General features: G+C 35.7%; 3 protein-coding genes across 3 annotated transcripts; all 3 read right to left on the bottom strand.

Moving 5' to 3' along the window:
* Positions 1-3255: 3255 nt before the first annotated feature.
* b4galt4 (UDP-Gal:betaGlcNAc beta 1,4- galactosyltransferase, polypeptide 4) lies at positions 3256-18639 on the bottom strand. Its single transcript, XM_073840784.1, has 6 exons — positions 18271-18639; positions 14538-14770; positions 11342-11529; positions 8354-8476; positions 8037-8141; positions 3256-4787 (listed from the first exon to the last, which is right to left on the bottom strand). Exons 1-6 carry the CDS (start codon positions 18527-18529, stop codon positions 4646-4648), a joined length of 1050 nt encoding a protein of 349 aa, XP_073696885.1. The 5' UTR covers positions 18530-18639; the 3' UTR covers positions 3256-4645.
* Positions 18640-28911: 10272 nt separating this feature from the next.
* Positions 28912-35200, bottom strand: casr (calcium-sensing receptor). Its single transcript, XM_073841416.1, has 6 exons — positions 35004-35200; positions 34553-34859; positions 33456-34295; positions 33099-33329; positions 31872-31995; positions 28912-30056 (listed from the first exon to the last, which is right to left on the bottom strand). Exons 1-6 carry the CDS (start codon positions 35198-35200, stop codon positions 28912-28914), a joined length of 2844 nt encoding a protein of 947 aa, XP_073697517.1.
* A 10651-nt stretch (positions 35201-45851) lies between these two features.
* eif4e1b (eukaryotic translation initiation factor 4E family member 1B) lies at positions 45852-53489 on the bottom strand. Its single transcript, XM_073841232.1, has 7 exons — positions 53466-53489; positions 53179-53270; positions 52978-53073; positions 49550-49613; positions 48230-48343; positions 47419-47558; positions 45852-45966 (listed from the first exon to the last, which is right to left on the bottom strand). Exons 1-7 carry the CDS (start codon positions 53487-53489, stop codon positions 45852-45854), a joined length of 645 nt encoding a protein of 214 aa, XP_073697333.1.
* Between the last annotated feature and the right edge of the window lie 8478 nt (positions 53490-61967).

Below are 61967 nucleotides of genomic sequence, written 5' to 3'. Positions count from 1 at the left end.
GCATTCAATGCAGAAGACAAAAAACAAAAGTTGGCGAGCTGCCTGATCCCAGACTACTTTCAGGACTGTCAGACAGGAAAGGATGACGTATGGTGACCCATACTCGGAATTTAACCCATCCAAGTGCACACACACAGTAGTGAACACACACACCGTAACATATTGCTGCGGCGCCCAGGGAGCAGTTGGGGGTTTGGTGCCTTGCTCAAGGGACTCACCTCAGTCGTGGTATTGAGGGTGGAGAGAGCACTGATCATTCATTCCCCCCACCTACAATCACTGCCGGACCTGAGACTCGGAAGTCTGAATCTCTAACCATTAGGCCACGACTGCCACAGGCAGAAGGCTGACACAAGAAGAGGAGCAAGCTTGCTGAGAATCGGGAACAGGCCATGGTCATCTGCTCGAGCTCCTGATTCATATGTCTGTAATGATTGTTGGACTGTGAAATACTAGCAGTAGCACCGATCCGCCAACAGAATTCCCTCCAAAAATTAAAAACTAACTGGGACCCACTGTCAGAGACCATGGCATGTCCACTATAAGACTATGTACCCTAAAAAAATTTTGCCCACATCTATATGGGTGGTCTTCAAGGAAGACAGGAGTTTGGTGAGAAGAATGAAGTGAACCACTGTGGAAAGACCATGGTGGTCTACCACTGCACAATACCACGGCATAGTATTGCTTCTGGATGGAGGGAAACAGGTGAAGTTCAGGGCAATATAAGATCAGAAGCAGGAGGAGATAGAAAAGCGATGTAGCTGTCCAACGGGAGAACTGGATGACTTGTTTTGAGCACAGACCTAATAGTGGATGTCTTCCACCATAAAAGTAAAACCAAACCCCTGCTGGTGCCCAGCTTACTCCTAGATGGCAAGTTGGAGCGAGTTGGCCAGGGTACAAACAAGAGATAATAGGTAGAAACATCCACATGAACACCAGGACTCCACTGGCTCCACACTGCTTTCTTCCCATAGCGTATCCTGATGCCATCTCTTCCTTTCCTCCATGGTCTAGTTCTGATGGTCACAAGCCCATTATAGGCACTTTCAGCAATGAACAGGGGTTCATCATGGGCTCTCTGACCAAGGACACCTTAGGACAGCAACTGTCCTGAACATCTGCCGGTGACCAGCTTACTCCTAGATGGCAAGCTGGAGTGAGTTGGCCAAGGTACTCATAACAGAAAATCTAAGGCTTATGTTGTGACAGCCATGTATTAATAGCCCATACAGTTGAAATCGCAGTTGCACTCCTTACCCTTTTCATTTGCTTCATTTCCTGGTCACTCCAGCCGCTTTTCCACTATCGGGCCGAACCGTTCTTAGAACGGTCGGGTACAGTTCCAGTTGTGTTTCCACCTGAGCCTGGTACGGCACGGAACGATTACAAACCGTTCTCGGCCCGGAATTCTCGGCACGGTTAGACAACCGTGCTGAACCGGGCTGATAAAATGCGTTTGCATGGCGTCGCCACGCTGTTGCCTGGCTACCAGTTTCTCTATGGCTAAGCGGGTGCGCAGTAAACAGATACGGTAAATATAAATACAAATGGCTGAGACACTTTGGTCTGTGGATGAAACATTTGCTCTAATATTGATATTTGGGCAGAAAGAAAAATTCAACAACAGCTGGAGGGTGCAAAGAGAAACGAAAAAGTTTTTTTTTTTTTAATTATAGAGCAGTGTCTTGCAGAGAAGGGCATTAAGTTTCAAAACAGTGCCGGGAAAAAAAAAAAAAACTCAAACATACATATCGCGTCCAAAAGGACAATAACAGTAGATGCGGGGCTTGCATTACCAAGGCAACGACTGACTCATTTGTATTTACATTCCAAATAGTTCCGTTATCTGCACCGCAGTGGAAAATCAAACCGTATCCGTGCCGACTGGCCCGAATAGGCACGGAACAGAACGGTTACGCATTGAGAACGGTTCGGCCCGATAGTGGAAAAGTGGCTTCCTATGCCACGTAACAGTTTCATCTATTCAATAGTACTCGTGACTGGCACTCCCACAAAAGTAATGCCTATTAACTGAGGCTATATGCTCTCTCCCTGATATTATATGACAATGCTGTTTTGAATTTCAAGAAATAGGTTCTTTTTAGCTTGGACACTGGGCCCTTTTTAATGGCATTCCAGGTAGATGAGTCAACTGTTTGCCCTCTATTCTTGGCACAGTTACGTTTGAAATGTAAACTACGGACAAAAACTATTGTTCTTGGTTTTGGAAGAGGAATCCCACTTGACTATGATATTTCTGTTACTATCACTAGTCAGTTAGAAAATGGTGCAACACAGCTTGCTCTGCAATGCAGTAGCTTCATAAAAAACTTGACCAGTAGTTTCCAAACAATGCAAAAAATAATGTATATTATTTGAAGTTTTGTACTTCAATACACACTAATAGATATTTGATATTTGACTTGCAATGCTGCAAAAACAGCTCTTGTTTGGATTGAGGCATGGACTACACCAGACCTCTGAATGTGTCCTGTAGCATCGGACACCAAGACATCATTTAAGATCTGCCAGTTCCAAGGTGGGGTCTCAATGGATTGGAAATGTTGGCACATCATCCCATAGAAGCTCAATTGGACTGAGATTTGAGGAGTTTGGAGACCAAGGCAACACCTTGAACTCTTTGCTGTTCTTCAAACCATTCCTGAACAATTTTGGCAGTGTGTCAGGATGTGTTATCCTGCTGAAAATGGCCACTACCATCAGGGAATACCGTTACCATGAAGGGCTGTGTGTGGTCAGCACATAGTTTAGGTAGGTAGTATGTCAAAGTAACATCCACGTGAACACCAGGACTCAAGGTTTTCCCAGCAGAACATTGTCCAGAGCAAAACACTGGCTTCTTCCTATAGTGCATCCTGACGCCATCTCTTTAAATAATGCACATGCACTCATCACCTGGAAATGTTCTTCCATTCCTCCATGGTCCAGTTCTGACACTCACATGCCCATTGTAGGCACTTTCAGCAGTGATCATGGGCATCAAGGACAGCAACTGCGCTACAGTGCATGTTCTGACAGCTTTCTGTCATGCCGAGCATTGTTTTTCAATATGAGCTACAGGCCACACCAGGCTATTATTAAAAGTTTCTTTAATAATACATTTTATATCAATTATTTGAATGACAACAATCCAAAATCTAGTGCCTGTAGTGAGTAGTATGCTTAGATCACACATAAAGCCATAAACCTGGAAACCTGTATACAACATATTTGACAAAAGCTACTGTGTATATTTAATATTCTTTATTGCAGTATTAACATCAGTAAACTGTCTTTTCATCAATAGCCGACACACATAGCTTCAACACTGCATCAGTGGTAGGCACTTTCCATGAAAAGGGTACAAATCCAGACTTCAAACTCTTGTAAAAAGTTTCCTTTATCAACAAAGATTGTTTAAAATGGAGCGCTTCACATTCAAAGAAACCTCAAGAGGTCAAACAACATATACTTTTTATTAAATCACAATTTTAAGAGAGCTGGCTGAAGTAGAGATTTTCAGTGTTTTTAGAGGTAAATACTTGTGTGGTAACTTCATTTTAGATAGCCAGTTTTGCACAGAACATGATTTTTGCCCTTTTGACTGCTTTACAAAAAGAAATAAAAGTAATTTATACCCTATTCACGGAAAGTTCTCATGAATATTCACAAACCTTTGCCCATGATTTCTGCACAGTATAAAATTCATAAAATGTTCACAGTTACAACACCCAAATTATTGTAAGTGTCTGCCACAGAATGTAAAATTTAAAGAAAAACTGAGAATTTTAATTATGAAGCCAGCTTTTCTGGAATAAAAAAAAAACGCAAATCATATCAAACCAGTAACGTTCACAGAAAATAAGAGGTTACTTAAAAAGATTGCACTTTTTATAGTTTTTACAGTGCAATTGTTTAAAGAATTGTCTGATTGTGTATTTGTTCTTTAAAAAATTACATGATATTATCCTAAGCAGACAAAATCTTTTTTTCTCTGATCATAAATTTTATGAGTGAGCAGCCATTCTGTCTGAACAATGAAAAATGTAAAATAATTAACCCATCTACAGCTACATTTCACTGAAATGAAACTGAACTGATTAAACCATATCATTGGACCCAAACACCTACTACGATATCTACAATTTTCCACCAGATTGATTTATTATAAAGCATGTTCAGCTGGAATCATCATTGTAGAACATGCAGACTTGTTATAAAGACTCAAGTACACCTCCTCTGCCCATATACATGCATGTCTAAATCAAGATTTAGATCTACATAATATATACCTATTGGCCCATCAGGTACAGCTCCTCTGTTTTCCATTACCTCCAGATGTTGTGCCAAATTCTGTAGTGAGTACAGAACACCTATAACTTCATATAAATTAGTTGTGGTTTCAACCCCGAAAGGTTTACCTGATCAGACTAACTCAATTCTACTCGATTACTGTAATACTTAGAAAGTAGTGTTTGATCAGAATGCTGGCCGTTTTATCTTGCAGGGCCATAAAGAGTAACGTTGGACAGATCCATAGTGCAACTTGGTGTGAAGAACAACAACAACACCTAGCACTAGATCTGCAAGGCACTGGGTTTCAACGCAAACCGTCTCTTAAATGTCAGTCTCCAAAAGCTCAATGATCTCGCTCCGGCCGGCCAATGTCCACGGTGACGTTAATGTAGAGTGGGGCTCTTTGGACAGACAGAACTTTGTAGGAACAGGTGTTCAAACCATCAGTTTTCCACGCCTGATGAGTGCGCCGTAACAGACGCATCCTGTGTTGGACAAAGCCAAAACAAAGCATTAATAAATACCACACTGAAAATACACATATCTCAAGTCTCTCTCTTTTGGAAACCTTTACATTTACATTTAATAATGCTCTACTGATGCGATTAGGCACATAACCATCAGACACTATTTCCTAATGTTCAGGCGATAATGAAAGAGATTCAAACTGCTCAGCACAATCTCAGTCATCATCCACAGAACACCTGGCGAGCCAAAGAAGCAATGGTGGATAAGTAAGATCTGTCACTGCAGAAGCTGATTTATTCAACTATGTAATGCTTATTAGTCTCAATAAATGCTCTTTTTGTACTAAGGATGATGTTCTGAAAATTACAGTTTGTTTTATAGTACGTATATGACTATAGAAGTATTTAAAATTGGTTTAAGAGCAATACAGACTGTATCACTGCAAAAAATGGTTTTCTAGCTTAGATTTTTTGTCTTGTTTCCAGACAAAATATCTAAAAATACTTAAATCAAGAAGGATTTTCTAGATGAGTAAAAATCATTTTCTTGTTTTCAGAAAAAACAAGTCAAAATTAAGTGAGTTTTTGCTTAAAACAAGCAAAATAATCTGCCAATGGGGTAAGAAAAATAATCTAGTTGTCTGCTTGAAATAAGATTTTTTTTTCTTACCCAATTGGCAGATTATTTTGCTTGTTTTAAGCAAAAAACTCACTTAATTTTGACTTGTTTTTACTAAAAACAAGACAACAATTTTTACTTGTCTAGAAAATCCTTCCTGATTCAAGAATTTGTAGAAATTTTGTCTGGAAACAAGACAGAAAATCTAAGTAAGAAAAGCATTTTTTGCAGTGTATAACTTCCATCCTGTTTGACAAATGTACCGAAATTGGTTTCATAATATCAAAATGGCAAAACATGCAGTTAAAAAACGTGAAAACATGACCCTGGACCACAAAAACCAGTCTTAAGTCGCTGGGGTATATTTGTAGCAATAGCCAAAAATACATAGTATGGGTCAAAATGATCATTTTTTCTTTTATGCCAAAAATTATTAGGATATTAAGTAAAGATCATGTTCCATGAAGATATTTTGTAAATTTCCTATTGTAAATATATCAAAACTTTATTTTTGATTAGTAATATGCCTTGCTAAGAACTTTATTTGGAAACTTTAAAAGGCAATTTTCTCAGTATTTTGATATTTTTACACCCTCAGATTGCAGATTTTCAAATAGTTGTATTTTGGCCAAATATAGCACAGTTGACTGGAAACAACGAGGCCAATTTTCAACCCACCTTTACTCCCTAGGTATCTGTGAAATGCTGCATATCAATTTTTTTTTTATTATTTCAGACACTAAAAGTGCCCTCTTTTGGGGCAAGCTTTTCATTAAAGGAGTAGTTCACTTTCATAACAACAATGCACAGATAATGTACTCACCCGCTTGTCATCCAAGATGTTCATGTCTTTCTTTCCTCAGTCGTAAAGAAATTGTTTTTTTGAGGAAAACATTTCAGGATTTCTCTCTTTATAATGGATATGGATGGAGCCCCGAAGTTTGAACTTCCGAAATGCAGCTTAAATGCAGCTTCAAAAGGCTCTAAACGATCCCAGTCGAGGAGGAAGGGTCTTATCTAGCGAAACGATCAGTTATTTTCGAAACAAATTGACAATTTATATACTTTTTAAGCTCAAATGCTGGTCTTGTCTGGTCTCTGTGCAGCGCATGTGTAGTCAGTATAATGCGGGTCAATGCAGTTAGGGGATGTCCAAAAACTCCCATCTCGTTTATGTCTTCAACGTCAAAATCGTCCTACAATGCTGTTTTTACCTTTTTTTTGTAAAGGGCGTTTGAGTTTCTTTGTATGTTCTCTTTGTAAACACTGTGTCGGTACTTTTGGTGATTTTGAAGTTAGGGAAGAAAATGAGATGGGAGTTTTTGGACATACCCTAACTGCATTTACCCCAATCACACAGACTGCGCAAAGACGAGGCAAGACGAGCATTTGAGGTTAAAAAGTATATAAATTGTCAATTTGTTTTGAAAATAACTGATCATTTCTCTAGATACGGCTGGGATCGTTTAGAGCCTTTTGAAGCTGCATTTAAGCTGCATTTCGGAAGTTCAAACTTCGGGGCGCCATCAGTATCCATCATAAAGAGAGAAATCCTGAAATGTTTTCCTCAAAAAAACAATTTCTTTACGACTGAGGAAAGAAAGGCATGAACATCTTGGATGACAAGGGGGTGAGTACATTATCTGTACATTGTTGTTATGAAAGTGAACTAATCCTTTAACATCAGTTTTTTTAATGCATGTCAATGAAGGAAAGGCTTTAATATAACTTCAGTAAACTGACTTTTGTGAGGTATTATATAGATGCCGTTTTTGCAACAGACGTCACAGAGAATTTAGTGACAGGTAGGATCATGTTTATTGCACTACTCTAAATGTTTACTTTTAAGGTGCAAACCATCACTGAAAATTAAAAATTATAAAAATTGAAAGTGATTCAGAATCTGATTTTTATAAGAAATGTGGATCTGAAAAGTTGTGATAATTTGATCATTTTATTATTGTTGATATGTTTGTTTTGGCTTGTAGTTCACAGTGGCTACACTGCAAAAAATGCTTTTCTACCTTAGATTTCTTGTCTTGTTTCCAGCCAAAATATCTAAAAATTCTTAAATCAAGAAGGATTTTCTAGACGAGTAAAAATTATTTTCTTGTTTTCAGAAAAACAACTCAAAATTAAGTGAGCTTTTGCTTAGAACAAGCCAAAAAATCTGCCAATGGGGTAAGAAAAAAAATCTTATTTCAAACAGAAAACAAGATTATTTTTCTTACCCCATTGGCAGATTATTTTGCTTGTTTCAAGCAAAAATGTACTTAATTTTGACTTTTTTTTCTGAAAACAAGACAATAATTTTTACTCATCTAGAAAATCCTTCTTGATGTAAGAGTTTTTAGATATTTTGGCTGGAAACAAGACAAAAAAGCTAAGCTAGAAAAGCATTTTTTGCAGTGTAGTGACTTTAGTACCAGAAATGTAAGACAGTGTCCTTGCATGAAAGTTCTTTTTTTAATTACTTTGAAAAAACGTTTCATTATCACTGGATGTACTAAGCAGATTTTATTATTAGTTTTAATTTAACAATGCATGCTCTCAAAAAATGTTCCTTACTTTAGTTATCTCTTGGAAGACCAGAATTGCACTCTAATCTCAGCATTTTACATTTATTTCTCAGTCGCACTTAAACTGACCTGTCTTTATTGACTTGATTGCCGCTGTCCCTTTTGTGAAAGACCATGGTGTATCGCGCCACTTCCGGAGATGGGCGGATTATTGACATTTTCTGCAGCGTCACCCTAAAAAAAAGATGGTTCTGTTAAAATCCAAAACAATCAGAAGAAGAAAGCAATGTTCAGACATAGACCACAGCAGGAACTGACATCTCCTTTTACTAAAACACACACTCGCTTTGCGTTTTCATGTCCTTTTTGACGTTTTAAATATTAAAAAAGCCATTTTGTGAGTACTTGTAAACTTCCTAAACCATATCGTCCCAAGTTTCTCCTACCTAATTCTCAGGTCATCGTCCTCTCCACCCCAGCCCCAGTAGGAGTTTGGGAAGCCATTGACCTTGAAGAACTGCTCCTTGGTCATGGCCGAAACTCCGCCGAAGTAACCTTTGTATCTGAGTCTGGAAGTGACAAGCAAAAAGTGATGAATGTCTTACTCAGACTTAACATTCTTAGAACTATCGCAAAACATACATCTCCATAATGCACAATGCAAAATACCTACATAATATTTTACAAGAAACAACTATTTTAGCTTTTTCATTTTATAAAAAAAAAATAATAATAATTATCTACAAACAAAATGCATGTGAATTGATTAATTTTATTTGCATGCATGTAGCTCCTACTTGCAGACTAAAGCCAAATAATTGTTTTAAAACAAATCAGTGACTCCAGGATTTTGTGATTTTGCAATTGCAATGAATTTTTAATAGGGCAACTAGCAATATAAGCTTATCAAACACCATAAAAGATAATATTTCACATTTGAAGTGATTTGTATCTGGCAAATCATTCATTTACGACCTACACTTCAACCTGACCGCTTCCAAAAGCTGTGAAAGACACACGGTTGCACAATGCTTGCTTATTTTGTTTTGTTTGTTTTATATTGCTTGTGAAATGTTGGACAAAAGGAACCACTATAAACTACTAAACTACTATACATGATAGTGAATATAATGTTTATTAGGGTGAATATTTGGTCATGATCATGCATGGTTTCACTAGGAATTAGGACTGTGCAATTAATCGAAATTCATTTTCGATTTCAGCTTCGGACGATCATTAAAATACAGTAATGGAGATGGATCCGTGTGGCTCTTAAAGCGGCAACAAATAATATTCCTTCTGCCGTCTCTGTGCTTAATGTTAATAAAACATAAAAATCACTCACTGCTCTTGAATGAAGGACTTTTGTAGTTTTAATGAGGAACAAAGCATGTTTACAGTGAAGATGCTGTTTTATTTTACATTCAAATTACATTTTATTTCTGTAGTATTGTCAGACTACTTTAAACTTAAAAATAGTCAGTATTTTAAAAAAAAATCTTTATTAATTTATTATTCTTTATTATTGTCATATTAATATTTTTCTAAATTTCCATATTTTGTTTCTATTGTATTGCCATCTTTAAATTAATCACTAATATAAAGTTTTGGACTCATAATTGTGTTAAACAATCGTGATAATGATTTTTTGCCAAAATCGAACAGCCCTACTAGGAATTTAGATTTTCAAAAGTACATTAATTTACTTGATTCAAACTTTTTACTATATCAAGTGAATGCAATTACTGATACTACTATTATAGTTATTATCTATTTACTACAACACTTTTGCCCTGATTTACAGTCATTTATGACGATCACTTTGAGACAAATGGTTTTTGTTTGTCATGCATCTCCTAGCTTTTCTCTGTAACTATTTTTCTCTACAGTGCCTTGCATTTTTTCACATTTTGTTATGTTGCTGCCTTATGTTAAACTACTTTAAATTATTTTTTTCCCCACATCAATCTGCACTCCCTCCAAAAATCGGAAATGACGTCAGCGCAGGGTAAAGTCAGTTCCGTTGCAGGTCTGCGCCTATTATTTTAATATGCTCTTGTCTCAAATAATGCCTTTTACCTTTTCTGTTTTGTCTGTTTTCCAAGTTGTTGTTATATAATCAACAAAGAAACAACATTTTTACTTGTTTGTGATTTATATGGCCACTCGGACCGCTGACTCCTCAATATAATATAGAAAAATAGCTATAGTTTCTGTTCTCAATCTCTGGTATATTTAAGCTATTTTCTCAATTTACTCAGTCATTTCCCTCGAATCACTACATCATGGTAAATTATGACAGCATTTGACAGCCTTTATATCCAAATGCACATTTTCCCAAGATTAAATTAAACGATTCTGAGTCCGGATGATGCCTAAACTCAATACAGCAACGTAATCCAGATCCAAATGGAATAAAGCCATTAATCTGAGTATTTTGTTTAGTATTATATTATTTTATTATGCATATCCCTGGGCACATTATGCAACGTACATTTACACCGTAAAATGAATAATGCAAAGGAGAGCAAGTAGAAAATGCAACATTACTTTAATAATAATAACAACATTAATAATCGCGAAAAAAACTGACGTGAAGAGTGATAATGCACAGCCAGCACCAAATAGACAGAACGGCAAAACTCAAAACTGTGCTGTATTATAAGTGCTATCATTCATAATTAAATAAACATAGTCTTTGTGATGACCAGAAGCTGACACAAAGTTTTTGAAAAAATGTTTGCTATTTTTAGAGTAAAACCCCGGTATATATCTTAGTATCATAGTATCTATTTTGTAAAAATAGACTTAGATTGCTGAACTTACGCATGTTAAGTACGGCCGCTGCTGTCACCGGAAAAACTTTTACCCTGCGAGCCCCAATCCGGAAGCCAGAAACACGGAAATGTGAAAAAGGCTAATGAGCAATCCAGTCATTATATAGATCAGTGGGAAAAACTAATTTAAAGCAGTTTAACATAATGCTGCAACAAAACGTGAAAAAAAATGAAGGGGTATGAATACTTTTGCAAGGCACTGTAATTAGTTTTTCTTTGTAGTTATAAAAAAAAATGGTGCATGATGCCTTGTGCTTTTTAAAATCTGTTGAGACGTCACTCTTTTGGACATAGAGAGCTAATTACAAAAGGAAGAGGGTGTGTTTATTACCTCTTGTGATACAAAAGGAGATGAAGTGTTTGGTCGCACTTCAATAGGGTTTGTTATTTAAAATGCAAAATATCTGAACTACTAATCACTACAGAACAATGCAGTTAAACTAGTAGCGTCGGTGCTTTTAGTTACTTCCGACACTTCTATTGCTTTAGTATTTTAGAGATAAACAGTACTTCTAAATGTTTTCAGTCTAACCTAAGTCTTGTGTGTTTAAATCCAAGAATGTGTGTTTGTTAAACGAAGGAGAGAGCATTACTCACTTGTACCCCGTGGAATTCCTCCCCACTACTAAGTGCTTGGGCTGTTCCCCACACATGTAAAAATTATGATCGTTCTCAGGAACTAGATCAACATCATGGAAGATGAAACAGTCCCAGCTCTGGTCGTTCAGAGCCTCGAGGTAGCCAACATTTAATAACTTTGCTCTGTTAAATGTGGCATCTCCAGCCTACAAGACAAACAGACACATACTAATACCAGAATAAATTAACAAATGATTATGTGTACACTGCCAGTGACGTAAAGAGTCAGAGAGTTGCTTTTAATAATTTTGTAGTGTTTATTTTCTTCAGCAAGAAAATAATTGTTGTAAGCTTTGAATCTGACCTTAAATGTTTTTACTGGCAGAACTAGAAAAAGCTGTTTTATGACATGAGAAAAAAAAAACATGCATGCCTTTTAAAACACCTTGAGCATCAGAGCCTATCATTTTTATTTTCCTAACCATGCATTTCCTCAAAACAAAAACTCTACAACGTTGTTTTTTCATGCACCTGTCAAGGAGATTTTGGGCTTTTTGTTTTTTCATAAAGTGTTTTTTTTTTTTTCAGACTAGTGGAAAGACTTCAAAGGCTGTTTTCTCAAAATGAGGTTTTTCTCCTACACTGAGCCATAAATCTCCACTTCAGCAGCACTTACACACACCACACTTTACAGTTTTATTCTGGTCTATATCCTGAAGGTTTTTACAGAGGGATTTGTTCATGTAGAATTTGCTTGATTTTATACAATATTGTATTCCCCCTAAAATTGTAAAAAATTGTGTTTTCTGAATTATGGCATGACAAAATGAGAATCTCCTCTGTAAAAACATTAGACTCTAATGTCAAAAAATAAATAAACAAGAATTTTGAAACTGACTTCATCCAGTGTTTAGATTTTTGTACTAGAAATATGCAAATTAGCACATACTTCATTAAATAATGCTTATTTGCATATTTAAACCTAACATTTTGAAAACTTGTAATACAAAAATTGTTTGCAATTATCAATGGAATCAATCAACTGGGTAAGTAAGGTGGTAACTATTAGTTAATTTTTTTTCCCCTATTCACCTGCAGTGTCTCGCTTTAACATATTCATATTACCAACATCAGCTGGTGGCATTTATCTCTATTGTTGGTTTTTGTTTTCAAGTTATTTGTAATATGAAAACAATTAAGAACTAAAGTCAAAGAAAGCTGAAAAAGACAAAAACTGCAAAAACAGACAACTGCCAACATTTACTTGTCAATTCGGGAGTCAGAAACTTGGCTTGCTCAGTCACTGAAATAACGAGAACGATGAGACGTTCAAGTTTCTGTATATAACTAACATAAAAAAAGAGCGTCTTTCCAAATGGACTCAATGTTAGGAAAGAGAGTTTAATATTTGCAAGGCTACCAGTTTTTGCACAACAGATTGTTTGGTGATGGTGTAACAATGTATTTGAGGCTTTGCAAACAGACTGTGCAAACTATAACGGACCCATGAGCAAAGCCATAAGTAAACACTCTTATGCATTTTACATATGAAGAAGGCGTATACATTTGAGTCTCAACAGTATAGAACCAATAAAGTTCTCTTTCGACAACAGAGCAAGTAGGAAACGCTCATAAAACTAGGGATGCACCGAAATGAAAATTCTTGGCCAAAGCCGAACAAAATTAAACACTGGGCAAAAACCGATTACCAAACTGCTTTTTTTTTTTTTTTTTTTCACCATTGCATGAATTAAATAGCCGAAATGTCAAAATGTGCTTTTTACAGTTTTTTCTTGCTTTTCAAAAAAAAAAACAAATCAATTACAAAACAGCAATTTTAAAATATTTACTTAACATTTTGAACATTCTAGCAGACGCTAAAGCCTACCAAAAAAGCATAATTTAACTTAAAATTAATAAGTTAGTAAAATAATATTCCTTGGCAAATTTTTAAGACCCCCTTCTTGAATCAGGCATGTGTTTTTAACGTACAAATAATTCTTCAACGAAAATGAAGAGACATTTTAGTATAGTTTTTAATTTGTAAACCACATTTAGTCTCGTTTTTATTCATCAATGATATTGCATTATACATTTAATTATAGTCATCGTCACATGACCAGCATTTACTTTTTGTCTCATTTTCCGTCACGTGATAAAGGTTCGTTGACGACGATATTTAGTCATAATTTTCGTTGACGAAAGCAACACTACCTTCAAGAAGAGCTCAGTCCTAGTTTTGTGAATGATTGTCATCTTTGGTCTTTGAACCCTGGCTAAGGAGCTGCTGTCAGAATAAATACAATTGGTGTCTGGTGTATTAGACAACAGAACGTTCTGGAGTTGATTGACTAATGGCTTGTGTGAGAAGCACATCACAATTTAAGTCATAATTAAGTTGGCTAGAGCAACTTACTGAAATGCTATTTAAACTGGCTAGTGACATGCTAATCATGCTAACATGCTAATCGCATTAGAAACATGCTAACGACATGCTAATCATGCTAGTAACATGCTAATAACTTGCTAGTCATGATAGAAACATGCTATCAACATGCTAATCATGCTAGAAACATGCTAATCAGGCTAGAAACATGCAAACAACAAGCTAATCATGCTAGAAACACGCTAACAACAAGCTAATCAGGCTAGAAACACGTTAACAACATGCTAATCAGGCTAGAAACACGTTAACATGCTAATCAGGCTAGAGAAATGCTAACAACATTTCAGGACAAATTAATGCCTATGCACATTTCTCTCGGCTTCTGCATAGGTTTCTGTTCTATAGTTTCGGCCTCTTAGACCTTTTTTAATTTTTATTTATTTTTAAAAATTTATTTATTTTTCTTGGCTTCTGCCTAGGTTTCCCGTCTGTAGTTTCTATGGCTTCGGCGTCTTTGATGTTTTAATTTATTTTTTTATTTTTTCTCTTCTTCTGTCTAGGTTTCTCATCTAAGGTTTCTATGGCTTTGGCCTCTTTGATTTTTTTTTATTTTTTATTTTGTGCTTGGAAGGATTTTTGTGTCTTTCTCGGACAGTTTTAAATGCTTCCACACTGACCACATGTTTTTTGCATTAGTGCACGCCTCTATTTGATCGCGTCACATCATTGTTCGGTATAATATATTCAGTCTTATTGCTTATTTCGGTTTCGTTTGCCAAAGATTCGGTGCATCCCTACATAAAAGCCCTCAATGGGAGTTTCTCCTACCTGGTGAATGACATAGATGGCGTAGTGAAGCTGCTGTCTCTGTAAGAAGGGGTGAAGGTGGTGTAAGAGGTAGAGCAGGTGCTTCTCTCTGTTTCGGTGAGGGATCAGGATGGCCACACTTTGTCTGGCCGTACAGTCAGAGGGGTTGTACTGACCCTCCACCACCTCCCCGTTTTCGCTCTCTACCTGCCCTATCGTCAGCGAGGGATCAAATGACAGCTTGATAGCGCCTCCTGTGGAGAAGAACAATCAGAAATAAATAAACACACATGGACACAGGCCCACAAGTAAGTGAGAGGCCCACGGACCAGGTGCAGTCCTTAAATACAGCACCAGCTGGGGCCCACATTAATTACAGGGCCCCATCTTTGGAAACAAGCCTGAATTAGCAAGCAGCTGTGGAAGGAAAAAACAGTGATGTGTAAACATTGACATTCACATAGAGGTGGTTCCCACATGTTTTTCTGTGTTGCAGTTTCACGGTTCAGATCTTTATCCTGTATTATCAGCTCAGTTTCAGAGTTACTGGTATATACAAAAAACAGTGACATTTACAGAAATTTTTATAGTAACTATAGTAAAACGAAAGTCAAATTTTTGACAGAACAACAAGTTAAGACCTAAATGGTGAGCTGTATAAACTTATATGTGACTCTGGACCACAAAACCTGATATAAGTGTATTATTATTATTTTTTTTTTTGTAACTGAGATTTATAACTGTATGTAACTGAAAACTGAATAATCCATTGATATATGGTTTGTTAGGATAGGACAATATTTGGCCGAGATACAACTATTTGAAAATCTGGAATCTGAGTGTGCAAAAAAAGAAATAAAAAAGAAATCGCCTTTAAAGTTGTCCAAATGATGTTCTTAGCAATGCATATTCCAAACTAAAAATATATATTTTTAACATATTTAGAGTAGGAAATTTACAAAATATCTTCACGGAACACGATCTTTACTTTTAGATTTTTTGCATAAAAGAAAAATTGATAATTTTGACCCATTCTGTGTATTTTTGACTATTGCTACAAATACACTCATGCTGCTCAAGACTGGTTTTCCAAAGTTCCAAAAAGTAACAAAAATGCACTACAAAAGTACCGTATAGCCGTTCAGAAGATTATAGTCTTATAAAGCAATTTGATAGGCTTGTGTGAGAAGCACATCACAATTTAAGTCATAATTAAGTTGGCTAGAGCAACTTACTGAAATGCTATTTAAACTGGCTAGTGACATGCTAATCATGCTAACATGCTAATCGCATTAGAAACATGCTAACGACATGCTAATCATGCTAGTAACATGCTAATAACTTGCTAGTCATGATAGAAACATGCTATCAACATGCTAATCATGCTAGAAACATGCTAATCAGGCTAGAAACATGCAAACAACAAGCTAATCATGCTAGAAACACGCTAACAACAAGCTAATCAGGCTAGAAACACGTTAACAACATGCTAATCAGGCTAGAAACACGTTAACATGCTAATCAGGCTAGAGAAATGCTAACAACATGTTAATCATGATAGTAACTGGCTAATCATGCTTGTAATGCTAACATCATGCTAACATTCTAAACATGCTATCTACATACTAGTTACACACTAATCATGTTAGAAACATGCTAGAAAAATGCTAGCGACATGCTAATCATGTTAAAAACATGCTAGCGACATGCTAATCATGCTAAAAACATGCTAGCGACAAGCTAATCATGCTAAAAACATGCTAGCGACATGCTAAAAACATGCTAGCGACAAGCTAATCATGCTAAAAACATGCTAACGACAAGCTAATCATGCTAAAAACATGCTAACGACAAGCTAATCATGCTAAAAACATGCTATCAACACACTATTGACATGTTAATCATGTTACAAACTTACTAGAAACATGCTAGCATCAAGCTAGCAACTTGCTAATCATGTTAACTGCATGCTAGTAACATGTTAAATAAGTTAGAAACACGTTATCTATCCATTTATCTGACAGACTGTATTGTCTTCAAGCTTTAAAACTACTTTAAACTTCAATCTTTTTTTGACTGAAAACCATCAAATTTCTACAATTTCTTCTTTTGCAACTTTTTAAAACTTTTAAAAACAAACTTTTTCACACTTTCTTATCAGGTTTTTCAAGCCAAGTTAAAGATGTCTTGACAAACTTTTTTTAAATTTTTTTAACCTAGTTCTACAATAATCTTCCCCTTTTATGGACCTATTTGTGTGTTCAAAAATGACAATGTGTATGGCTTGAGTACCACCGAGAACAAGATATATTTGGCAGTATAGGTCATCATGCATTTTCCCTGGAGAAATAACAGACTGGAACATCCTGCTTGGGCGTTTTCTCATTTTACATTCTTAGAAATAAAGGCACCAAAGCTGTCACTGAGACAGTACCTTTTCAAAAGGAACACCTTTTATCCTAAAACGTCTGCATTGGTACCTCGAAAGTACATACTACACTGCAAAAAATGCTTTTCTTACTTAGATTTTTTGTCTTGTTTCCAGCCAAAATATCTAAAACATTCTTAAATCAAGAAGGATTTTCTTGACGAGGAAAATTATTGTCTTGTTTTCAGAAAAAAACAAGTCAAAATGAAGTGAGTTTTTGCTTAGAACAAGCTAAATAATCTCTCAGTGGGGTAAGAAAAATAATCTTGTTTTCCGTTTGAAATAAGGCAGATTATTTTGCTTTTTCCAAGGAAAAACTCACTTAATTTTGACTTATAATAATAATTAGTACTCGTCTAGAAAATCCTTCTTGATTTAAGAATGTTTTAGATATTTTGGCTGGAAACAAGAAAAAAAATCTAAGTAAGAAAAGCATCTTTTGCAGTGTATTACATAAAAGATACTGCTCCATGACAAGATTTTATACCTTTATTACTGAGATATTTTGTCTTGTTTCCAGCCAAAATATCTAAAATTTCTTAGGATTTTCTAGACGAGGAAAAATTGTCTTGTTTTCAGAAAAAACTAGTCAAAATTAAGTGTTTTTTTTTTAAGCAAAATAATCTGCCAATGGGGTAAGAAAAAAATCTTGTTTTCCGTTTGAAATAAGATTTTTTTTGCTTACCCCATTGTCAGATTATTTTGCTTTTACTGGGGAAAAACTCTGGGGAAAAAACTTTTTTCTAGAAACAAGACAAAAAAAAAATATCAAAAAGTAAGAAAAGCATTTTTTTTACAGTGTAGTACATAAAAGATACACCTTTATTACTTAGATATTTTGTATTGTTTCTAGCCAAAATATCTAAAAATTCTTAAATCAACAAGGGTTTTCTAAAAAAAAAATAATAATAATAATTTTACTCTAAAAAGTAAAAATAAAAAAAGTAAAAAAAGCAAGCTAAATAATCTGCCAATGGGGGAAGAAAAAAAAACTTATTTCAGACAGAAAACAAGATTATTTTTCTTACCCCATTGGCAGATTATTTTGCTAGTTTCAAGCAAAAATGTACTTAATATTGACTGAAAACAAGACAATTTTTCCTCATCTAGAAAATCCTTCTTGATTTAAGAATTGTTAGATATTTTGGTTGGAAACAAGACAAGGAAGAAAAGCATTTTGAGATGACATGAGGACTTAATCATAACATAGTTTGGAGGTAACACTTCTTTTAAAACAAAGTTAAACAACTTTTGACCATTCTCTGTACTTGAAGCATAACATTTAATCGAGAAATAAATAAAAAGATAAACTCAGACGAGACTCACGAAGCAGGGGTGACTGCTCTGGACAGCTCTCTTTGACAGCCTGCTCCTCGATGCTCTGCATCATCTCTGATTCCATCTCCATCTGTTCAAACCCAGCCACTTTCTTATCATCAGGAAAATTGAACCCATCCTGGACAGCCTTATCTGTGTCATCATTTGTGAATGTTGCGATCCACGCTACAACGCAAAGACACAGCAGCAGAAGAAACAGACACTTCCCCTTCCTAATGATCTTGAACACGGATGGAAAGAGGCCCATGACTTTAGTTTATCTCGAGGTGAAGTCCAGAGAACAGCAAGCATCTGCTCGAAGATAAACAATCACTCCTAAAGTTGACAAGAGCTCCTCCGAAAGTCTCTTTCATCTGTTTTTTCATTCATTTTTCTCATCTGAAGGAGATTATACTTCACTTGTGAGAAGTATGAAAAAGCTGAAACACAAAAAAAGATTCATATTTACTTTTTCTTAACCACTTGTTGAGTACATGGATTATTGGATTAAGGGGAGACACACTGTTTTTTCATGCACCTGTCAAGTTTGAGATCTTGTTTCGTGTTTCTTTCTTTTATAGCACTTTATCTATTTGTGTCAATAGATTTCAATTACAATACAGATTTTTAAAGGCCAAGAGTTTTTTCTCCTACACTGAGCCATAAATCTCCACTTCAGCAGCACTTACACACACCACACTTTACATTTTTATTCCTGACTATATCCTGAAGGTTTTTACCTTTTTACCTTGTTTTTTTTATACCCATAGCATAGTAAGCTGTTCTAACCCTTGTGCGACCTTATGGACATTTTTATCCTTTTCAGTTTTGTATTTTGTTATAAGTGTGCCTGCAACTGCATCAATTTTGGCTCAGGTGTTTATTTTCATAGAAAAATGTAATATTTCACCCTTTTTTCCATCAAAAAAATATTATTTATAGTATTTATGGTCGTATGCACATTTTCGCAAAAAAAAAAGAATTGCGTAGTGAGCAAAATGTAAAATAAATCAAAAAGGATTTGAGACGAGTAAAAACTGTGTCGTTTTCAGAAAAATGACAAAATAGTGTTTTTTTGCTTGAAACAAGCTAAATAATCTGCCAATGGGGTAAAAATAATAATCTTGTTTTCTGTTTAAAATAAGATTTTTGCTTACCCCATTGGTAGATTATTTTGCTTGTTCTAAGCGACAACTCACTCAATTTTGACTTGTTTTCTGAAAACAAGAAAATCCTTCTTGATTTAAGAATTGTTAGATATTTCGGCTGGAAACAAGACAAAAAAATAAGTAAAAGAATTGCGTAGTGAAATTCTGGGTTGATATTCATAGCTGGTTATCAATAAAATTAGCAAAAATTCACCTAATTTTGACTTCTTTCTGAAACCAAAAAAAAAAAAAAAAACCTTTTTGATTTAAGAATTTTTAGATATTTGGGCTGGAAACAAGACAAAAAAATAAGTAAAAGAATTGCATAGTGAAATTCTGGGTTGATATCCATAGCTGGTTATCAATAAAATAAGCAAAAACTCACCTAATTTTGACTTTTTTTTCTGTAAACAAGAAAATCCTTTGTGATTTAAAAATTTTAAGAATATTTCAGCTGGAAACAAGACAAAAAATCTAAGTACGAAAGCATTTTTTGCAGTATAAGAATTGCGTAGTGAAATTCTGGGTTGATATTCATAGCTGGTTATCAATAAATTTAGCAAAAATTCACCTAATTTTGACTTTTTTCTGAAATAAAAAAAAATCCTTTTTGATTTAATTATTTTTAGATATTTCGGCGGGAAACAAGACAAAAAATCTAAGTACGAAAGCATTTTTTTGCAGTATAAGAATTGCGTAGTGAAATTCGGGGTTGATATTCATAGCTGGTTATCAATAAAATAAGCAAAAACTCACCTAATTTTGACTTTTTTTCTGTAAACAAGAAAATCCTTTGTGATTTAAAAATTTTAAGAATATTTCAGCTGGAAACAAGACAAAAAATCTAAGTACGAAAGCATTTTTTGCAGTATAAGAATTGCGTAGTGAAATTCTGGGTTGATATTCATAGCTGGTTATCAATAAAATTAGCAAAAATTCACCTAATTTTGACTTTTTTCTGAAACAAAAAAAAACCTTCTTGATTTAATTATTTTTAGATATTTCGGCTGGAAACAAGACCAAAAATCTAAGTACGAAAGCATTTGCAGTATTGTAAAATAAATCAAAATATTATCCTCCCATCTTCAGATTCCTTTACCATCAAGTGTCACCTGTTAGTCACATTCTTCAAGTTTTTCACCCTGAACAATCCTGTTCTTTTTCCTTATTAAAAGCCTGTCACCTCTACGCCCCTCTTCTCGAGTTTCATGTTGACACACTTCACTGCTTTGAGCCTGATGTGTGCATTTCATCATTTGTTTCCTTTGTAACAGGACCTTCTCTTGTCCTTGCCACGTCAAACAGTTTCTGAAGTTTACTGTTTTCGGCTTGTGCTTCCGAAGGTCCTCCTGTATTCTAAACGTGTCTTTATACTATATGCTTAAATAACATTGTATCTCATGGCTGGGTGGAGATCAAAAGGATCTGTGGCGTAAGATAACAATGTTGCATTATTCTGATAATGTTTATCATCTCTTAAACACACTTCACTTGAAATCGCTTCATCTTGCGATTAATACTTAAAATTAGTATGCAATCAAGAGCTTTAAAACGACGTCTTAAGATGTTTATATATCAATTATTTTTGTCCCAAAGCATCTATAATAATTTTAAATAATCAGAAACGTAGAAAGAGTGATTTGCGCATGGCAAATTTATTAAACACAGCTTTAGCACTGCGAGACGCTCACAATAGTTACAGTAGTTTATTTTAATTAGTAATGTTACAAATTGCATATACGACTATTTGACAGCGTGATTTAGATACATGCTCGCACATTCGACCAAAAAATAGCAAAGCGTAATGTTACACATGTTACTAGATACGGATTTCTAAATCTGTATTTTTCGAAAAGAACACAGATGCACTAAAAGAGAATGAAATGATAAGTAAATAAAGGTTGAAACAACTTACGGCTGTAAAAGCAGCTGCACTCTGAGCTCAAGCCCACCACTGTATGAACTAAAACACAGCACTTCCGCAAATACAGACGCTGGAGGGACGTCATTGGTCGCAGTCATCAACTAAAGGAGGATGGTTAGCTGGTTAGTACCGCAACACCTGCTGGAAGATGCAGTAACTACACCATTATGCCAGCAAACTGATTTTTTTTATTTATTTATTTTATTTTTTTACAATACATACTGTACAATGTGCCAAAAATTAGAATATCGAGGAAAGTCCATTTATTTCAATCATTTGTTTCAAATAGTGAAACTTGTATGTTATATTAGTTCACTACAGACAAAGTGAAATGTGACCACGGACCGCAAAACCAGTCATAAGGTTAAATTTTACAAAACTGAGATGTATACATCATATGAAAGCTCAATAAATAAGCTTTCTATTGATGTATGATTTGTTAGGATAGGACAATATTTGGCTGAGATACATCTATTTGAAAATCAGGAATCTGAGGGTGAAAAAAAATCAAAATATTGAGAAAATCACCTTTAAAGTTAGGGTTACCACTTTTAATACCCAAAAATACGGGACGGGGGGGGGGCTGGGGGCTGGGGGCGTAGTAATATGGGACGTCCTGAATAAGAACTGGTCATGTTTTTTTTTTTACTTTTTAGAAATGGGGTCTATATACCCCGTTAAAATGTAACAATGTCCCATATCTCAAAAATGCTGCAGAAAAAAGGTTTCATATGAGTTTTGCATATAATATGGGCCATCCTGAATAAGAACTGATCGTTGTTTTTTTTCTACTTATTAGACTCTAAAATCTAATAATGTCCCATTTCTCAGAAAAGAACCGTCAAGTACACCAATTAATAAAACGGATATTAAAGCAGAAATGCAAATAAATAAGTAAGTAAAAATTCACGAGCATTTTGTAATATTATCTCTCAGTCCTGCGCTTCTAAATGAAAAGCGCTCTGCAAGCGCGTTCTCTCTGTGTTGTTCCTGAAACTACCGTAATCACTGTAATATGCGCGCACACTTAAAATCAATCGCGGCTGGCTTGACCGTGTTTTTCTGAACCGCGGCTGGCTTTACCGCAGTGATTATTTGCACGAGACGCTGCTTTAAAAAATATATATAAAAAATACGGGACAAAACCCGTCCCGTATTGATTCAAAACGGGACGCGCAATTTCATTCTCAAATACGGGACGATTCCGTATTTTAAGGGACGGGTGGCAACCCTATTTAAAGTTGTCCAAATTAAGTTCTTAACAATGCATATTACTAATCAAAAATTACATTTTGATATATTTATAGTAGGAATTTTACAAAAAATCTTCATGGAACATGATCTTTACTAAATATCCTAATGATTTTTGGCATAAAAGAAAAATCTATAATTTTGACCCATACTATGTATTTTTGGCTATTGCTACAAATATACCCCAGCGACTTAAGACTGGTTTTGTGGTCCAGGGTCACAAATATTTCAAGTTTTTATTTCAATTTTGATGATTACACTGCAAAAAATGCTTTTCTAGCTTAGATGTGTTGTCTTGTTTCCAGCCAAAATTAGACTTGTAGTCAAGACCGCCTAAACCGAGACCAAGACCAAGTCGAGACCCGAGAAAAAAAACAGACTAGTGTTGAAGCTACGCAATAACTTGTATGAACAGCAGCATACTAGGGTTCAGCCTCAGTTTACATTCAATACATATTAGACGGTGATACTTCAACTACAGGCAGAGCAATACAGAGACAGACCATGTCATGTGTGTGACTGAGCTCACTGTAAATGTTTTTTCAGACTGGGTGAGATCAACTATGTGTAGCAATTGTATGACGGCTGTTACTGCACTATTAGAGGATTGAGACTCCCTTAACTTTTGTATACTCTTGAGGACTGACATTACTGGCACTGACTGGTTCATCTGACAAAACATCAAACACCACCAACACCATCTTGCTCCTCCAACAACTGTCTAAAGAATGAGAAATATGTAACCAATTGAAACTATACTTAATGTGTAGATGAAATCGTAACATCAAATTAAAAATACACAATTATAAACTTGGATTAGGCCTGTTTAGTCAACACAACAGAGATATGCAGATGATATTTAAAAGATCATTTATTTAGTAAAACATCATCTTAAATACAATACTGTAATCAAACACACACGCACGCACGCACACACACACACACACACACACACACACACACACACACACACACACACACACACACACACAGATTAAAGACACAAATTCATCAAAACAAATGTAAAATACAAATATAAAATATTAATACATCAAAAACTGTACATCAAATTGTATGTATAGAGGGCATAACGTTATATGGATGGATGAGCGCCAACGGCTGTCGCAAAAAAAAAAAAATAATAAAAAAAATACATGCATGTGATTGGTTGCATTTGATTTGAAGGGCGCCAAATATTAATGTTGCATTATCAAACGTTGTGTTGCACTGCAAAAAATGCTTTTCTACCTTAGATTTTTTGTCTTGATTCCAGCCAAAATATAAAAAAATTCTTAAATCAAGAAGGATTTTCTAGACGAGTAAATTTTTTTTTTCTTGTTTTCAGAAAAACAACTCAAAATTAAGTGAGCTTTTGCTTAGTACAAGCCAAAAAAATCTGCCAATGGGGTAAGAAAAAAAATCTTATTTCAAACAGAAAACAAGATTATTTTTCTTACCCCATTGGCAGATTATTTTGCTTGTTTCAAGCAAAAATGTACTTAATTTTGACTTTTTTTTCTGAAAACAAGACAATTTTTACTCATCTAGAAAATCCTTCTTGATTTAAGAATTTTTAGATATTTTGTCTGGAAACAAGAATATCAATGAGATTTTTGGTCATAGTGTCTAAGTTGTTTGTGTGACACATTGTAAAAACATACAATTCTGAGCTTCTGATGATATTGTGTCAAGCTAATAGTAGGGAAACCATCCCATCATGCTGTCCCATACCACAATATTGATTTAAAAGCTTTCCATAACATTACATTATAGTAATTTTATAATGCTAACAACAATGCACCCCTTTAATAGTTAGGTATCTCTCCTTTTTTAAGTGAAAAAAAAAGGTAAAACATTTACTTGTTACTTAAGAATGTTTTTCATTTACTATTCTTTGTTTTATACAGCCAGTTTACCTTTTTAAGGACCCTGACTGTGCACAAATAAAATAAGGAAATTGCAAAATTATATTTAAGAATGATTTAATTACACTTTATTGAATGTTGCAACTGTCCCCTGTAGTGAGGATTGTTGCAGTATTTCACTTTGTCTATTTGAGTGTAAATTGTGTGTATATTATCATATGTACACATGTTGCAGCAATATGGGTGAGTAGCTGACAGATGTGGCTTTATTGTATTTTTTGGCTTTCTAATACAAACAGTCCTCTGAGAAACTAAAGGAAATGTAAAAAGTGTTGCAACTGTCCCCACTCTCCCCTGTACAGCAGAAACACTTTTTTTTTTACCACTACACAAAAACTAGATGCTAGATGAAGTGATTTTTCACATATTTATTTTGCTTGTGTACTAAAATGTCTTTCATTGATAATAAGACGTTACATTTACCCTGATCTTCCAACTCCAAAAGTTTTCACCCCTGGCTCTTAATGCATGTTTTTTTTTTCCTTCTGGAGCATCGGTGAGTGTTTGAACCTTCTGTAATAGTTGCATACACTGCAAAAAAATGCTTTTCTAGCTTAGATTTTTTTGTCTTGTTTCCAGCCAAAATATCTAAAAACTCTTAAATCAAGAAGGATTTTCTAGATGAGTCAAAATTATTGTCTTGTTTTCAGAAAAAAAAGTCAATATTAAGTACATTTTTGCTTGAAACAAGCAAAATAATCTGCCAATGGGGTAAGAAAAATAATCTTGTTTTCTGTTTGAAATAAGATTTTTTTTCTTACCCCATTGGCAGATTTTTTTGGCTTGTTCTAAGCAAAAGCTCACTTAATTTTGACTTGCTTTTTCTGAAAACAAGAAAATAATTTTTACTCGTCTAGAAAATCCTTCTTGATTTAAGAATTTTTAGATATTTTGGCTGGAAACTAGACAAAAAATCTAAGCTAGAAAAGCATTTTTTGCAGTGCATATGAGTCCCTCAGTTGTCCTCAGTGTGAAAAGATGGATCTCAAAATTCACGAGACTCATGTACAACTTTCTCTAAACACACGCAGCTGTGGATCATTCAGCTAACAACACAGTATTAAGAATCAAATGTGTAAACTTTTGAACAGGGTTTTTATAAATTCAACTATTGGACTATATGTGAACTTCTTTTATGTGAAATATCTTATTCAGGACAGTACTAAATAAAAAAAAAAAAATAACATGCATATTGCATGATCCCTCTTTTTCGCAGATTCTGCAGGGTGCAAACTTTCAACCTCAACTGTATACACTGCAAAAAATGCTTTTCTACCTTAGATTTTTTGTCTTGATTCCAGCCAAAATATCTAAAAATTCTTAAATCAAGAAGGATTTTCTAGACGAGTAAAAATTATTTTCTTGTTTTCAGAAAAAGCAAGTCAAAATTAAGTGAGCTTTTGCTTAGAACAAGCCAAAAAAATCTGCCAATGGGGTAAGAAAATAAATCTTATTTCAAACAGAAAACAAGATTATTTTTCTTACCCCATTGGCAGATTATTTTGCTTGTTTCAAGCAAAAATGTACTTAATTTTGACTTTTTTTTTCTCAAAACAAGACAATAATTTTTACTCAAAAGACTGAGTAACAACAAAGTTATCTGCTTATTTAACCACCTCTTTGTTTCCTGCTTCCTTTGCCTCTTGGGCTAAAAGAGGAATGTACTTTTCTGTTGACTAGTATCTGGATAGCAAGACCAAAATTGTGGCACAGGAAAGATGGTCCAGTAAAACACAACCATCTCTCTATATGTCACAGTTCAGTAACAAATGAAAAAGCTATTATATAATATAATATATAAATAATTACAATTGTGATTTATACACTTCTACAATCAGAAACATCCATTATGATGTCAGTGTTTACACCTGTTGATCATTATTCATTATATTTATGTTTATTCACCTCTGGAATCTCAATGTACCTTGGAAAAGCCAGGTATTTATAGTAAAAACAAAGCAAGAATCAATTGTTGACAAACTATGTAAAAATGTCAGTGTTCAAAACTGTCTCCAAGCTTGTAATAATTGTTTATAGCTGGAGGTGTTGGATCAGACTGAGTGAGCAATGCCAGTTTAACGTCATTCCAGCTTTGCACGGTTTATTTTACTTCCAGTGAGAAGAAGATCCAGCTTTTACAGCGTGTGTGTTTTGCAGTCAGGGGTGTGTTACTTCTGACAGCTTGCGGCCATAACTTATGAGCAAAATTATAAACACAATGGATCTGCCATTAAAGCAAAGAAACCTTGTTTAAAGAAGAACTTACAGTCTGTAATCAACAGCTATCTTACCTGTTTGTTGAGCGCTTTTCAAAGAAAAATCAATTACAAAAAGTCAATTTAAAAACATTTAACACAACATTTGTAACATTCTAGTAGACATTATAGCCTACCAATAAAGCACAATTTAACTTAAAATTAATAAGTTAGTAAAATAATATTCTTTGGCCATTTTAATCATCTTGAATCAGGCATGTGTTTTTAATGTACGAATAAATGCAACCTTGCTGAACAAAGAAGAATGTTAGAATAAATGTATTAATCGAGCTGTTTATGATTGTTATCATAATTTTTGTTTTATTTTACAGAACAACAGTAAAATGCCAATACTAACATTTATGAATGTTGACTTTAATTTTGTTGACCTAGTTTTTGCTGCAGCAGCAGATTTGTGAATGATTGTCATCTTTGGTCTTTGAACCCTGGCTAAGGAGCTGCTGTCAGAATAAACACAATTGGTGTCTGGTGTATTAGACAACAGAACGTTCTGGAGTTGATTGACTAATGGATGATTTCAGTCATCATACAGTAACCTTTCTCTTCTCATGAAGACATGCGATGCGCTTCTAAACAGTCTCTCGCTGTCGCTGCTGGGAATGATTTTTGTGTCTTTCTCTGACAGATTTAAATGCTTCCACACTGACCACATGTTTGCTGCATTAGTGTGCACCTCTATTTAATAGCATCACGTCATTGTTCGGTATCATTTATTTTTCGCTTATCCGGCCGAATTTTGCTATTTTCAGCCAAATAATTTCAGTTGCCGAGCATTTGGTGCATCACTGCTTTGAAATCTTGGAGTTGTCACCATCTCTAAAAAAATCATCTGATGTAGATAAAAGTTGTATTGCAGGCTCTATCACTTTCCCTTTTTACTTGTAAGCTCTTCTTTAAACTAATAGAACTATTAGCAATGGCGTAGAAATCACATTAGACATAAATCAGGTGTTTTTGTTTTATTTATCGGCTTCTGTGTTACATTTAAGGCATTTAGAGGATGCCTTAAACAGAGTGTCTATGAAAGAATGCTGTGGTAAACAAAAGGCTCGTAGGCAAATGAATCTTTTGTGTCAATGAGTTACAGTGCCTTGCAAAAGTATTCACACCCCTTCATTTTTTTCGCATTTTGTTTTGTTGCAGCATTATGTTAAACTGCTTTAAATTACTTTTTTTTTTGTCCACCATCAATCTACATCTCATACACCATAATGACAAAGCACAAAACAGGCTTGTAACAACTTTGTTGAAAAGATCCCGTTGCATTTCTGGGACACTCTAAATTTATCTCAGGAGCATTCATATTGCTTCTAGATGTTCCTACACTTGGAGTGGAGTTAAACTGTGGCAAATTCATTGGAATGAGTCTGATTTAGAAAGACACACACCTCTCAGAAAAGGTCTAACAGCTGAAAATGCATATCAGAGCAAAAACCAAGATAACTGCCTGTAGAGCTCAGTGACAGACTTGCGTTAAGGCGATGATCTAGAGAAGAGTTCAGAAACAAATCTGCTGCATTGAAGGTTGACAGAAGCATTCTCCATAATGGAAGACAATTGGAACAACTAGGACTCTAGAAAATGTCCAAGCTGACAGAGATGGAGAGGTGAAAAGGTGAAGCAAAGAATGGCAGATAATTGCCAAATGCAGATGTGCAAAGATGCTCACATCAGACCCAAAAAGACTTGAGGATGTAAAGCTGCTTCAACTATGTACTGAGTTATACTTATGCAATCTACTTATTTCAGTGTTTTATTTTTAATACATTTGTAAAATTAGCAAATCTGGTTTTTGCTTTGTCATTATTATGGTGTATGGAGTGTTAATTGATGTGGGGAAAAACTAATATAAAGCAGTTTAACATAATGCTGCAACAAAACAAAATATGGAAAAAAAATAAAGGGGTACAGAGTATGAATACTTTTGCAAGGCACTGTATGGCAAGTCTAAGCATTGTTGACAGAGATTAGTCCGTTCCTGAAGACTGGAAGGCACATTTAGTGGAGGTTGCATTGGAGAAAATGACGGATACAGCTATTGTGATACCACCACCAAGCATATCCTTAAACCAAAAACAAGATTTACATTACAGTGAAAGTACAATCATTCGCAAACCAGTTTGTCATCATTTGACCGAGTTCTTTCTAGCTTCCTCAAAGCTTAAGGAGAAACTGACCGTTCCGCTTCCGAAGCTCACCCTTGGTTTGTGACTATGTCTCCGTGTAGAGGGGGACTCCGTTTCATTGCCATTGGTCTTCAGGCTGATAGACGAAGAAGGCGAGGAGGCAGAGGATCCTCCCACACTGCTTGACCTCTTCCTGGAGGCAGAACTGTGCCGTAGCGTCGCTTTCGCTGCTGCTTTGAAAGCGTGAGCTGCTGTGCTGCAACGAACCTCCTCAATCGTGTTCCTGGATGGTTTTAAGAGAATAATGTAGACCTTGTTAAAAAAGATACAAGCTAGCAAACTGAAGCTGGAAGCCAGAATGGCAATGACCTCGACCGCCGAAACAAATTTGCCATAGGTGCTGAAGTATGCAGGGATGAAGGAGATCCAAACAATGAAAAAAATGAGCATGCTGAATGTTATGAACTTGGCCTCAGTGAAGTTTTCGGGAAGTTTTCGAGACTTGAACGCGAAGAAGAAACAAACGGCGGCCAGCAGGCACGTATAACCGATGAGGAATCCCAACGCCATCATGGAGCCCTCGTTACAGGTGATGAAGATGATTTCATCAAAGTCATAGTTCTTGTAACTCCCTGGTGGAGCGTTGTACAACCAAACCACGCAGATCATCACCTGCACAAACGTGAACAGGAACACCAGTAAGAACTGCAGGTTCAGGCCCCACCATTTACGATGGAGACTAGTGGGGATTTTGGCTTCAAACACCAGTAGGACGCGATTGGTTTTAACTAGAATGCAAGAGATGCATAACACAAAGCTGATTCCGAAAGCTGGTTGGCGTAAGCGGCACGTCCAGTCCTGCGGTTCACCGATGAATATAAGAGAGCTGGAGAAACAACAGATGAGGGAGAAAAGCAAAACAAACGACAGCTCTCGGTTGGACGCTTTCACAATTGGCGTGTCACGGAATTGCACAAAAACACCCAACACAAAAGCTGTTAACAGAACCCCGAGAACTGCAAATAAGGCCAAAGCGATTCCAAACGGTTCAGTCCAGGACAGAAACTCAATCTCCTTTAGAAAGCAAGATGTGTGATTGCCGTTAGACCAGGAGTTGTTTGGGCATTTAGAGCAAACACTGGCATCTGTGGAGAGTAGAAAAGAAACAGGAAAATAATACAGTATTCAAACGGTGATGATATTTACAATAACACTTAATTGTACAATAGGTAATCAAATATTAAAGTAGTTCACTTTCAGAACAAAAATTTACATGTAATGTACTCGCCCCCTTGTCATCCAAGATGTTTATGTCTTTCTTTCTTCAGTCGTAAGGAAATTATGTTTTTTGAGGAAAACATTTCAGGATTTCTCTCCATATAATGGACTTCTATGGTGCCCCTGAGTTTGAACTTCCAAAATGCAGCTTCAAAGGGCTCTAAACAATCACAGCCAAAAAACAGAAGGGTTATATCTAACAAAACGATCAGTTACTTTCTAAAAAAAAATTACAATTTATATACTTTTTAACCTCGTCTTGTCTAGCTCTGTGTGTACTCTGTGTAGAGATTAAAAAGTATATAAATTGTAAATGTTTTTAGAAAATAGCTCATTGTTTCGCTAGATAAGACCCTTCTTCCTTAGCTGGGATCATTTAGAGCCCTTTGAAGCTGCATTTGAACTGCATTTTGGAAGTTCAAACTCGGGGGCACCATAGAAGTCCACTATATGGAGAGAAATTCTGAAATGTTTTCCTGAAAAAAAAAAATCCCATAATTTTTTTACGACTGAAGAAAGAAAGACATGAACATCTTGCATGACAAGGGAGTGAGTACATTATCTGTACATTTTTGTTCTGAAAGTGAACTACTCCTTTAACATTAGTTAGATGTTGTTGGATAAATAGACTGGGTAAACAGGAGTAACATTAAATGAATTGTATGTGTGTATCAGAAATATAGGAATGGTAGTAAAAGAGATGGATATAGACGGTACTCTTGAATTTATTTGAAAAGGTTTTTCAATGAGGACGAGTAATTTGAAGATTAAACACTGAGGAATAAAGTTTTAATTAACTTTTTCCCTTTTCTAAGTCTACAGGGACTGCCAGTTAGCCTGTTTCAAATGATTATTAAAATAGCAAGCACAAACTATACAAAACCAGTAGTTCTTTCGGTGCACTCAGTGTCCGAATTCACTCACTCGTTTTCATTCACTCTTCAACTGGACTATTTTAGTGGACTAATATGGGGAATAGAGAATGAGGGTATAGGGGGACGATTTTGGATACAGCCATGCTGTTTAGCTCCAACCCTAAATAAACACACCTGAAGCAGCTAATCAAGGTCTTCAGACTCACTAGAAATGCCCAGGCATGTGCAGTGGGGCTGGATGGAGCCAGAATCTGCAGGACATTGGCCCTCCAGAAGCAGGATTACATTATACAGCCCTCCAAAGGCAAAGCGCAGTAACTACACATTTGGTCAAAATTGAGTTAAGGCTTAAATTGGGCTTTGTGACAACCGTTTTGTCTTGTGGCAAAGTCTCCTGGTTCAATTTTGTCCCGTTTCAGAGAAAGGAGAGAGTAACTACAAAATCCAAACTAAGACCATAAATGGTGTAAAATCTTTAAAGGCATTTTTCTCAGTTTCAGTGTTGGCGTAGTTACTGCACTTTGCCTTTGTAGGGCAGTATAGATAGGGTTCTCAACTCTTGCCCTTGAGGTACACTTTCCTGCAAAGTTTAGCTCCAACCCTAAACAAACACACCTGACCAAGCTAATCAAGGTCTTCAAGACCACTAAGTTACAAGCAGGGTTGATCAAGGTTGGAGCTAAACTCTGCAGAGAGTTGAGAACACCTCTGTTTTAAATCTTGTCTCAAGTATATTTTGGTACTGTCTCCAGCCACCATTGTTGCTTCTATTATTATATTAAGTTACTAACTCATAAATTTGCTAACCTTTATGATCACTGTACTCCCCGTCTGAGCACTCTGTACACTCGAAGCAGCATGTGGGTTCGCCATCAATAATTCCTTTTCTGGTTCCAGGTTCACACTCTTCACTGCAGTTGGAAAATGGTACCTGGGAAAGGGAAGCAATGTATTTTCTCATGCAAAGTCATATTTGATGTTTGATAACATATTTGATGACACACCAAACCAACACTAAAGAACTAGCGCTGCCCATACATTCACATAGGGTGTCCAAACTTGTTGGAGGGCGTGTCTAACGCCTGCATTGGGGCTTGAAAGGTTGAAAATTTTTCGACTTCTGCTGCAAGCAACCCCAGAGGGTAAAGTACCCATTCAATTTAGCAATGCATGACATCACCCATTTAAAGTAAATAAGCATTAACGCGGACTCCCTGTGTTAATGAACAATGAGCAAAGCCAACTGTGGCATCGCCTGCATTGGGGGAAAAAAGTTGCACTAGGACAGACCTGACAGACTACAGCCGATGGCCGGCTAGATTGTACCCTCTGCGGTTGCATCGGAGAACAAAATTCTTCTATACCAGTAGGTGGCAGTAGTCTGTCATTGGTATTCAAACAGGAAAACCTGAAACCATTTGCAGCTAAAGAAAGGGATAGAACAGCTCATTCTCTAAGCTGACTTCTCACGGACGAACTCTGCCACTAATACGGCATGCAGAATTGGACGAAAAACAGCCGATGGGTCTGACTAGAGGCACAAAAACTAAAGCCGACTGATGTTCAAGAACCAGCCAACATTGCCCGATGACCAACTGTCAGCTTGGTGTGTCCAGGGCTTAAAGGGGTCATCGGATGGCTATTTTTCACAAGTTCATATGATTCATTAGGGTCTTAATGAAAAGTCTCTACTATACTTTGGTTAAAAATTCTCAATAGTAGTGTAAAAAACACCCTTTTACCTTGTCAAAATCAGCTCTGCAAAATATCAGCTCATTTTATCGCATGGGCCCTTTAAATGCAAATGAGCTCTGCTCGCCCCGCCCTCTCTGCTGAGGGATTACAAGCTGCAATGTTTACTTTAGCCGCGTTTAGCCGCGTTTAGCTGCATTTAGCGGCGAAACTTGCCAACAAGCACATTATTAAGAAAGGCCATTTGCAAAGATGCATAAAAAACCCTTCTACTAGTTTTGCATCCGATGACCCCTCTAAGAGCCAAGCTATCCAGATACTGTATGTTCTATTTTTACTCACCTCAGTTAGACGGCCGTTCCATAGTATTTGTGTCTTGTCAATGGAAAGTTTGGCTCCATTCTTGTTATGTACGCTGTAATAGCCAACCTCCTTAAATACAACAGAACCATCCTCAAGTGATCGATGCCAGTTTATGATGGTATAATTTGCTGAGAGCTCACTGCCGTTGTCAAAGCGCACCCTCTCCCCTATGCTGTTTATGAAGTTGAGGTGTCTCAGTTGTTTCAGAACCTTTTAGAATAAAAAGAGGGATGTGAACATCATTTAAATAACATCCTAAAAAACTGAGAAGAGCAGAAGGGAACCTTCTGGAGAGTTACAAATATATATATATAAGTAGCGTGATAAGTGACTCACCTGCCATGCTTCAACTTTCCTAATGTCTGCACAAGAGCCATTAGCAAACAATCCCTTTCCAGGTGTGCAGGTAAGTATGTCCTGAAGTGCTTGTGCTATGGCATAAACAGCTACATACACGTTGTAAGAAATCCTTAGGTGTGTGTAGTCCAGGTACGGCGTCTCCACACTTGCAATGTCTTCTTCACCAGTGCACAGAGGTCTGAAACTTGTACTGCCGTTTTCACTGTCCTCATTCCTCGGACTATCTTCTAGGTAACAGTTAAAAGTCTCCTCCCAAAATTCCCTCACAAATTCATTATGGCTGGACTTTTTTGGGTGCACTTGCTGTAAGAATTCTTTAAAGCCAGGTATATGGCCAGCCCTCAGCACAAAGCCAATCGTTCCTCCCATGACATCAAGGTACTCTGGCTTGGCAACCAGGCTAGAGCTGGCCCACGCCTCACTCGCCAACCAAACACGATCTGTGACGTTTCGCCTCACCATCTCTTTAATAAGTGGCTCGATGTCTGGTCCACTTGCAAACACAGCAATGACTTTAGCAGACGAGTTTTCGATGCGGTCTGCCAGCCGGCGAATCTCAGCTTCATCGATGTATTGTGAAATTAAAACATTAAGATCAATGCAGATGTCTCTATGAAACATTTCGTTCTCAAACTTTTCGATACCCGGACGGCCATACTCATCGTCGGAGGCGATGGCAATCACCCAGTTCCACTGGAAGTGGTCAATGATGGCAGCCATGGCAATGGCCTGATACTCATCTGTGGGAATAGTTCTCATGAACGATTTGTACTGATTCTTGTTGCTCAAAAGTCGACTGGATGAAGCATAGCTGATCTGAAAAACAGTAGAGAAGAGTGACAATTTTAAAACATTTTTGTTCTTTTCTTTTAGTGCATTAAAATTACAACTCATGGTGACCATATCAATCAAGTTCGAAGAAGGCAAGACACTACTGTGATTAATTACATTGGGAAGTATGGCAAAATGTTTTTTTTTTTTTTTTACTTTATTCAGCTGTGGTGTCTTGGCTTAAAGCATTTTTCAAACAACTATTCCAATAAAACACTTAAGTTTGGAAATTGCAAAACAACCTGAGGAATGTAGAAGAGGCCCAGAAGGTCAGCCACGGCTGTAGATACTGCAGATCCGGATGCCCCAACCACTGCAATGGTTGATGGGATGTTCCCTGTGCAGTTACAGAACTCGTCCAAGTTGAGTGAATCGATCTTATTCTGTGCAACAAAGCTCAGCGACGCCTCCAGGGCTTTCGAGACAGTGTTACATGTGTCAAATATACGGTAGCCAAGCGTGATGTTTGGAAGAAGAGTAGAGCTGTTGTTGATTTCTTCTATGGCAAAGATCATAGACTGTAGCCAACGGAATCCACGAAAGTTATATCTGAAAAAGAAAGTATAGAAGAAAGGGACTCACACTTTGTTTGGGTCATGGTTATGTCACTAAAATAACATGTTAATTACTAAAGGTCAGTTGTGTTGATATTAAAAGTTTAAACCATGTTTGGAAACCGTGTTTTGTATATACCTGACACACTCAGTTGACTCTGGCCTCGCTGCAAGATCCTGGTCTTTGGATGCCACTCCAAAGTGTATTGGAAAAAGCCCTCCTAGCAGTATGTCACCTGTTCTCTGGGCCCTCTGGTGTGGTCCATAGATCGAAATGACCCCGCTGAAACCCAGCAGAACCAGGTAATGCAGGTAAAGCTTCAGATAAAACCTCATTGCTTCAGTTGACTTCTAATGTGGTCTTCATGGGGCAAGGTAGATGTTGGCAGAGCAGAAGTTTTAGAATCTCCACTAGTTTCGTCAATTGCCTCTTCTGGCAAATATTATTCTAAAGTGCTTTTCCTTCAATTAATGGAATCAACAGACAATATGCATGAAGTGTCAGATGGACCAACACATTCTTGAGCGGTGAAGGAGCTGGGAAGTCCACCCACATGGCTGATCATATACGGGTCTATTTGCGGAGATGATGACTCTTTTGTTCTTTCCTCCAGTAAATTTCTCTCCTGTTCATTATGTGATAGACTGAGGTAAACACGGTCCATGAAAGATTTACAGTAGACAGATTTTTGATTCACCACACAGAGTTTGGTTGAACGCTGAATATTGCTGGGGGAAAAAGACAACAAAAGGACACTTAGCTATATGAACACAACAGTAAAAACAAGAAATGTTTATATTTATACAAAAAGGTCCCCCTGCTAAAGAAAGCACATGTACAGGCCCATCTGAAGTTTACCAGTGAACATCTGAATGATTCAGAGGAGAACTGGGTAAAAGTGTTGTGGTCAGATGAGACCAAAGTCAAGCTCTTTGGCATCAACTCAACTCACTGGGTCCAGAAGAGAAGGATTGCTGCCTATGACCCAAGAATGCTTTGAGGGTGTTTTTCTGCTAAGGGGACAGGACAACTGCACCGCATCAAAGGGACGATGGACGGGGCCATGTATCGTCAAATCTTGGGTGAGAATCTCCTTCCCTCAGCCAGAGCATTGAAAATGGGTGGTGGATGGGTATTCCAGCAAGACAATGACCCAAAACACACAACCAAGGCAACAAAGGAGTGGCTGAAGAAGAAGCACATGAAGGTCCTGGAGTGGCCTAGCCAGTCTCCAGACCTTAAACTAATAGAAGATCTGTGGAGGGAGCTGAAGGTTCGAGATGCCAAACGTCAGCCTCGAAAACTTAATGACTTGGAGAGGATCTGCAAAGAGAAGTGGGACAAAATCCCTCCTGAGATGTGTGCAAACCTGCTGGACAACTACAAGAAACATCTGACCTCTGTGACTGACAACAAGGGTTTTGCCACTAGTACTAAGTCAAATACTTATCTCTCTCATTAAAATGCAAATCAACTTTTTTAAAGGGGTCATCGGATGCCCATTTTCCACAAGTTCATATGATTCTTTAGGGTCTTAATGAAAAGTCTCTAATATACTTTGGTTAAAAATTCTCTCTGTCAAGATCAGCTCTGCAAAATTTCAGCTCATTTTAAGACATGGCCCCTTTAAATGCCACAAGTTCTGCTCGCCCCGCCCCTCTCTGGGATTATGTTTACTTTAGCCGCTCTTAGCTGTATTTAGCTGCTTTTATCGGTGAAACTTGCCAACAAGCACATTATTAAGAAAGGCTATTTGCAAAGATGCATAAAAAACCCTTATACTCATTTCTGCTGTGGGTGAAGCTGCATCAGGAACGATTCGCACGAACATAGACGCATATGTAGATCAGGTTTGGCGCTTTCCATTTACAAACAAAAGTAACATTAAACCTCTGCGTCTTCAGCGGCTCAGATGTCGGGAGTAAATGACGACTGCTATGTTCATTATTACATCCAACAACAGAACACCTCAATCGCTCAATTAGAGTCTTCCTCTGCAACTGAGTCACACAATGGCGATCGTATTCAGACTGTTTCAGCTCGGTGGGGGCGGGGCTAAGGTAAGGTGCTCATGTCAATCAAATGTGTTTCGTCACAACGACAAGAAGCTAAGAATGAAATGATTTTAAGGGGATATTACTTTTAGAGATTAAACAAATACCACTGGGTGGATTTTTATCATTGTAGGGTGGTTGTGTTCACAAACTGCCAACACACATTAATGTTCAAACAACATGGAAAAGTTAGTTTTGCACCCGATGACCCCTTTAAATGCTTTTTTATGGATTTTATTGTTGTTATTCTGTCTCTCACTGTTTAAAGTGCCCCTATTATGCCATGTTAAAGGTAGTTAATATTGTTGTAATAGTCTCTTAAAACAGGTTTACATGTATGCAAGTTCAAAAAACACTTTAGTTTTCTCAAAAATTAGATTTAATTTTACCCCGTTTCTAAATGATTCGTAAACGACTCGTGTGAAGCAGTTCGAAGAATCAGTCTCTCTAAACCCCTCCTTTCAGTGAGCCCTCACCGCTGTGATTGGTCAGATGGTGCAGTCCTTTTGGATTGGTCTACCGCTTCAGCGCAAAACGAAACGCCCATTGGCATAACTGAATGACAGCTGTGGAGACCTGTTAATGCATAGAAAAGATAGCCTCGATTTTACCCTATCAATTCGAGCCGGAGTCTGACGATGAAACGGTTGAAGTGGCACATCGACAAGAAACTGTTTTGCAAGCACGACTGGAGCAGGACGTTTCTCAGTGGGTGTCATATTATAACTGTGGAAAGTGCTTGCAATTTGCTTTTGTAAGCGAACCGGGCACACCTCTACGTTGTGACCTTCAACACTGTACAATCCATAACACTGCGTTAAGCCATCGTTTATCATTATCATTACTTAAACTAATAAGGCAGACAGACAGTCAAGCTGCATCAATCACAATTTTTAGACTACATTGCACTCACAGCTGAACAACAGAACTACAGAAACGCAAGTTAGCCGGTTACCAAGACATGTGCGGGGTTGTTACACACCATAACGTACACAAAGACGTATTTTGAACGATCGCTAGAAAATACAATCATCAATTATTAATCATACTTACAGGCAGAAGTTCAGAGGAGCAAGCCGGTCCAAATAAACTGGGCACTGATCCATTTTTTAAAACCAAGCGTTTGGTGAATCTCGCGTTGTAACGTTACTCCCCAAGATTGGAAAAACAGTCATCAGTAAAATGACGCGAACACAACACAAGATTGGCATTGGACTGCTGAGGTGTTGAAAAAATTAATGTTAACCACTCATTCTTGGTAGTTTCATCTTTCGGAAGGGCATATAAAACAAATTCACTCTCACAGCGCAGGGCGTCTTCTTGACATGATGTAATCCACGTGAAAATGGTAGGCCTACTGTTTGTGGGCGGGCAAGTTGTTCGCGAAATTGAACGTGGGCGGACATTACGCAAATGTGTAGCTCGTGACGTGTGGCCGTTACAGAAAAAAGATTCGAATTGCTGACGACTCGTTTAGGCGAATGTGAGCCGACTCTTTTTTTTGATAGACAAAAACTTCATTTATAGTGCACTGTCCGCGTCACAACTTTGCAGATAGTTTATGTTCACATACAGCTACATGACACACTACATGAAATATCATATTTGAAAAGGCATAATAGGGGCACTTTAAATAAACCTACCATTAAAATCATGACTGATCATTTCTTTGTCAGTGGGCAAGCGTACAAAATTAGCAGGGGATCAAATATTTTTGCTCCCTGAAACTATGGACAAAAATATATTTTGATTGTTTTTTCTAAATGAACTGATGTTTTTGCCTTTTTCCAAATCATGAAGTACAGTCTGTTGCTAAAGTCTTAGTAAAGGTGCCAATAAGGTGTGCCTTGGAGTCTCCTCTCCAATCAGGGATGGACTTTTGAGTCTTTTCTTTTTTTAGGAAGTAGTGAGGCTATTGGAAATAAATAAAATGTGTTCGTCCCCTTACCATTCTCAATCAGATAGACTCATTGAATGTTTCAATAGGTCTTTGCTGGCCATGCTTTCACTTTATGTAGATGAGAACCAACAAAATTGGAACTTCTTGTTGTCTTATGTCACGTTGGCATACCATAGCATTGTTCATGCGACCACTGACTTTTCCCCCTAATAAAGTGGTGTTTGGGGGAGTATTGAATGTGGTAACACATCTAATTCATGTATGCCATAAAGGTTGATGTGCTGCTTTCAATAGAACATATGATTGTTGTGTTTTATTTTGACAGACATAAACTTCAGCAGGATTCATCACACTTCCAACATGCATCCTTTAGTACCATTCCAGTGACAGCTTTTCTACCTTTTTTCAGGAGGTGTATTTCTGGTCTTTGAATTTGATTGGCTGAGCAGCACACAGTGTAGCAATGAATGCCCGCCCACTTTACCAGCTGCCTTGGTTCCGGAAATATTTTTCACATTCATTTATCCCATGGAGATTTTAAAAAAGCTATTGTTTAAGAGTTATAAATGAACCAAACCAACCAATAATGGGGTGAATCTCAACATTACAAACTTTTACTCAAAGCAAAAGAAGTATTTGAAAACTGTTGCAAAATATGCTTATATACAAAACGTAGTTTAAGAGCATAAGGAGACCAAGACAGACAGGTCTTAGGTAAAGTCATGATTAGGCCATATTTGAGACATTTCGAGACAAAACATTGAATCTGACATATTTTAAAATCAGTCAGTGCAAGTTTCGTTCAGTTATCAACCCAGATATGCTTTTTAGTCTGGGACTAAGCTTAAGCCTTGTCTATGAAACCGGGGATAGTAATTTATAGCGTTTTTTTTTTTTTTTTTTTTTTCAGGTGAGCTTTTTTGGTTTTGCTTATCATGACTCTCTGATTAGTGGATATGTCAGCATCTGGGTTAATTAATAAACAGGATTTAAAAAAGAAAGAAAGCTGAAATAAGAGGCTGCTAAATAATGTGGTCAAATTTTTAATTTTTTTTTTTCTCCCTGAAGAAAGACAAACATAAATAGTGATGAAAGCCAAATTATTAAATGTATATTTACTGAGTAATCCGTTATTTTTAAACAGACAATTTTCTCTGAGATACAGAGCTAAATAACACTAGGGTAAAATTACTTCCGAAAGATGGCAGCATAGTATTTTTACTTCTTTCCATCAAATGCCAATGGTGACCAAATATCTTAATATCCTTATTTATTTTAGTTGGTAATTTTTTATGTTAGGCATCTTCATTTTTGAGGTCCCATGAGGTTAATTTCCACAGATTTTAATGTGATTGAGTAAATTGTTAATTTGTACACTTTCTCAGTAGTTAATCAAACGTCACTGCATTCATTCAGCAATTTTTTTAAACGTCTGAAGAACAAATAACTATTAAATTAGAAATGTATATTGTTTCCCTCTATCAAAACAACTGCGTAGAACATACCATAAATGTTATTTTCCCAATGTTTGTGTTGTCTGTACCTCCAGAACTAGTAAATATATCTTAATCAGCACTGTCATCTTTAATATTTTTTCTCTTTCATATATTTCTCCACCACCATGTCCCTTCAGGGGCTCCATAGTGTTGGGCCCTGTTTCTCGTGATGTAATCAGCCCAACTTGACCATCCACAATCAATGAAACAGAAGTAACAAATTCAGCATTTCATATTTGTTTGGACCGTCAAGAGCAAAAACACTGTTTTTACATGCCCCTATCAAGTTTGAGATTTTTGGCTTTTTGGTGTTTCAAAAAGTGTTTTTTAGTCTAATGGACAGAAAACACCTAAAAGACACTGTTAAGTGTTTCTTTTATAGCACTTTATCTATTTGTGTCAATAGATTTCAATTACAATACAGATTTTTAAAGGCCGTTTTCTCAAAACGAAATTTTGAGCCATAAATCTCCACTTCAGTAGCACTTACACACACACCAAACTTTGAATTTTTATTCCTGTTTATATTCTGAAGGTTTTTAAATATGAATTTGTTCATATATAACTTGCTTGATTTTATACGTACAACATTTTATTTCCCCCCAAATGGTAAAAAAATACATTGTTTTCTGTCTGTTCTAAGTTTTTTCTGAATTATGGAGTGACAATATGAGATATTCAATTTCCCTTTGCAAAAACATTTGACTCTAATATGTCAAAAAAATTAAACAAGAATTTTGAAACTGACTTCATCCAGTGTTTAGATTTTTGAACTAGAAATGTATGCAAATTAGTGCATATTTAAACATAACAATTTAGAAAACTTGTAATACAAAAAATGTTTGCAATTATCAATGTAACCAGTTAACTGGGTAAGTAAGATCATAACTATAAGCTACTTTTTTTTACCCTATTCACCAGCAGTGTCTCACTCTAAAACATTTTACTCTAAATTGGTGCAATGATGCAACAGTCATTTTGTTTATACAGAAATGTCAACTTGACACCAGTTGCCATTAAATATGAACTCAGGTGTTTTATTTTAAAACTTTTCTCTTCACATGGAGTTCCACATGGCTAACCTTCCCACTGCTGGATCTCTGTGTGATACTATGGCCAGTTTAGACTCACTTCCCAGGTCTAGTGTTTTACAATCCGGCTCATTAACTCTGGAAATATGCTTCAGCAGGACCTGGCTATTCCACAAAGCACTGCTCAAGTCCCTGGAAAAAAGGTTCAGGATGCTTTATGTAAGAGAATTGGCTGCTGGACCTTCAGACAGTGCTGATGAATAAAAGTTTAAATTTAGTTAGATTTTTGTACTCGACGTAAGCATTTGTGTGGTCTCAGAATGTAATCAAATATTAAAAATACAACGGGTCTTTGTGAAACGCAAGTAGGCCTACTGCAACAAACCTTTTGTACAACCACCTGACTTTACACTGCAAAAGATGCTTTTCTTACTTTGCTTTTTTGTCTTGTTTCCAACCAAATTATCTAAAAATTCTTAAATCAAGATGTATTTTCTAGAGTAGTAAAAATTATTAAATTATTATTATTTACAAAATAATTTGCCATTGGGTTAAGAAAAAAAAAATTGTATTTCACACAGAAAAAAAAATATTTTTCTTAACCCATTGAGAGATTAATTTGCTTGTTTCAAACAAAAACTCACTTAATTTTGACTCGTTTTTTTTTCTGAAAGCAAGACAATTATTTTTACTCGTCTAGAAAGTCCTTCTTGATTTAAGAATTTTTAGATATTTGGGCTGGAAACAAGACAAAAAACTAAGTAAGAAAAGCATTTTTTTGCAGTGTGACAACATAAAAAAACACTAAATAAAAGACATAGCAAGTTTCATGTTAATGATCACATGATATAGGTTATATCTTAAAAACAACCAAACACACTTTGAAATGGTTATCAGTACTTTGCATATTCGTATCGTCCACCCACAAAGGCAAAAACCATAACTTCCTTTTTCTTAAAAAAACACTACATTTACAATGAAATAAAATACAGCAGTTGTGCAAAACAAAGCTACTTACCTTATTAAAAGCATCAAGTCATGAATTCCATACAAAGAGACAAAAGCCAGATCCCAGTGAATATTACCACAAACACCGTGGGTGATACCGAACCATAATTCTGCAAATCAGTATGCAGTATTTTTGCACCTCTAGTTCTGATGTTAGATCATTTTTTGAGTACCTCCATTAATTCTGAGCGCTGAGATTGTGTGTGCTGTTCCTATGAGAAGAGTAAAACATTAACCAGACTGGCCAGTTCATTTCCTCTGGCTGGTTATAGTCATCCTGTCGTCACTCCTATTACAGCCACCTCCAACAACATGGCTGAAATGATCAAATGGTCACCATACACTGCAAAAAAATGCTTTTCTAGCTTAGATTTTTTGTCTTGTTTCCAGGCAAAATATCTAAAAACTCTTAAATCAATAAGGATTTTCAAGACGAGTAAAATTTTTTGTCTTGTATTCAGAAAAAAAAGTCAAAATTAAGTGCATGTTTGCTTAAAACAAGCAAAATAATCTTGCTTTGTCTGTTTGAAATAAGATTTTTTTTTGCTTACCCATTGGCAGATTATTTCGCTTGTTTCAAGCAAAAACTCACTTAATTTTGACTGTTTTTTTCTGAAAACAAGAAAATTATTTGAGAATTTTCAGATATTTTGCCTGGAAACAAGACAAAAAAATCTAAGCTAGAAAAGCATTTTTTGCAGTGTTTTTCCAGCCCAAATAAATACAAAGCTTTTTTTTTTTCCAATACAGTACATTTGCGTGTATAAAGTACAAATAAATCGCCTTAAGCAACAAAAAAGGGCAATTAAGCTAATCTTAACATGATATCCATAAAGTATTACACAGTATTCATAAACACACATAAGCTTTATGTTGAGGATTTAATATAATTCAAGTAATTCAACTTGTGGTTCTGCTCATGAATGAATGAACATGCCTTTCCACTTTCTATACTAATCCAGGCTTACTGACATGTTTATGGTTTCTTTTTAAATTGTAGCAGGATTAATAGAGTACGTGACCAATTGTGAGTCACTAAAGCCATGCTTTAAAAATTAAAAACACACACATGAGAAATGTTTTCTAATTGAAATACTACTTCACTCAATATGCTCAGAACCAGAGTCGATGTAAAGGCAATTCAGAGAATTGTTTCTAAACATTATAAATGTTAGAAATGTATTGCTGAAACACATTACAAAGGCTATGAACTATGTAGTACTGAATTGTGTAGTTAGTTCCTTCACAATTTTTACATTCAGGAATAGAGCGCATTAGTATCAGTTACTGTCAGTACCGTTAGTTACTACAGTATGTCTTAGTCCCATAAATGCATATTACTAAAGGATGCACCGAATGTTCGGTAACCGAAATTATTTGGCCAAAAATATTGTGATTTCACTGTTGTTATTTGACTTTTGTTGACACTAACATTCTCCTTTGCTCAGCAAGGCTGCATTTATTTGTAAATTAAAAACACATGCCTGATTCAAGAAGGGGCTCTTAAAAATGGCCAAAGAATATTATTTTACTAACTTATTAATTTTAAGTTAAATTGTGCTTTGTTGGTAGGCTATGATGAATACTAGAATGTTACAAATGTTCAGTGTTAAATATTTTGAATTGTTTTGTAATTGATTTTTTTTCTTTGAAAAGCAAGACAAAACTGTAAAAAGCCAATATTGGCTATTTAATTTATGCATTGGTAAAAAAAAAAAAAAAACTGGCAAAATACATTGGGAAAAACGCGGAAAACCGTGTCCAGTAATCTGCCTTCGGCCCACTGTGTAATTTTGTTTGGCTTCAGCCAAGAATTTTCATTTCGGTGCATCCCTACATATTACCTGGCTGTAATAATAATGTACAAAACAGCTCATTCTTTTTTATTTAAACTTACCTGTATTTGACAATTGAGAAAGGTGGCAGCTTTTCCTTGAGTGGGTGTGATTTTGAAACTGCTTATTTTTTCCAGATTTTGGTAACTTTTTTTTTGGTTGAGGGGTTCATTTTCTGTGGTTTGACAAACTCAGAACACATATGTAATATTACCTTTAGGGGTGCTCAGATTGATCAGCTACCAGTCACTATCGACCGATAAATATAAAGTAAAAGCAAATTGTTTGCTGTAAATATGAACAAGGATTAATTAAATTACGCCATAAATGCATATAATTAAAGTCTGTATTTCACAGGCATATGGGGTTTTAGCTAGGTTTAAAGCAAAATATCATTTTTAGATAAAAAAGGCAATAATATATAGCACTTGTGGAGGTAGGAAAACAATTCTTTATTAACAATAGAATCACTTGTAATAAAGATTTAAAAGCAAAAGAAAAAAGGCTGTAGAACTGACTGATTCTGTCAATAGTAATTTTTAATTTAGAATGTTTGTGATGACGGAAGCAGTTTAAATGTTTTGCCACTTGCTTGAGAAACGTATAAATCTAGGAGTAAAAAGCACTGTATAATGTGTTGCTTATACTGGTTTAAACTCATCTATGAAAGATTACTGTACTGTGTATTTAAAAAAAAAAAAAAAAAAAAAAAAATCACAATGCTGAAAAAGCATTTTCAATTTTTGGATTTGAAATCAAAATAATGGATAAATGCGTTTGTGCAAGCTATTCTGCAATAATTGCACAATTTAAAAAAAAATAATAATAATAATAATAAGCACTGCATGTTCAAACATTTAGGTGAGATAAATATATATTCTTGAAAAATGTCTAAATGCTTTGCTCCACCCCTCAAATAAATAAAAAAACCTGATTAAATGCCTAAAATACTGATTGCAGTTTTACAATAAATAATTCTACATAAAAAGAAGGCTTTAAAAAGATTGTCATCAGTGATTGGATCGACAGATACAGCTTCCTGTGATCGTCAATCAGTCTCAAAAATCCTGATCAGAGCACCTTTAATTACTTTATACAGATTTTAAGGTTATTTTAACAAAATGTTCTAACAGAAAATACATAAGAAATATTTCAGACACCAAAAGGGAGATTTCATTGTTTTCAATAAAGCCACATGTGATGCTCTCTGGAACATTCTGGAATCATGCTGGAACACACGTCATGGATCATCAGGTTTTTGCAATAAAATTTGGTGTCCATGTCAGCTCAAGTGCTGCTGTCTAATCTAAGTTAATCTCTCCAATTATCATCTATACAAGTGGACTCCAATGAAAAGCAGGTTATTATATCTTAAGACTCATTAAACTTCAATTTAAAAGCAAAAGCAAAAGCATTTTCTCTTCACACACGCACGCAGCCACAGAAACATTTGCAAAAGTAGCTCAAGTTTTAATTTTCAAAGAAAAAAGGTCTTTGCATTTTAGACACCCTTCAACAGCACAAAAAGTACAACTCAAACTCAACGTTTACAAAGTCTTGCATATCAAGGTGAATTTAAATGCCACAATATACAGCCACACGTCAAGTAACAGAAAAAGTTATTCATTATAAAGGTTATTTTACGCAAACTAAAGGCCGCTTTTAAACAACAAACTTGTTTTTGGTTATGGAGTTGCTCTTCGTCGCAGTGTCTGCATGGGCTTGGTATCCAATGACAAGTTTCTGCGGGAGCCCGAGACTTTCTTTATACTTCTTACTGAAAGAGAAGTAATAGGAGAGAAGTAAACAACTTGCTTCCTAAAGGATTTTGGAAAATCACCAAACACGTCTCACACAAAGTACCACCAAATCACGCTTCTTTTGTCTCGGTGCACTGGCTGCCCACATCCAGTTCAAGGTATTGATGCTTTGGTGGAGAACAGCCAAAAAATAAAATATCTACACTTTTCTACCTACACTAGCAAATGTTTATTCCCATTTTCTGTGGTCTGAAAGCATGTGCCCCAAGCAATAACAAACCCTGATCTGCTTCAGGATAAAAACTTTTATATTCAGTAGGAAACTATCTTGCAGATGTACCTTATATCCTAGCAGCAGAGGACTGCAGACTGTTCCCCGTCCATCTGATATGATGGATAATTAGCTTCATTAGGTTGCTAGGCACAAATTCCTTTTCCACGATCATTAATGTTTACAGCTCCACGACTGGTCAACCGCTTACATCTGGCTCTGCCTGACGTTCAAATCTATCAAATCAAAAACTACACCATCTAATAAAATACTACATAAATTCTTTTGAACAAACTCAGAGCCAGATTTAGACGAGCATAGAATCTCCAATTTGGCAAAGCATTAAAGGCACCTTATTTACAACCTTATTTACAGTTTAAACTTTAGCTCAACTTAAATGAGGATGTTGGCTTGTTGAAGGGGTCATCGGATGCAAAACTAACTTTTCCATGTTGTTTGAACATTAATGTGTGTTGGCAGTTTGTGAACACAACCACCCTACAATGATAAAAATCCACCCAGTTTTATTTTTTTAATCTTTAAAAGTAATATCCCCTTTTTAAAATCAGCTCATTCTCCGCTTCTTGTCATTATGATGAAACAGTTGATTGACATGAGCGCCTTACCTTAGCCCCGCCCCCACTGAGCTGAAACAGTCCCAATACGATCCTCACTGTGTAGACTTCTGTTGTTGGATGTAATAATGAACATAGCAGTCGTCACTTACTACTGACATCTGAGCCGCTGAAGACGCAGAGGTTTAACGTTACTTTCATTTTCAAATGGAAAGCGCCGATCCCGATCTACATATGCGTCTATGTTCGTGCGAATCGTTCCTGATGCAGCTTCACCCACAGCAGAAGTGAGGATAAGGGTTTTTTATGCATCTTTGCAAATGGCCTCTTTTTAATAATGTGCTTGTTGGCAAGTTTCGCAGATAAACGTGGCTGAATGCAGCTAAAGTAAACAATCCCAGAAAGGGGCGGGGCGAGCAGAGCTCGTGGCATTTAAAGGGGCCATGTCTTAAAATGAGCTGATATTTTGCAGAGCTGATTCTGACAAGGTAAAAGGGTGTTTTTTTGCACTACTATTGAGAATTTTTAACCAAAGTATATTAGAGACTTTTCATTAAGACCCTAAAGAATCCGATGACCCCTTTAACATCTAACTTAAAACTCAAACTATAAAGCATGCTTACCCAATGTATGTCACTGTATCACAGTTCTCAGCATTGGAGGTCCAGATGGCAATTTTGTCCCCTTTGGCACGGATATTGATTACACTTCCACAGATATCCCGACTGAAGGAGCCAAAGCCCTCTCCAATAAGACACAACAGCTGCCACGAGAACAAACATGTATTCAGCATAAGCTTGCTTTTGCTTTAACTTAAAGGATCACTCCACATTTTTTTGGAAATAGGCTCATTCTCCAACTCCCCCCGAGTTAATAAATTGAGTTTTACCGTTTTGAAATCCATTCAGCCGTTCTCCTGTTCTGGCGATATCACTTTTAGCATAGCTTAGCATAGATCATTGAATCCTATGAGACCAATAGCATCACGTTTAAAAATGACCAACGAGTTTCCATATTTGTACTACTTAAAACTTGACTCTTCTGTAGTTATATCGTGTACTTATACCAGCGGAAAATGTAAAGCTGGACAAATATGGAAACTCGTTGGTCATTTTTGAACGCAATGCTATTGGTCTCATAGAATTCAATGATCTGTGCTAAGCTATGCTAAAAGTGATATCGCCAGAACAGGAAAACATCTGAATGGATTTCAAAACGGTAAATCTCAGTTTATTAACTCGGGGGGAGTTGGAGAATGAGCCTATTTCTAAATAAGTGGAGTATTCCTTTGAAGTAAGTTCATTTTCATGAACTAGTAAATATTTTGAAGTGCATTCATACACACAAAAACTTCTTACAGAAAGATGAGACTGAACAGACACAAAACAAAACCAAAGGATTTAAATAAAATGAGCATAATATATTTTCTCTGACCGTTTCCAGCCAAAAATGGTCAAGTTCTGTGTGTCTGTGCTGCTTGGCTAGAGTAATCAACCAGCGGCCACCGCATTTATTACTCCGGTCTTCCCACATGGGCTCGATGCCGTCCTGTAAAGCAACAAAGAAAAGGCTTTACAAAGAGTCACCAAATGAGTGCAATATGAACTAGATTAAAAAGCGTGTCAAGACTAGGGTTGGGCATCAAGAACTGGTTCCATTTTAGAAATTTCGATTCCTGCATTTCCATTTTAATGTGATTTTTAAACCATTTAAGTGCAGGGAAGAAAAGAACTTGCGCACACATCTGAAGCAGCGGTCCGTTTTACAATTATTGACCCTTATGCCCGAAATATGTCAGCATACCCTCATAAACACAGCGTTTTTTGGTCTTGAGTAAACGTAAACAGGTGAGAAAGAAAACACGTAACAGTATTTTTAGACCTTTGTTTGGTGTTAAAGAGACAGTCGTCTAATTAACCTGCTGCCTGTCATTAATGTTAATCAAAGAACAAAAGAAAATCATTAACTGACTGAAAATCTTGTAAATTTAATGATCAATAATTCATTTATGAAAAAACTATGCAGTGTTTTTAAACATTTGATTTCAATTTCTGTCCCTGACATTTGTTCGGTTTTGTTTATTTGTTTGTTCCTATTTTATTACTTGTCTTTAATAATTTAATGTTTGAAATTTATATTAGTCAAGCTGTTTTCTCTGTGGTGTTGTTTGGTAAAACCATAGGCAAAAGACTGAATAAACATGTTTGACATCTAAATGTTTGACTCAAAACTTTTTAATGGATTTTTTTTTTATCTTATTGGAATTGGAATCAATAAGAATCAGACTCGCTAAGCAGAATCGGAATCGATAAAATTCAAACAATACCCAACCCTAGTCGAGACATACTTTAGGTTGTCTTGAGAAAGCCTAGCTTTAAAGCAGCTATAAAAAAAGTTTTGAACTTTATATAAATATATTAGATGATTAGAATGTAGTTAGCATTATTGCATTTCCATTGTTGAGTTTGGTGGTTCTAGCTTGAAAGCTCTAGGAGTAGCAGCATTCAGTTTAATCAAAGAAGAAGAATAAAAAGCTTAAGTAGCAGATCAGTACGTTGGATTTCTCAAGACAACCTAATTATTTATATTTATAAGGCTAATAACAGCTTTTGGATGTTAAATCCATTTCACAGCATTCCTACAACTATATTTAGACAGCTGTCAACGTTGATCAATACTTTAGTCATTAACAGAACAATTGTCAATGTTAAAGAAAAAAAACAAAGACAAGTAAGAACGTTATGCTGTGTTCACCTTGAACATTGAATAGTCACAGCCAGAGGAGAGCTTGCTTGGCGGCTGTATGCTGTTGTACAATCTGAAACAGTTAACAATAAATCGGAAAGTTGACAAACATGGTAATATTTAAAGAACTTAAAAACAATGTAAAATGTAAAGTTTTTCAGGCATTCCAGTGAAGAAACTAGAGTTAATCCGCAGACTCCTAGGGCCATGATCACAATAATATTCACGATTTGAGAAAATAAGTCATTGTGATAAAAGCTGTGATTTTTAAGAGCTCCAGGTTTGCAGTGGTTGTTTGTGGGGATGCACAATTTGGCCAAACAAATTCATAATGGGATTGAGATTTAAACTGGGATACAAAATGAACATTTGATCTCTAATTGCTCATAAAAAGACCATAAAGTACACCAACCACACTGCAAAAAAATGATTTTCTTGCTTAGATCTTTTTGTCTTGTTTTCAGCCAAAATATCTAAAAAATAAAAAATAAAAATCAGTAAAAACAAGTCAAAATTAAGTGCGTTTTTGCTTGAATCAAGCAAAATAATCTGCCAATGGGGTAAGAAAAATAATCTTGTTTTCTGTTCTTACCCCATTGGCAGATTATTTAGCTTGTTCTAAGCAAAAACTCACTTAATTTTGACTTGTTTTTACTGAATACAAGAAAATAATTTTTACTTGTCTAGAAAATGGTTCTTGATTTAAGAATTTTTAGATATTTTGGCTGGAAACAAGTCAAAAAAATCTAAGAAAAGCATTTTTTGCAGTGCAGTCATTTTATTGTTATAATGATTGTGGATTAGTCTGTTAACCACTAGAGGGCGCCAAAGATCAAGCGCTTAAACTATTATAGGATATTAAAATCAAACCCATTTTAAAATGGGTCTAAATGCATTACACACTTTCCATCAAATGATGTGCTCTGGGTGTTCAAGTGGTGCAAATCTCCTAATAATGCAAGTCTGAGATGATTTTATGCTTGTGCACAAATATTATGATTTATTATACATTAGAGAAAAAAAAAGAAATTAAAAAACACGCACTCTATTTTACAAATCAGACTAAATTTCATTAGTCTATAACGAACTTACAGTGCCGTGTCTGTCAGCAGGTTTGTGAAAGTGAAGTTTTACTTCAAAAATTGTAATTATGTATTTAATAATAAAGCAGCAATAGCAAATTATTTGTAAACACTTCTCATCACAGCTCTGGTGAAATCTGGGGCACATGGCATTCTCAAACAGAAACTCAGAGACAGGTGTGGCGCTCTAAGACACAGAAAACACTGATAACGTGAGCTGCACATATTCACGCACGTGCACACGTTTCTGTGCTTCACTCTCTGCAATGCATATTATTTTCAAATAAATATTTAAATAACTTTTAACAAAATCACAGCTTTGAGCAATAAACCATACCATGATTTAGATTAAATCCCTAATCTCTACATAATAACTCTGAATGACATTAAAAAAAAAACATTTTCCCATTTTAAAATACATTTTATTCCTCATTGCTACAGTCTTTAGTGCTAAACGAGCCTTTAGAAATCATTCTAATATGCCGATTTATTATTAATGTTAGAAATAGTTGTGCTGCTTAATATATTTTTTTTTTTTTCAGGAACATGTGCTACTTTTTTCAGGATGCTTTAATTAAAAGTTTTTTACAAAACAGCATTTATTTAAAATACAAATCTTTTGAAATAATATGAGTGCTTGCTCAGTTAATCTTAGTAATCCAACATAAACTACATTGCCAAACCTATTAGGACACTATCTAACGAACAGGTTTGACTACCATAGTCACTTCCATGGGCACAAATCTTGACCTTTAAGCATATAATGATATTCTACGGAATTGTGTGCTTCTAATTTTATTGCAACAGTTTGGACAGGACCCTTTTCTATTCTAACATAACGCCTGTATATCAAGGTTCATACAGAAAAGATTGATTGAGTCAGTGTGGAAGAACTTGACTGCTCTGCATAAATCAAGTCCTAATTTCATCTGAACACCTCTGGAGTGACTTTAAATGCAGACCTTGAGCCAAAAACTCATCGCCAAACACCAATGACTTGTTTGTATGGGTACAGACATTTTAGACAAATCCAAAACTCAATACTTTTGTCCATGTAGTGCATATACAAGTCATTGGTGTCAACTATGAAAACATAATTAATGCATTTAAAAATTGTATTTCCATCTCTGTTGCAACAGTTTTGGAAGTGTCTAAAATGACTGTACCCATACATACAAGTCATTGGTGTTTGGTGATGAGTTTTTTTGCTCAAGGTCTGCATTTAAAGCATAACTCAAGTCCTAATCCCAGCTGAACACCTCTTGAGTGACTTTAAATGCAGACTTTGAGCCAAAAACTCATCACCAAACACCAATGACTTGTACGTATGGGTACAGACATTTTAGACACTTCCAAAACTGATGCAACAGAGATGGAGATACCAATTTTAAATACAATAATTATGTTTCCATATTTGTTGCCACAGTTTTGGAAGCATCTTGTCCATGTAGTGCATATACAAGTCACTGGTGTTAAATATGGAAACATAATTAATGCATTTAAAAAAATTGTATTTCCATCTCTGTTGCAACAGCTTTAGAAGTGTCTAAAATGTCTGTACCCATACATACAAGTCATTGGTGTCTGGTGATGAGTTTTTGGCTCAAGGTCTGCATTTATAGTCACTCCAGAGGTGTTCAGCTGGGATTAGGACTTTATTTATGCAGACAAGTCAAGTTCTTCCACACTGACTGAATCAATCATTTCTTTTTGAACCTTGCTTTATACACAAAGGCATTGTCATGTTAGAATAGAAAAGGACAAACTGTTGCAATGAAATTAAAAACACACAATTCCTTAGAATATCAGTATATGATTAAAAATTAATATTTGTACTCGTGGAAATTACTAAAGTAGTCAAACCCATTTATTAGAAGCAATACTTTTGACAATATAGTGTATATCATTACTGAAAAGTAGTATCATTTCTTTAAAAATAATTATAATTAATAAATGCTGTTCTTTTTACTTTTAATGCACAAGTTAAAAAAAAAAGCAAAACTGATAATAAATGAGCATGTGAATGGTTTCTGAAATATCATGCAGCAAGTATACTAAAATAAAAAAGGTTATTTAAGTTGTAATAAATTCACAATATCACTGTTTTTGCTTTATTTCTGATCAAAGCATGACACACATCTTTTAAAAAATTCTTACAGCTCCCGAACTTGTAAATGTTAGTGTACGTCAATTACAATCAATTAAGATAACTAACCTGGACAACTTTTCCAAATGTGCAACCAGAGTTGGAAACATTGCAAAACATTATATGTAGTGTGGATTGTAACATGGATAATCAACAGTTGTTCTAAGCAACTGATAACTAATTATTTCCAGTTGCTCAAATGAACTTACGCCCAGAAGTCCTCAACTGTGTCGAAGTTGGTGATGAGCCTCAGATTGTCTTGCCACATTTTGCTCTTATCATTCTTGTAGAACCAAAGACCCCATCTACACACAAACGATACAACAACAGCAGAACAAGAGCAGATGAACATGAGAAGCAGGGACGCGTGAATCTCAATGGATTTACAAACTTTAGCACACTAGACACACCTGTTTTGTAAAGGATGCTTCATATAAGGGCCCTTCAGAATGTTCGTTTCAAATCTGTGTTTCTCAGCCTTCTTCCTGGTCACTTTATCAATCTGGTCAAATGTAAAGACATGATTGGCGAGGCACAACCGCAACATTAAGATGCACAACGTGGACGCGGTTAAACTTTTGGCCTGAAATCGCTTCAGTAAATAAAAGGCTTTCTAGGTCATTTCAGGTAAAAGGCTGACACACGTGTGTACGGTGAAAGGAGTTCTCTAATTACATTTCGGACAGGACATGCTCACCAGCTGTACAGCACACGACGCCATGTCTATCCTGAAGCGCGCGACACTGACCAATGTCCTCAAGCGCGCACATTTATAACTTCAGACCGATGTTTTAAAATTATGAAACAACATAAAACGATTTATTTATTTATTTATTGCATGTAGTGATTTAACTAATGATCAAACCAATATTTATTCTAATCCTTGACAAATCTGGCATTGATAATAATGACATTAATTTACCTTATCAAAATGTTGTCTTATCTGACAGCGTTGACAAAAAGCTGGGAAACACTACAAGACTTGTAGACCTATTTTTAATTTGAACCTCTTCCCTCTTCCTACTGTTAGAATACAGTCATAATTTAGGACACCCTGCTGAATTCCATGCTTTTCTGTATCAGGACCTAATAAAAAAAAAACTATTTGGTGCTTGGCTTCACAATTTGGAAAATAAAACCTCAGATAAACAACATCACATAACATACCACACCGTGTCATTATTTATTTAACAAAAATAAAGCCAAGACGGAAAAGTCATGTGTGAGAAAGTTAGGACACCCTATGTTTCAGTTGCCTGTAGATCCACTTTTAGCAGCGATAACTTGAAGTAATCATTTTCTATATGACTTTATTAGTCTTTCACATCATTCTAGAGGAATTTAGGCCCACTCTTCTAATGTTATTGAGGTTTGTGGGCATTTGTTTATGCACACTCTCACCATAGCATTTGAGTCAGGATGAGCTCTGGACTTTGACTAGACTATTGCAACCCATTGATTCTTCTCTTTCTCTTTTTTAGCCATTCTGTTGTAAATTTGCAGGTGTGCTTGTGATCATTGTCTACGTGAAGGCGCCAGACCAGCAAACTGCCAAAACTTTTGCTTTTATGGAGGTGCTCACACTTGTGGATGATCAGTTAATCAGTTAACTTACACTTTTAACTTCTACGTTAGCAATAATGGTGTTCTAACGTTGTCACACATGGCTTTTCTATTTTGGCTTTATTTATTTATATTTTTAAATAAATGATGAAACAGTGCAATATGCCATGTGTTATTGTTCATATGAGGTTTTATTTTTCAAATTTTATGACCTGCCAAGGACAAGATAATGTTTTATTATGTCCCCATACAGAAATGGAATTCAATATATATATATATATATATATCTATATATATATATATATATATATATATATATATATATATATATAAGTATTGAATTATGGTCTGAGGACTGGAGGTATTGAGTTAGTGAGTGATAATGTTGTAACACTCAGCCTAAGTAAGGCAGGCTACACAGTTAGAATATAGTTCGTTCTTTAACCTCTATAAAAAACTTGTTTGAATGAGTGCAGGCAAAATAAAACTACAAAGATCAATATTGAATACCAACCCAAAGTGTATTTAAACAACAACAAAAAAACATATATACCATATGTACACATGTGCGTTTGTAATGTCCTGTGAAGTCCAATGTGTGCGTGTATGTATGTTTTGAAAATAAAATCAAAAACGAAATCAAAAAGTACAAACTCTAGAACATGATTTCAAACAATCAATGGACAGCACTTTGAATCGGGAAGCCAGTTTCAGGTAAGCTGTGGATGCTAGCTTGGCGGGGTTAGAGAATTATTATTTTTTTAAAGTCATTGGAAAAATTATTAAGGGCTGTAACTGATTGTTTTCTTAGGAGAGATGCAAAATTGGAGGTACAGGAGTATCAAAGCTTTCTCTGTGAGATTGCTCAACAGCTTTTCCCCCCAGACTGTGAGAGCCCTAAACTCCAATCTCCCTGTTCCCCTCTGAAACCATAAAAAAAAAAAAAAAAAAAAAAAAAAAAAACCTCAGCCTCCTCCACCAAACTCATTAAAAACTGTTGACAAATTTTCCTAAGTACAATTCTGAGTGTGCTACACATAGGTGAGTGGACCATACAAACCACCTGTAGTAACACATTTACACACACTAGACACTTTTATAATCCCTTGCTGCTACAAAGACTTAATAAGACTGTATGTTTACTTGTTCTTTGCACTACAAATCGTTCTGCACTATGTGCTGCTTCCCTCAAAATCCTTTATCTGCACAGCCAAATGCACAAAATATCTCGTTTGCACAATCATGTACAAAATATCTTTTCTGTTTGAGTTCATGTACAGTATTTATGTAAAGTATTTGTATTCTCAGTTCTTGAATGTGTAGTCAACTATTTATTGTTATATTATAGTATGTGTGTAGTCAGATGGTTAACTGTTGTATAGGTCTATAACTGCTTTTCTTATACTTGTACTGTTTTCATGTTTATGTTATGTTTAACCAGTATGTAGCACCGTGGTCCTGTGAGACACGACATTTCGTTCCACTATAGGTCCACACATGTAGCAGAATGACAATAAAGCTCGACTTGACTTGACTTGACTTTTAAAGGTCTGGTACCCATCCACTTCTTCAATTATAAGATTGACAGACTGCACCGGTTTTCGTTAAAAATCTTCGTTTGTGTTCTTCTGAGGAAACAAAGTCACCTATCTTGGATGCCCTGGGGGTAAGCAGATAAACATCAAACTTTCATTTTTGGGTGAACTATCCCTTTAAAAACAGCTGGAACACACCCTGAGCTGAGAGATGTATATCCCAGCAAACACGCTAATGTGGGGGCCACATGGGTTTTATTTGGGCTACAGGGGTACAGAGTGGGCATTGGCTCAAAATGGGCATCTTATCTGGGGCCCACTTGGGTGACCCAGCTAGGACCCACATGGGTAAACTCAGGTGGACTCCCCATGTGGTTCCCAGTTGGGTAATTAATAAGAAATGTGTGCATGGGCTCAAAATGGGTTACACATGGGATCCTATTTGTTTGATCAAATATACAAGTGCAAACATAATTAATCCTGTATAGGGTGATTACATGGATATGTAGTGTGCATATGTGTCTTCAAAATTATTTTTGTTGTTGTTTTTACGCTTGGATGACTTAATTTAATAAAAATCTAAAAATTCCCCTTCTTTTTTTTTTTTAGTGATTCCAACACTAATGCTTTTTTACACAATGTGCCATTGACATTTAGCCAAAAAAATAAATAAAAAAAATAAAAATAAATTAATTGTGCTTACAACTTTCTCATGAGATCCCATCCCCCATGACATCAAAGTACTGCGAGATGCAGCCCTGCCTCGATAGAGATAGAGCAACACGCGTCTTAATCTGAAAATCACACCCACCTGGGGGAAAACAATCAAATGCTCTCCATTGACTTTGTATTGCGGGAAGCTGCCTCCTTGTCATTTCTGACTTATAACAAAAAATCAGAACAATGTCTAAAAGCTGCTATGAGAAAAGGTGTAAACAAGCTAAAAAACACAGAACTACATTTTTATAAGCTGTCGACCTAAAAAAACAAGCGTTTTAGGACACAAAAGTAGAGCGCAGCGTGTCTTATAACTTATAAGGGAAATTTAACAGCGACAGTAAACATTCATTATTTTTAACCATGCCAAAGGATTATTTCACCACACTGAAAGGAGGAGATATATTGAGAAACTACATTTTATTGGTATATGTCAGTGCTCTTTTTCCTTACCTTCCTTTTATTGGAGAAATGATCCAACTGAATGGTCCAAAAGTGAAATACCCTGACATCTACAACTATTTGTGTTCTTAAAAACTCATTTTTTAGGTCGACAGCTTATAAAAATGTAGTGTGTTTTTTAACTTGTTTACTGTGTCTCATAGCAGCTTTTAGACATGCCCTTTTTTGTTTTAAGTCAGAAATGACAAGGAGTCAGCTTCCTGCAATACAAAGTCAATGGAGAGCTTTGGATTGTCCAAAAATGGAGATGACTTATTTATTGCAAGGGCTTAAATATGGAATTTAATCTAACTTTAAAGCTCTTTATCCCCTGGTTTCACAGACAAGGCTTAAGCCTAATCCTAGACTAAAATGTAAATCTTAGCTGTTTCAACTGACAGAAACTTGCACTGACTGATCTTAAAATTTATCAGTGCCTTTGTTTTGTCTCAAGATGCACATTGGTAATATTTTTTTCTAAGCAAGTTTCAAAAAAATTAATTAAATGTCCTAATTGAGCTATGGCCTAATCCTGGCTTAGTCTAAGCCCTGTCTGTGAATCCAGGCCTATATGTTTTACAAGAAATTAAAAAAAAATATTTTTTACAAACCAAATTACCTGCTAAGAGGCAGAAAAGTCAGTGTCAAAGTGGCTAATCTGTGACAGGATAGGGAAATCATTCTGTAAGGTCAAAGTGTAGAGCAAGATGGGTAAGTTTTAATGCATTTTTGATAAATAAACGGAAATACAACCTTTAAAAAGACAAGAATCATCTTTTTTAACTATGAAAAAGTGGCACAGTGGTTGATTAATTGTTGTCTTTTCAAAGGGTCGTTGGGAGAGCGAGGACAGAGGAATGAGGATTTTTTTTTTTTTTTTTTTTGTTTGTAAAATGTATTTTAGAGTTTTCAGATATGCATATACAAACCATACAAGTTATGCCAAATAATGTTTGTCAGGAGCTTAAAATGAACATTTTTTTAGATAGGCTACTTGTGTTTTATAAAGTTGTAAATTTACAAGTTATAACAGTCACGTTTAAATTATTCCAAATAAATTTTGCTTAAAAGTATGAACTACTGGTTTCTGTTTATTGAATACCTTTAGCATTGTGAATTTAATGTAATGTTTGTGTTTAGGTGTATACTGTAAAATAAGGTAACCCAAACAGACAAATATATTAAAAATATCTTATGGCCCATAATAGACCTACATAAGATCTAGCTGGGTCCCATCACTAACCCATATAGGCAGACTCATGTAGGCACCAAATGGGAGCTGTCCTATGGAGCCCATCAAGGGCACAACATCAGCCCATCTGGGCTAACCCATGTGGGGCCACCATGGAAACTGCAGACAAAATTAGCTGTGTCTCAGGTGGGCCACAGATATCATCCCAGTTGCAACCCCTACGGGCCCCACATGGATGTGTTGGCTCAATATTGAACAAAGATACAACGCTTGGCCCAACAGTGTCAAAAACATCTTTAATGGATGAATACTGTCAAGGGAGGAGTTTGCAGGACGTAGCTGTTTATCCAGTGTTGGCAAGGTTACTTTGGAAATGTAATAGGTTACAGATTGCAAATTACTTGATTTAAAATGTAATAAGTAGTGTAACTTCAATTACTTTATAAAAGTAATGTAACTTATTACTTTTAATTACTTTTTGATTACTTTTCTAAATTTTTAATATTTTCAACTGTTATTCTTTTTGAAACATTTAAACCAGGCAGAGTTAATCTTACAGTAGCACTCAACATTGATTATTGCCAGACTTTCAAAATCCTTCATCACTTGAATAAAGTTAGGAATAATAAACATCTTTATTTTGTGGTAACAACTGGCTACATTATCAACAACATTATCCCACTTATTACACAACTGCTTCATAGATTATTTAGATGTTTAGGTCAAAATTATTAGACACGAAACACTGATCTGAGTTGAAATATTTGAACGCAAAGCTTCCATGAAGAAATCAGTTGCTAGCAAACGGCAAGTTCAAATTAGACATTTTAGGTATACAGTGCAGTCTGACCAGTTTTCTTACACAACATTTCACCACATAAATAATTAAGGAAGTAGTACTAGTATGTTAGTTGTCTTATAATCCATTACAATGTACAAAAAAAAAAAAAAAAAAAAAAGGCAGCAGCTGCGTTTGTATGAAACAATAGAGTGAGTCCATGATACCAGGATGACAGAATTAAGAAATTGTCCACATAATATTGAATTAAGCTTTAATAATTTATTAGCTAACCAAACACAAAGCTAAGAAAAATGATCAAGCATATAGCACTAACTTAAGTTGCCCTGAATGTCGTGACTGACCAATCAGAATCAAGCATTCCACATTTTATTTACATTTTTTTTTTTTACTGTTTTTTTTTTTTTTTTTGGGGGGGGGGGGGGGTCTTTTTATGCCTTTTATTGTGATAGTAGAGAGATGACAGGAAAGAGCTGGGAGGAGAGAGGTGAGCGGGATCGGCAAAGGACCTCGAGACGGGAATCAAACTAGGATCATCGTGAGCACAGTTGCACTATCTGTCATAACAAGATCATAACATAAATAACATCATGAGAAATAGTTTAATAGCTGTGATACTGGGTTTGAAATTAAATGTTTGCATAGTTATGACAGGAAACACGAGCATCTAACAATGCCTTGGAAAAAATAAAATCTTAAAAAATAAAGTTTATTTATAAACCCAAATAGGAAATAAAACAGTTATCGAATAAGCATGTGTCCTATTCTGTGTCCTAAACTTTTGAAACATTGGTGTCTCATTTTAGAGCAGTCAATGCAATTTATGAAAGAAGTCAATAAATCTGTAAGTGGGGGTGAGTGTGTGAAAAAATTCAAATGTAATCCCCTTTGTAATCTCTGGCATTTTTCAGAAGTAACTGTAATTTAATTACACATGTTACACATTACATTTATTTTGTAATTAAATTTCGTAATTCCGTTACATGTAACTAGTTACTCCCCAACACTGTGTTTAACTATATCAGAAAGATAAGAGAATGTAACCGGTTTAAACTGCTGGAAGACAGCTGGGAAAAAAGAGAAATCAGAGGGGTCACTGATAGCCATGATTAGTGGAAAACTAAGACCAGCAATTTTGTCCACAAAGTATTGAAAAAAATTATGACTGAAAAATGGTGATAAAAAAAAGAAAGAACCTGAGGCCGCTGGCTATTACTTGCTACAAAATCTTACCTCACTTATTGGTTAAGTTCATATCATACTATAGACACTGTGTTCCCGAACTAGCAAATGCAGAAAACAACAACAAAAAAATGTCCAAAATATTTTAAGGGTAACAATTTATTTGACGTTCAACAAGTAAAAAACCCAGGTTTAATACAGAACTAAATGAAAAAAGATGGCTTAATGATCCCTTACAATGAAAGCACTTTTTGTAGCTGATATGATTACTAATCAAAATCATAATGTGCTCTATTTGACAGAAACCTGGCTAAAACCAGATGATTACATTACTTTAAACAAATCTACCCCCCCCCCCCCCCCATGATAGCTGTTATAAACATGAGCTGCGAGTAGGATGTGTTAATGATAAATCTCATGTGACATGTACTGGCTACTGTTTACAGTCTACCAGATGATATCTCAGATCATTATCTAGTGTTGTGTATACTTCATATAGGTAAAGCTGTAAATTTAACTCCTTGTTACAAATATGGAAGAACCATCAATAATACAAAAAAAAAAAAAAAAAATGCTTTCTAAATAATACTCCTGACTTGTCTCAATTCCTCAGCATATCCAATAGCTCAGAAAAACTTGATGATGTAATATACTCTCTCTTTTCTAACACTAATTCATAGTGCATGGAGGGAAAGTAAAAACAAACAAACTTGTAGGAGCTATTTTTTGGTTGTTGTAATTTTTCATACCACTCGGTGCATAATGTATTTATGCTTTCAAATTAACTCGGAAGTGGGCGCTGAAGAAGGTCAAATTAACATTTTTGATTTAATGGACTTAAATGGATGGTTCTTTATTTTTGTTGTTTGCCTTTTTTATTTGAGGATAACAAATAGACAATAAATGGATCGAAATATAGCTTTATTTTTAAAGTTATAGACATTGCATATTGTTTTTAGTCTATTCAAACCAACAATGTGTCCCTACAAGCCTTAAAAACTGCTGATTGCTAAAAACTATTGCCAAAAATCGAACAAAGACTTGACTTGGACTTTACTTTAAAGACTTGAGACTTGAATTAGACTTGACTTGTACCTCAGAGACTTGTCTTCTCTTTGCGCTTAATAAACAAGTTTAAGCTAATCTAAAATGCAGCAGCTAGAGTTCTTACCAGAACCAGGAAGTATGACTACATTAGCCCATCGGCACAGACCACAGGAACCCGATGAGTCCTCTGCACAATCTAACTTTTTGCAGCCTAGAATTAAACTGGTGGTTTCATCTGGTCAGAGGAGAACTTGCCCCCCTGACTGAGTTTGTTTTTTCTGTCACAGATGGAGTTTTGGTTTCTTGGGCCATCAGTGGGAAACCAGGCTTTAAGGCTCTGTTAGAATAAAGTATATTCTATAATCGCCGAGAATTAAGATTCGATCTGAGTTGAGCCACACAGCACAGGTACGGGACCCCGGAACCAAGAATGACAGACACAGCAGTAGTGCATTTCATTCCAGGCTGGTTTATTGAGGATGATACAACAGGTTATAAAGTGAAATATAGGGAAGTGACATACTGGATGTCAGCAGAAAGTGGAAGGGGTACAAGACGTCCCAGACAGTCCCATGATCTGTCATTACATCATTGTCTATATTCCAAATACAATAGAGAACAGAAAGACTCTATGTAAGATACATATTACAAGTGACACAGGATGGTATAGAATCTTACAGGCTCATTCATTAAAAAAAATTTAAGGAAGTTGAGGTAAGGATT

Source organism: Garra rufa, chromosome 5 (assembly GCF_049309525.1).
Source record: "Garra rufa chromosome 5, GarRuf1.0, whole genome shotgun sequence".
NCBI lineage: Eukaryota > Metazoa > Chordata > Actinopteri > Cypriniformes > Cyprinidae > Garra > Garra rufa.
This window is presented reverse-complemented; position numbering and strand designations above follow the sequence as displayed.

Coding starts and splice junctions, on each gene's coding strand:
- b4galt4 (XM_073840784.1), bottom strand. CDS start 18,529: ATGGGCCTCTTTCCATCCGTGTTCAAGATCATTAGGAAGGGGAAGTGT. Junction 8,477..11,341: donor AGGAATTCCACGGGGTACAA/GTGAGTAATGCT, acceptor TGTCACTTCCAG/ACTCAGATACAAAGGTTACT. Junction 4,788..8,036: donor AATCAAGTCAATAAAGACAG/GTCAGTTTAAGT, acceptor TGTCCAACACAG/GATGCGTCTGTTACGGCGCA.
- casr (XM_073841416.1), bottom strand. CDS start 35,200: ATGAGGTTTTATCTGAAGCTTTACCTGCATTACCTGGTTCTGCTGGGT. Junction 34,296..34,552: donor GCCTCTTCTACATTCCTCAG/GTTGTTTTGCAA, acceptor ACTGTTTTTCAG/ATCAGCTATGCTTCATCCAG. Junction 33,330..33,455: donor GGAAAGTTGAAGCATGGCAG/GTGAGTCACTTA, acceptor TTATTCTAAAAG/GTTCTGAAACAACTGAGACA.
- eif4e1b (XM_073841232.1), bottom strand. CDS start 53,489: ATGGCGTCGTGTGCTGTACAGCTG. Junction 53,271..53,465: donor CGTCGTGTGCTGTACAGCTG/GTGAGCATGTCC, acceptor ACATTTGACCAG/ATTGATAAAGTGACCAGGAA. Junction 53,074..53,178: donor AAGCATCCTTTACAAAACAG/GTGTGTCTAGTG, acceptor GTTTGTGTGTAG/ATGGGGTCTTTGGTTCTACA.